Source organism: Primulina huaijiensis, chromosome 15, assembly GCF_012295235.1.
Source record: "Primulina huaijiensis isolate GDHJ02 chromosome 15, ASM1229523v2, whole genome shotgun sequence".
Classification (NCBI taxonomy): domain Eukaryota; kingdom Viridiplantae; phylum Streptophyta; class Magnoliopsida; order Lamiales; family Gesneriaceae; genus Primulina; species Primulina huaijiensis.
In genome coordinates, this window is record NC_133320.1 from 18,840,678 (window position 1) to 18,912,766 (window position 72,089).

At 34.0% G+C, this 72,089-nt stretch overlaps 3 protein-coding genes across 10 annotated transcripts; 2 read left to right on the forward strand and 1 right to left on the reverse strand.

Annotated features, from left to right (window-relative positions):
• The first annotated feature begins 16,939 nt into the window (after nucleotides 1-16,939).
• On the forward strand, nucleotides 16,940-39,130 carry LOC140960443 (DENN domain and WD repeat-containing protein SCD1). 2 transcript variants are annotated; one of them, XM_073418710.1, is made up of 29 exons: nucleotides 16,940-17,477; nucleotides 18,214-18,355; nucleotides 18,455-18,555; nucleotides 19,825-19,888; nucleotides 20,035-20,148; nucleotides 21,651-21,865; nucleotides 22,888-22,942; nucleotides 23,035-23,118; nucleotides 23,262-23,457; nucleotides 23,565-23,682; nucleotides 23,777-23,840; nucleotides 23,930-23,974; nucleotides 24,757-24,832; nucleotides 24,920-24,993; nucleotides 25,110-25,160; nucleotides 30,082-30,239; nucleotides 31,166-31,213; nucleotides 32,167-32,224; nucleotides 32,331-32,414; nucleotides 33,255-33,507; nucleotides 33,589-33,788; nucleotides 34,039-34,103; nucleotides 34,291-34,414; nucleotides 36,185-36,366; nucleotides 36,470-36,541; nucleotides 36,625-36,785; nucleotides 36,907-36,948; nucleotides 37,455-37,663; nucleotides 38,750-39,130. In XM_073418710.1, exons 1-29 carry the CDS (start codon nucleotides 17,020-17,022, stop codon nucleotides 38,843-38,845), a joined length of 3,609 nt encoding a protein of 1,202 aa, XP_073274811.1. In that variant the 5' UTR covers nucleotides 16,940-17,019; the 3' UTR covers nucleotides 38,846-39,130. The 2 variants fall into 2 exon arrangements, with proteins under 2 accessions (XP_073274811.1, XP_073274812.1); XM_073418711.1 differs by having other exon boundaries at nucleotides 17,201-17,477; nucleotides 18,198-18,355.
• Nucleotides 39,131-46,566: 7,436 nt separating this feature from the next.
• Nucleotides 46,567-55,140, forward strand: LOC140958988 (uncharacterized). Of its 7 annotated transcripts, none has more exons than XM_073416653.1 (16): nucleotides 46,567-46,851; nucleotides 47,014-47,146; nucleotides 48,544-48,698; nucleotides 48,884-48,974; nucleotides 49,142-49,226; nucleotides 49,529-49,613; nucleotides 50,130-50,196; nucleotides 51,536-51,605; nucleotides 51,800-51,845; nucleotides 51,942-52,188; nucleotides 52,278-52,483; nucleotides 52,589-52,663; nucleotides 53,595-53,664; nucleotides 53,792-53,872; nucleotides 54,349-54,428; nucleotides 54,754-55,140. In XM_073416653.1, the coding sequence occupies exons 3-16, from the start codon at nucleotides 48,553-48,555 to the stop codon at nucleotides 54,830-54,832; spliced, it is 1,428 nt and encodes a 475-aa protein (XP_073272754.1). In that variant the 5' UTR covers nucleotides 46,567-46,851; nucleotides 47,014-47,146; nucleotides 48,544-48,552; the 3' UTR covers nucleotides 54,833-55,140. The 7 variants fall into 7 exon arrangements, with proteins under 7 accessions (XP_073272754.1, XP_073272753.1, XP_073272752.1 ...); XM_073416657.1 differs by having other exon boundaries at nucleotides 46,569-46,851; nucleotides 48,544-48,668; nucleotides 54,754-55,137; XM_073416652.1 differs by lacking the exon at nucleotides 47,014-47,146 and having other exon boundaries at nucleotides 48,528-48,698.
• Nucleotides 55,141-64,875: 9,735 nt separating this feature from the next.
• LOC140959259 (protein ASPARTIC PROTEASE IN GUARD CELL 1-like) lies at nucleotides 64,876-66,528 on the reverse strand. The gene has a single exon (XM_073417136.1). The coding sequence runs from the start codon at nucleotides 66,466-66,468 to the stop codon at nucleotides 65,011-65,013; it is 1,458 nt and encodes a 485-aa protein (XP_073273237.1). The 5' UTR covers nucleotides 66,469-66,528; the 3' UTR covers nucleotides 64,876-65,010.
• Nucleotides 66,529-72,089: the final 5,561 nt, after the last annotated feature.

Consider the following 72,089-nt stretch of genomic DNA (forward strand, 5'->3'; position numbering starts at 1 on the left):
TGTAAATACACCATTAACTTAAACTTTTAACATTAAATCAATCCATCTCATTCAGTCGTCTCCAAACTAGATTTTTCTTCCGTCGACCTCCTTTCATTTTCTTTCCGACGACGATTCTCAATGCAAATCGTCTTTTTCTTCCCATCAATTCTCGATCCAAATCCTTCCAATCTAAGCAAACTCAATCGAACAAATTCGATTTACTGCTTCTGTTTCTTTAACTCGCTTGAAGAAGAAAAGGTCGACCCAAAAACCGCAGACCAAAATTTTGATCTACCCAACATTTTACTTGATCTTGGTCGACCCAACATTTTGGTCGACCCAAAATGGCTTGGTCGACCCAAGAAAAAATTGCTTGGGTCGACCAAGTTTTGGTCTACCCATTTGTTGATCAAAGCTTTTGCTTGGGTCGACCAAGCTATAAAATGTTGGGTAGACCCAAAATTTGGTCTATCCAACATCGACCAAGCTTGGGTCGACTCAGTACTTGTTTTTGTATCTGAGTTCAGATATTTTTTAGCATTTAATATGTTTTGATAATCATTGGTCATTGTATTGATCTTTTAATTATTGGACATTATATTGATCTTTTTAATTTCGATTTAAGTATTTATGGTGAAATTTTGTTGTTGGTCAGTTTTTGGGTCGGCCATGGTGATTTCTGGGTCGACCATATTATTTATGGGTCGACCATGTTGATCTCTGGGTCGACCCATGTTGATTTTGGGTCGATCAAGGTTGCTTTTGGGTCGACCCTTTTTCTAACACATGAATCCGTATATTTGGCAAATATGACCGATAATTACTTAATTTTGACGGATAATTACACAATTTTGACCAATGTTGCATGTTTTTTACATATAAATCACATAATTTCCACAAGTATGTTCTATAATGTTAAATAATTATGTTACATGTTATGACATATGAGTCACAATTTCACAACTATGTTACATATGTTTTGACATATGAGCCACAATCACAATTATGTTATATGTTTTAATATATGAATCACAATTTCACAACTATGTTACATGTTTTAACATATGAATCATAGTTTCACAATTATGTTATATGTTTTAACATATAAATCACAATTTCACAACTATGATACATGTTTTAACACATGAATCACAAATTCACAACCAACTATGTTACATGTTGTTTTAACATATGAATCACAATTTCACAACTATGTTACATGTTTTAATATATGAATTACAATTTTACAATTATGTTACATGTTTTTAGCATATGAATCACAATTTCACAAGTATGTTATATAATATTATATGTTTTAACATATGAATCACATATTTAGCTGGGTCGGCACAAAGTTGACCTTGTTGTTTTTGGGTCGACCCTTGTTTCTTTGCTTTTGGGTCGACCCAAAGGTATATACTACAAAATTCAAAAAAAATTAAGAGAATAAGATAATTAGAGTAGATAAAAATTAATAATAATAATAATAATAATAATAAGAAACAAACATGACATAACTATGGATTTTTCTTGGTCAACCAAAATTATGTTGGTCGACAGAGAAGAATGTCTTCTTGGTTTGGTCGACCAAGAACTTCTTGGTCGACCAACAAAATTTTGGTCGACCAAGAAAATTAATATTGGTCGACCAACTTAATTTTGGTCGACCATTCTTCTGGGTGGACTCTTATTTTTTCTCAAAATAGTTTTTGGGTCGACTAAATTAATTTTGGATCGACAGATCCCGATTTGGGGGAAAAGGGGTAGATGACTCGTAAATTTTAATTGGGAGAAGATGTGTGCCGACCGAGAAGAAAAAGAAGAGGAGAATTAATTAAGTTAAATAGTTTAATTGCAGTTAATGTAATAATTAAAAGTCAACTCCTTGTTTCTTAAAAAAAAAAGTCAGAGTCCTTGTTTTTTAAATACTTTCTGTCTCACTCATACTTTTTTAATTGGCCCGTTTTAATTTTCTCCATTATATATAATTATTAAATTAAAACTAAAATACATCAAAATCAAATCATAAATGTCTCCCTCCTCCTAACCCAATGAATCTATAAACTCTCTACTAGCTTGAAAAAAGGCGTTTGAAGGTGAAGCTCAGCAATGTAAGTCGACTTTTGTCATCGTTCTTTTGTGATTTCGAAATGTCCAATTCAAAAAATAAGATAATCTTCGTTTTTGCTTCAATTTTTTATTTTCAAAATTTGAAGTGTATATGTCGATTTGTTGCTTCAATCTTAAATATGTTTTTCACAAGCCATGTTTTTTCATATGTTTCATGAGAAGTTGTCGATGTATTTGATTATTACACCATAACTATTCATTCCCAAAGATTTCACAAGATATGTTTTTATGTGTTTGATGAGTTGCCTATTGTTTGCAATGTTTGTACTGATTTAGGCATTGTTTAATTGCATGATACAACAAAATCTATTATTTGCAATGTTTGTACTGATTTAGGTATTGTTTAATTGCATGATACAATATATTTTGTATCAAGATCAGATTTAATAGTCTATGATGAAATTGGTTGTTATATAGAGCCTCTTTAAAATGTTGACTACTTCTTATATATCCATCGGAGTTAAGTGAAACTCTCTTCAACTGGTTTACAAAAGTTGGCTGAATAGCTTGATCTCTACTTTGACTCAATCAAAATCGAGCTAGACTGACACCTGATCAATCAGCCTAGATGTCTCAAACCCATCGCTTATTTCATTATTTTTTGTAAATAATTAGGAATTGTTATCGCTATCTTTGGTCATTGGTGCAGCAACCACTTCTGTTTGGGAAAAAATATTGGTTCAATATGACAAGTAAACACTTGCAATTCTTGATCTCATTCAATTGATTATCATATTGGGTTGATTCTGATTCATAATCGAACCCAGTTTATTGTTCATTGCTCAAGTAAGGCTTGTAGAAGTAGGGTTTGTCGAAGCAGATTGAAGCATATGATCGGATACATGCCTCCAAACATGAAGACTATTTTCTTTGTTTGCTATTTTTTATACTCACGCTTGTGAATTTTAAAATAATTTAACAGAAAGAGAATATTGAGTAGAAATTTAAGGTAATAATGTTTCAAAATAATTGAAAAATTGGAAATCATTTCTGGTTTGAATGTTCATTATTATTTGACAATGCCAAAATCGAGAAAATAATTTGTTAGTTGTTAGGCACCATAGGGTGCTTCAAACACAATATTCTCCAAGAGCTGCAATAGCTCGTGTTCTAAGAGTGTTTACATCGATGAATTAAATCGAGTTTGATTTTAAACCAAGCGGAAGACACTAGAAATAATCATTCGTTAAGAAAGAACTGATAAATTTTAGAACTGATAAGTTTTATATACTGTGCAACTGAATAACTGAAAATAGGAGAATCCGTTGTGGCACATATCAGTTCAGTTATGGTGATAACTGAACTGACGAATACTCTAACTGATCAAATCAGTTGAAAACAAAAGTTAAACTGTTAAAGAACACATGATATGTTTATGGATATTCGGAAGAGTTTTCAACTGCTCCTACGTCACCCCTTCTACCTCATCGGGTAGGATACACTAGAACAATTTGATTTATGCAACACCTTGTACAAACACACCCAGCTTAGGACTTACCCACTGCCTAACTGAACTCCTAGACTAGACTTAAGGCAGCACCTCCCAGCCAACACTTGTTTAACGTATGTGTGTCAAAGACTACATATACAAGTTTAATGTCTTTGTGCAATACTGTATTTGAGTGGTGGTGTGTGTGCGTGTGTGTGTGAGAACTGAGCAATGATAAAAACCTGAAGGTGTTCTCGTACACTGAGGGAATTGTGCTTCTAATCTAAGCTGATAACACGATGAAGTGTTCCCTCTGGGCAAATTGCTTCTAGTAAGATGATATACAATATGTGTGCCCTTTCTCTCTGTTTCTTTCTCACACTTGTTCTTGTTATTCTTCTTGTAATTGATCTTCACTGATCTTTTATTTATAGGCGAGAAATTAGTCGTATAGTGAGACTCAATAATTGTATCCGTTGCAGCTTGAATGTGTTCCTTGAGATTCGTGTCTCGACTTTTCCGACAGCCTTCTGGAACATTTTGGCTTTGAGCTTTGTTGCAACGTCCATTATTGTACTATCAATAGTACAGATGCTTTGTACCCTTGTGCGTAGCTGGAATCCACTTTAGATAAGATTGTCTTGATCTGAAATTGATTGATTCTTAACTGATGCTCCTAACTGGTAATCTGAACTGATCTTCAGTTGGGCTAGTGAAATCAGTTGACTCGTCAGTTGAACTAATTTCACTCTTTCAGTTGAACTGATCAGCTGGGCTCTTCATCAGTTGAGTTCTTCATTAGCTGGCCGGGCTTCTGAAGTTCTCCTGCTGAACCATCTATCAGCTGGACATCAGCTGAACTGTTCTTTGATGTGTCAGTTGAGCTGATTCAGTTTGGGCAATCAGCTGGTACTTTCAGTTGCGTCTCGATAGCTTCAGTTTTTGCTCAATTAACTGATCAGTTCGAAGCCTGATCAATTCCAGCTTCATGTGCACTACAATAAATCATTATAAACAAAATAACGAGTTTTGTTAACATCAAAATCAAGATTGTGAACATGAAATGTTCCAACAACGTGGATGATATGTCTTGTACTAGCATATCATGTTTAAGTGGGTTAGAGCAAGTTAAAGAAACTGTTTTTTAATGATTTTTTTAAGTTCATTGTTTGTTTAATTTTGCAAATATTTTACGGTCATATTGAATTCATGTAATTGTTCATGTCGAGCTTGACAGATCTATTGACTACCATGCAAGCATGCTTGCTCTGGCATAGAATCAAAATTCCTTTCAGTTTATCAATTATGTGATGAATATTATGTTTTGTATGCAAGAAGAACATTGTATTGTGTGATTGCAATTGAAGCATGGATTATGAAGTTGTTGATACATTGTTCATTAAATTATTACTTTCAGTAGCGCCATTTTTTCATGCAGCTCAACCCATTGGATTCTTCCATCAACAAGACTCGTTTGTCTCCTCGTCATGACACTTCCAAAGTCATCCAAAGAAGAAATAGCAACGATCGAGATTAAACCGACTATATCATCATAATGTTAGTAAATATTTTTGTATAAAGATACTTTAAGGGGTTTATACAAAATCAAGTTTATCTCATTATCACTCTTTTGGACCATCAATTTTTTTTCTATCTTCTTTTTCTTTGGCCTCTTTTTTCTTTTCCTTTTCTTTCATTTCATCTTTTTCATCTTATTTTCTTTCTATGGTCATCTCACTATTTTGTTCACTTTTTCTTTCGGCCAGTTTAAATTCTTTTTCATTTACTTTAAGAGATTTCAATTGATCTTCAAGAACTACGTTAGGATTCAATTGTACAGGAGCTTTACATTTTTTCTCAACACATTCATAAGCCAAAATTGCACCATCTCTACTCTCATCCTCTATAGTAGACACCTTAGGCACTTCTTTCCGCCTAATGATTCACTCTCCACAGCATATCGTTCAACGACATTTGAGTCATCACCTAGTGGACTAACAACATCAGTAACTACAACCTCAACTTCAGATTCAGGTTAACTACAACATCAAACTCCACTTGAGATTCAAGTTTAACTGACAAATCTACTACTGCCACTTTCTTATGTGGATATTGTGCAATGTCATGTTCTATATCTAGAAACCAACAATATATAATATCAAAAGTACGAGAATTGATGTTTTAGTCGTACCTTGATAGTCATTCTTAGAAGCTTCACATTTTGACTCAATCATTGGCATATCCATGATTTTCTCCTTCTTGTAGGACCGTCAGGTGGATGCCAACAAATCCTCATACAAGCCACGTTCATCTCTTCTATCAACTCTTCTATCGTAGTGATTAGGAACAAATCGCTTCCTTGTCACCCTTTTCATGTCATCCCACGTTTTTATAAGGTCATTTCCATTTCATCTCCTATCCCGCACTAACTTAACCCACCAAGTAATAACATAGTTGATAAACTCGCTACAAGCCCGTCTCACCTTTATTGCTTCCATATAATCCCTGCTCTCAAAGATACACTTAATCATCTCTTCCCACTCAAGGTACGCCTTTGGATAGGCTCTCTCCACTGAAAAATGGAGCTGTCATCTTTGTGCCACTCAGCCTATGCTTTCCATGAATTCTACGTTTAGGACTCTCACCACGTCGCCTATCATCCTCCCGACTCAAGTACGAAACTCTATTCACATCAACTCCTCTCCTTATCCCATCCCCACCAACTTGCCTATACTTATCACGTAAAAATTCTTCCTCGTCTTCACCTATACCCACATTCTAAGTTTTAGACCTGCACCCACTTGTACTAACCTCCATCATGCCCACTCTCTCGCATAATGGCGCCAAATCAGCCCTCATCATCCTAGTGATATCACCTAACAACGACCCCATTTGTAAATTGGAAAGTCCTTGGTTCGAGCCATCTTTTGCTTCCTTCTCCATTTTTATTTTGTTCATTGTACCGGCAAGAAATGTTATTAGAATAAAAAAGATTTCTCACCTAAATTTTCACGGTCACTCCAAAGAAAATTTACTCGACTATCTTTTTTTTTCCTCGCATCAAATACTCACAAGTAACTCCAAATAATTAACGCTCGTACTCAAGTATTTTCAGTCGAATTAGAGAGTTCTCTTATATTGATTGTGAGAGACACTTGAATATGACTCACACAAGATAATATAACAAAATTCCAAAACCAAACTATAACAAAATTTTCGAATTTTTTACTCTTTTTTTGGACTTGCACAACAAAGATTCGTGCAACTAAAAAAAAACGAAGAACGACTCAGGGAATTTCGAGAATCGTAATATTCACGAAACGACAAAGAACGATAAAACAACACAGATACGAAAACAAACGAAATATTAACGCAGATCTAATAATAAAAACGATATACTTACTTGAATAAAAAAAAAATAACCAAAAGCTCTTATACAAATGATGTGATTTTTCAAACACGAAAAGCAAACGCGCTAAAAAATGGATCCACGTCCTCAATTTCGATGAAATAAATAACGTTGTGTTGTCCCGATCTTTTTGAAACAAATAGAAGTTTGAGTTATTCATTTCTAAACTACGAAAAACTTAGCAACAAATATTCACAAAAATAAACAACTGATTCCAAAAGAACTTCAAAGTACCCGTCTTAGACAATCCAAGTGAAGAACAATCGACGAATACTTCAAAGATTAAATCTTTGATTTTTGGCAGTTCAAAGCAAAACTTTGAAAATCTTGAGTAAAAACTCAAAGAAATATATTCAATCTGTAATAATCGTTTTTCTATAATGTTTACAATGTGTTCACATAAAAAAACACTAAAATTCGTAATCTAGAGTTTCCATCTTTAAATATGCACTACGACGCATTGGGGCAGGGAATTTTGGTCGATGGGACGGGAAAATATAGTCGCTAGGGCGCTGTGGCGGGGATTATACCCCGCTGGGGCACACCTGGACGCTGGGGCGGGGATTATACCCCACTGGCCACGCTGCCCTTGGCCCAAGCACGCTATTCTGCGCGCTGGGGAGCTTCCTGGCTACCTTCCGAGGTCATTTATACTCAAAGGCTTCGTTGCTCGATATGTCTTCATGGAATGCTTCATTGAACTCTTTCAAGCATTCGAATATGCTTGATTCTTCATCTTTAATCATCATCAAGCTCGAACGATCAAGACAACACACCTGTCTAAATCTCCTCACAAGATTTAATATGTCACGCTCGGTCAGATTCATATCATAAATGATACGATTTTTCAAACACGAAAAGCATGCGCGCTCAAAAATAGATTCACGTCCCCGATTCAATGAAATAAAAGAATGTTGTATTGTCCTGATTTTTTTGAAACATGTAAAGATTTGTGATATTCACCTCTAAGCTACGAAAAACTTAGCAACAAGTATTCACAAAGATAAACAATTGATCCCAAACGAACATTCAAAGAACTTGTATTTGATAATACGAGTGAAGAACAATCGAAAAACGCCACAAAGATTAAATATTTGATAAGTTTTATTTTTTGTGGTACAAAGCAAAGCTTTGAAAATCTTGAGTGAAAACTCAAAGAAATATATTCAATCTTTAATAATCGTTTTTTCTGATGTTTACAATGTGTTTATATAAAAATACACTGAAATTCGTAATATAAGGTTTCCATCTTTAAATCTGCACTGTGGCGCCCTGAGACGGGGAATATCTAAAAAATAAAAAAAATTATTTTGTCGATTTAGGCATCAATAATGACGGACATCCAAAAGACAATGATTTCTGAAACTTTTTAATTTTTCTAACAACATTAAATTTATATTCAATATCATCTTTTTGTGAAAAAACATTAAAATTCAACAATGTAAGTAACAAAATAACAAATGAAGACAATATTATTCATGTTTAGAGGCATGGATTCTACAATATTATTCAAAACTCATCTACAAACCTTCTTTAAGAATAGAATAATAATTCTAATAATTGAGATAATTGAATTACATCAAGTAAAAGCACAACTGAACCAAATCGCAATGTGTACTCATCCAATATTGAAGCATAACTCAACAAAATCATCCAAATATTTCGGCACTGATTTTAAAAATTGTATACTGCAAAATCATCCTAATATTTTAGCAATTATTTTCAAAATTGTTTGATAAAAGGTAATTGAAGTCACAAAAAAACATGAAGAAAAGAAATCAATTGAGAATCATAAAAAAAGTCATAAAATCGTTCAAATTAACTAAACCTCAAAACAAAATCAAAATCAATAAAAGCAATATCGTGACCTATGCCAACTGTGNCAAAGGACAAAAAAATATATCTAGAAACTCAAATTAGGTACTTTGTAGATCAAAATAAGTATTTACTCGAAACAAGCTCATAACAATAAAACACAGATTGACTGATTTTCTTGTCACAACTAAAACAAATCATCAAACACACAAAATACATGACATTTGACCAACAATAGACTCATATTCTTGAAAATACATATCCGCTATTTGTTTGAGCATATATGTTAAACACAAATCTTTCAAGACTTCTAAATAAGTAGTTAGATAAACAACAACAATCTCACATTCATTAATAACAGATAAAAACGATAAATGCGGAGAAAAAAAATCAGAGTATCATTTTTCTATAAATTGAATTTTATATATATTTAAACTCGACTTTCAAAATTACTAAAACATAATGACAACAATCTGTTTATATTAATGAGCTTGACCTTTAATCATCTTTTTTGAAGCCAGAAGGGAGGATGATAGGTCAGGTAGATGGATTTGCTCGGGGGAGGGGCCGATAGATTTGGTCGAAGGAAAGTAGATTTATTTATTTATGTAAATAATTTAAAGGGTAAAAACGAAAATTTGATTTTATAGAGAGTTAAAACTATATTTTGGTGATTTCAGATATCAAATCCTACATTATATTCGTAAATAATTTAAAGGGTAAAAACGAAAATTTGATTTTGTACAGAGTTAAAACCATATTTTGGTGATTGTCATATATCAAATCCTAAATTATATTTGTAAATAATTTAAGGGGTAAAAACTAAAATTTGATCTTGTAGAGAGTTACAACCATATTTTGGTGACGGTCAGGTATCAAATCCCAAATTATATTTCGTAGAGATTGAATTCTAAAATAAAAATTGACTGAGGAATTTTACATTAATTTGCCCATAAACTATTCTGATTATATACAACATATTTTTTAATTTTTTAATACAATAAATGTAAAATATCAACTACTTTTCAAACATTAATAAATTTTCCAATTTTTTAAAGATAATTTTTCCAAATTTTATAAAAAAAATTAATATATATCTTTTACTACATAGAGTTTNATCCATTGGATGCAAAAATTTTTTATATTTCATCACATCCAATGGGTGAGTGACATCTCATCGGTGCTCACATAGGTGTGCACGGTAGGTGTGCATATATATATATATATATGTTGATACCACCATGTCCCACTAGCTAATTACAAAATTTGATGAAAATGAACAAAAAATCTTTTTTTTTTAAAAAATGACCGCATAGGGTGCACTGTGATGCTGTATATAGATCGATCGAGAGTTTGTGTGGTGAGTTACGATGCTTTTGTTATGTGTGGATGTATTGCATGCATGTTCAGTCGATTTTTTTTAAAAAATTAACCTAGTTAAAAATTTGAAATTAAATATGAAAATTTTAAAAAATTACATTAACTTTTTTTTATTTTAAATAAGTTTTTAAGATTTTTTTTACATAAACAAATGTAATTTCATGAAAAAATATGGCTAAAGAGGAAAGATATGTATTTTTTAGATTTTAAAAATTACATGACATCATTTTGTCTATATTACGATTCAAATGTTATATATAATATAGATAGATAATCAATTTTATATACTATATTATTAAGTGTCAGACTTTTAGAGTAATTACTTTAGAGAACATCAAAATATTTAATTCCATAATTATCCTTCTTATTATATTAAAAATCTACTCAAGTTACTCCATATTTTACATAGAAAAAATCTAAACAAAATTCCTTTTTAAATCGAACAACTCTCCTAAATTAAAAATAATTTTGTGTTAATTGTTTAATATTATTTGATCAAATTAAATATAATAATATCACATGCAATGCGTGTAATTTTTTACCAGTGCACATACAAACGGAAGATTTTGTTATGTAATTTTACTCGATTATTATTTTTTAAAAATAACATTCTATTATGCATATAAAATTAATATATATTTAAAAAAATAAAAAAATGGTTTTACTGTTGTGAAAAAGTAAAAATTTACGGTAAAAAGTAAAAATCTCAAACTCTCAAAATTATCACACTACACACTTTATAATATTTTTCTCTCAACTCAATTGTGATTTTCTTCACAAATGAGAGATCTATTTATAGAAAATCTTTACAAATAATCCAAAAATAAATTACATCATTACCTTCATCATCACACACAAATTTCAATATTCAACACCTAATTTTACCTAATTTTCAACATTCAAATATTCAACATTCAATATTCAAATATTCATTTTCAACACTTCCCCTTGTGATGATGATCATAATGATTGTCTTCATTACGTGTTTTTATACTGCCTCGTTAAAAACCTTACTAGGAAAAACCCATTGGGATAAAAACCATAGTAAGGGAAAAAGAGTGCAGTCACGTAAACTCCCCCTCATGTTGACACGAACAATTCTTCACAAATTTCGTAGATTGCGCATCCCAATATTATATATGTGCTTTCTGAATATTGTCGTAGGAAGTGCCTTTGTGAAGAGATCTGATGAGTTTTCACTTGATTGAATGTGACGAACATCAATACATTTATTCTTCTCAAGCTCCTTGGTGAATGCGAAGAACTTAGGAGGAATATGTTTAGTTCTGTCGCTTTTTATGTATCCTTCTTTCATTTGAGCAACACATGCAGCATTATCTTCATATAGTATCACAGGCTTCTCGTCGAATGATAATCCGCATGAGATTTGGATATGTTGAGTCATTGATTTTAACCACACACATTCACGGCTTGCTTCATGTAGTGCAATAATCTCGGCATGATTTGATGAAGTTGTTACAAGTGTTTGTTTCTGTGAACGCCAAGAAATTGCAGTGCCTCCACGAGTAAATACATATCCAGTTTGAGAACGTGCTTTGTGTGGATCAGATAAGTATCCAGCATCGGCATAACCAATTATACTTGGATTAGCATCTTTTGAATACAAAAGTCCCAAGTCTGTCGTTCCTCGTAGATAACGGAATATATGTTTAATTCCGTTCCAATGTCTCTTTGTTGGATATGTGCTAAATCTTGCCAATAAATTTACGGCAAAAGATATATCAGGCCTTGTACAATTTGTAAGATACATAAGGGCACCGATAGCACTTAGATATGGTACTTCTGGACCAAGAATATCTTCATCATCTTCACATGGACGGAATGGATCCTTTTCTATGTTTAATGATCTAACAACCATTGGAGTACTTAAAGGATTTGATTTGTCCATATTAAAACGTTTAAGGATCTTTTCTGTATAATTTGTCTGGTGAACAAATATTCCACATTCTTTTTGTTCAATTTGTAAACCCAGACAATACTTGGTTTTTCCAAGATCCTTCATTTCAAATTCTTCTTTCAAGTATGACACAACTTCTTGAATTTCCTTATTTGTTCCAATGATGTTTAAATCATCAACATATACAGCAATAATTACGCATCCGGATGTTGTTTTCTTAATGAAAACACAAGGGCATATTGAATTATTTACATATCCCTTTTTCATCAAGTGATCACTTAGCCTATTATACCACATTCTGCCGGATTGCTTCAACCCATATAATGATCTTAGTAATTTCACAGAATAACATTCTCTGGGTTTTGAACTTTGTGCTTCAGGCATCTTAAATCCTTCAGGGATTTTCATATATATATTACTATCAAGTGATCCATATAAGTAGGCTGTAACAACATCCATAAGACGCATTTCTAAATTTTCAGATACTGCCAAGCTAATCAAATACCGAAACGTAATTGCATCCATCACAGGAGAATACGTTTCTTCATAATCAATTCCAGGCCTTTGAGAAAAACCTTGTGCAACAAGTCGAGCTTTATATCTTACTATTTCATTTTTCTCATTTCGCTTTCGAATAAAAACCCATTTGTATCCAACAGGTTTTACACCTTCAGGTGTAAGGACTATAGGTCCAAAAACATTACGTTTATTTAGCGAATCCAATTCAACCTGGATGGCATCTTTCCATTTTATCCAATCCTGCCGATTTTTACATTCACCAAAAGATTTTGGTTCATGATCTTCATTATCATTTATGATGTCGATTGCCACATTATAAGAAAATATATCATCAATTTCTTCTATATCTTTTCGGTTCCATATTTTTCCAGTATTAATATAATTGATAGAGATTTCATGATTCTCGTCAGTTTGTGGTTCTGACAAAACATTTTCATCATCATGTGTTTCTTCAGGAACATCATTCTCTATTTTGTGATCATTATGTGTTTCTTCAGGAACATCATTCTCTATTTTGTGATCATTGTGTTTCTCTATGAATTTTCTTTTTCGAGGATTTTTATCCTTGGAACCAACTGGCCTTCCACGCTTCAGGCGTTTAATGACATCATGACTATCTTCAATTTGTTTCTTCGGAATTTCAATTCGAGCAGGGGCATTTGCAGCATGTATATATGATTTAGTTACCCCTTTTGTGTCTGCAAATGCATCTGGTATTTGATTTGCTATTCTTTGCAAGTGCACAATTTGCTGTACATCTTTTTCACATTGTTTTGTTCTTGGATCCAGATGTAACAATGATGATACATACCATGTAATTTCTTTTTCGGTATGTTTCTGTTCTCCCCCTAACATTGGGAAGATTTCCTCATTAAAATGACAATCAGCAAAACGTGCTGTGAACACGTCGCCTGTCTGTGGTTCAAGATATCGAATGATCGATGGACTATCATAACCAATATAAATTCCAATCTTTCTTTGAGGTCCCATTTTCTTTCGTTGAGGTGGTGCAATAGGCACATACACCATACATCCAAAAATTCTCAGATGAGAAATGTCTGGTTCTTTACCAAATGCAAGCTGCAATGGGGAGTATTTATGATATGCACTTGGTCTGATGCGAATTAATGAAGCAGCATGTAAAATTGCATGTCCCCATATAGAAATAGGGAGCTTTGTTTTCATAATCATTGGTCTAGCAATCATTTGCAGACGTTTAATCAATGATTCAGCCAATCCATTTTGAGTATGTACATGAGCAACAGGATGCTCAACAATGATTCCCATAGACATACAATAATCATTGAAAGTCTGGGAAGTAAATTCACCAGCATTATCAAGTCTAATTTTCTTGATTGTATAATCGGGAAATTGATTCCTCAATTTTATTATTTGAGCAAGTAATCTTGCAAATGCAACATTTCGAGTTGACAATAAACATACATGTGACCATCTGCTGGAGGCATCAATCAATACCATAAAGTATCTGAATGGTCCACATGGTGGATGGATTGGTCCACAAATATCACCCTGAATACGTTCAAGAAACATTGGTGATTCAGTTTGGATTTTGGCTGGTGATGGTCTTATAATAAGTTTTCCAAGAGAACATGCTTTACATTGAAACTTATTATTCTGAAAGATCTTCTGGTCTTTCAATGGATGACCATGTGTATTTTCTATAATTCTTCGCATCATTGTTGAACCAGGATGTCCTAATCGATCATGCCAATTGGTTAATATTGAAGAATTATCAATTACCATGTTTGATTCAATGGGACGTATATGTGTATAATGCAATCCAGTAGGGAGCATTGGTAGTTTTTCAATCACATATTTTTTTCTGATTTATATGTGGTAAGACACATATATTTCTTATTCCCGTCATTCATTGTTTAAGTATCATACCCATGGGAATATATATCATTAAAACTCAACAAATTTCTTTTCGATTGTGGTGAATACAAAGCATCATTGATAAAAAAAAAATTGTACCATTAGGTAACAAAAATTGTGCTTTACCACATCCTTTAATCAAGTCTACAGGACCTGATATTGTCTTCACCATTGTTTTTGTTGGTTTTAGTTCCAAGAAATATCTTTTATCCCGGAGGATAGTGTGCGTTGTACCACTATCAGGTGTGCAAACTTCAGCTTGGTTCATAGCATTTTCCATATTTGAACTTCAAAAAAATATGAAATGAAATAAAATTACTGACAATAAAATACAATACATTATAACACACTATAAAACATTATCATACGAGTACATGAAAAAATAAAATATTTTACATATTTATTCCACCAGCAAATTGATCATTATCTGAGAAATCAATCAGACAATCTCCAGCATCAAAATGAGTTGAACAACTCAAAGGTTCACTGTGTTCAGTAAAGTTGGTCTCCTTTTCTTTCTCCTTTATTGATTCTTTATAAAGATTACAAAGGTGCTCAGGGGCTCGACAAATACGGGACCAATGTCCTGGAGTACCACATCTGAAACAAGAACTTTCAAATCTTTTTGAGTGATTCTCATTAACACTAATATTCTCTTGATGGCTTTTCGGTGGATGGTTTGGGACGTTCTTTTGAGATGAGTTATAGAAATAACTATCTCGATTATTTTCAAAACCACGGCCGCGTCCACGACCATGACCACTTCCACGTCCACGTCCACGACCTCGATTTTGTCCTCGACCAAAATCTTGTCTATAACTTTGATTTTGGTTTCCAGGTTTAAATTCATTTTTGCTTACGACATTTACTTCAGGAAATGCCGTTGAACCAGTGGGTCGTACCTGATGATTTCTCATTAAAAGCTCATTATTCTTTTCCGCCACAAGAAGACAGGCGATAAGTTCAGAATATCTCGCAAATCCACGCACTCTATATTGTTGCTGTAAAGTTATATTTGATGTGTGAAATGTGGAAAATGTTTTTTCAAGCATTTCCGATTCAGTAATCTCATGCCCACAAAATTTCAGTTGCGAGATTATTCGATACATCGCCGAGTTGTAATCACCGACTTTCTTAAAATCTTGGAATCTTAACATATTCTATTCATCACGGGCGGTCGGAAGTATAACTTCCCTTATATGTTCAAATCTCTCTTTTAATCCTTTCCACAGAGACATGGAATCTTTTTCAATCAGATATTCACATTTTAATCCCTCGTCGAGATGTCGACGCAAAAATATCATGGCTCTTGCCTTTTCTTGTGATGTGCATATGCCATTTTCTTTTATGGTCTCATTTAGACCTAATGACTCAAGATGCATTTCTACATCGAGAGTCCATGGCATATAATTTTTTCCCGTAATATCAAGAGCAATGAATTCAAGCTTTGCCAAGTTTGACATGGTGGTACTAAAAAAAATTACGATGCATTTTATTAGTTAATGAATATTGCAATACAAAGTAATGGATAAACAAAAAATACAAGCAGTCGTAAAAATAAAGAAAACACACGAGGAGGATATTCTCCGATAAGTACAAGATTCGTGAGTATGATAACCAAAGTAATTAAAAATAACCTTGAAAAAGCCATCTTCTTTTTTTTCTTCGAAAATTTGATGAAGAATAATTTTTAAAGAAGAAGAGAAAGTTGGAGTGATTGAATGTGTTTGTGAGATCATATTTATAGGGCAAAAACTAGCCGTTTTGTTACCGTTTATGACCGTTGGTGTTCAAAAAAAATAAATGTATGTATTTGTATAATTTTATGGTAATAATATGGTGAATATAATATTAGTCATGTTTTAAATAATTATGTATATCATATCACATTATTATAATGAGGTGTCATAAGATATCTTGTTTAAAAATCTTATAGACTTTTATACTTGTCGTATCCCTTACCGGGAGTGTGAGATGTCGTCTTAACATCCTCCCAGGATTTATAACAAGTTTTTGAAAAATTTATTTTATTATAACATTATATTATATAGTAAGTATATACACAATAAATAAATAAACAGTAAAATAAATATTATTACTTTTGTTACCTTTTTCTTCTGTTTTGGAGCTTGGAAAAATATGGAGGACTTTTAGAGCTTCGTGCTGATAACGTGTTGTAAAAAAGTAAAAATTTACGGTAAAAAATAAAAATCTCAAACTCTCAAAATTATCACACTAAACACTTTATAATATTTTTCTCTCAACTCAATTGTGATTTTCTTCACAAATGGGAGATCTATTTATAGAAAATCTTTACAAATAATCCAAAAATAAATTACATCATTACCTTCATCATCACACACAAATTTCAATATTCAACACCTAATTTATCTAATTTTCAACGTTTTCAACATTCAATATTCAAATATTAATTTTCAACATTTACGGTTTATTTTCCTAAATATAGCTGCCACTGCCACGACAACCAGGTTTTTTCTTCGCAGATCTGGAGGTAATCGGAAAGCTTCAGCTCGTTAACGAATGGCCCGAATCTTCGAGTACTTCGTGGTGTGCGGAATCGGGCCAGAAATCCGAACCCTTGATGGGAACAAAGGATACCATGGCAGTGGCGTGTTGTACTTGCCCTTTCTGTTAGATCAATACCCTCCTCAAAATCACTCCCTTTATCCTCCACCTCCTCCTCAACTGCCCACTTGCGTTTTGCCAGCCGGCGTGCAGTTCTATGATTCCAATCACACGTCATCCGATCCCAGGAGCTATCCAATTGTGTTAACTGAGGGGGATGGATCCAAGATTTATGTCAGTTGCATTGCGTTTAGGGATCAAGTGTGTGAGGACATAGCTGAGGCGTATCGCATTACTGCTGGTTCTTTCGCGGACAAATGCATTTGTTTGGTCTCGCGGGCGCCTAGTTTTCGCATTCTGCGGGATGCGTTGGAGGAAATATTCTTACTTTGTTTCTCGACTTCGGGAAGCAGGTACTAATGGTTCGTCCAGGTTGCTTGTTTTTTGTTTGTTTGGATTGATTTACGATGTGTGTGATTAATTTTTTGAATTTATATCGATTTTAGGTGCACCCAGTTGCTTAAAGCTCGTGTTTAGAGATCTTTTAATAATAACTGACAAATCACTTCACAAGATCATATTCTAGCTGTTATCATACTTGCCTAGTTTTAGGTCATTGAATTTCCAAGTTATCGATGAATGTGGTCCTCAAACTAGTGGTTGTGAAATATACATGTTTTTGTGTGTCTGTATTTATATATATACATCTTCTAGGCAAAGGTATATATACTATATATCTGTAGCTTCATACTTCCTTGATTGGCTGCCGTCATGGTTTTTTGGAGTGGCCTCATTGGTTTTTTTCAAACCATTACCACAAAGAGAAATGAGGATCATTAGTTAGGACCCTGTTAAATGATGGGTGAATGATATCCTACTCTATGAAATATTAAATGTCAAAATTAAAGTGATGAAGGTTTTTCCACACCCTTAATTACAACTTTTTTGTTAGATTTATATTACTGATGGATATGAGACTCCGTAGATGATCTGATGACCAAGTCAAATAAATTTTACAGTAATTCAGTACAAGTCTACAAGATCACTTCAAATGCAGTAGAATGAAAATGTTGTCTATTTGCTTTCCTTTCCGTATTAATGACTATTGTTTGAAGAGTTTTTACTGTGCTCAGCTTTAAAACTTTTCAGCAAGCCACTCTGGGATGTTATAGCTTGTTTGGTCTCTAAAGTACCTCTGCCTGAACCTGGAAAGGACCGGGTGTTGTTTGCAATTGAAAATAGTCTGCTCGCTGTTGAGGTCCCACCCAAGGATGGACTTCCTCATGTTGATGTGTGTTACCGAATTTCTTTCTCATTCAAAATTTTTTCCATGGAATTTTTTAATTTTCTGGTCTGTACCTACCCGTACTCTATTTTCATGTCATGACAGATATCCTTCCAGCCTTTGTTCCAGTGTCTGGACGTTGATAATTTCATCAAACTATTTACAGCTGTACTGCTTGAAAGGAGGATTTTGCTTCGCTCAGACAAGTATTTCTTTATCCCGTTTCCTTTGGAGTTATTTGCTGCATGAGTATCATTTTTATGAACTTCATTATTATTATTATTATTTTTGGTGTCAATCTTCTAGCTAATATTTAAAGGGGTATACCTTAGCTATGTTGCTTAGAGTTCTGTTTTTTCTTTTAATTGTTTTTTAAATGCTACATATTTATATAAGATTTATATTTATCCTTCTGAATAAAAATATTACCAACTATCTATTTATAAACTTAAATATATATTCTAATGTAATATAACTCTCGGCACTGCCAGTTATATTACTGTCCCTTTTTATGGGATCTCGTGATGGGGCGATTTATGGCTGATTGTTAAGATCTGATGTTTTTTAATTTAAGGCTTGTTAGTGAGAATCTCACTAGCTCTTAGATTCAAGGACTGTCATGAGGAAATATCATGATCTCTCTTAACACTTAGTCACTTACAGTTTGTGACTTCAGTGATCTTTTATTTATTTTCCATGTAAATGAAACAGTTTCTTTTAAAAAGAACAAAATCAGAAGCAGTGTTTTTTTTAAAGAAAAGAATTTTGATATCTTTGTTACGTGAGGGAGTGGAGGGAAATGAAACTTGTTTCCTTTTTATCCAACACTAATGTAAAGATTGGATAAAATATTAAGGTTATATTGGTAATTTTTATAATGGCCATACCAAAAAGGCCAACATAATTTCTATGGGTTTCACATTCTTAATAAATATTAAATAGTAATAGTTATACACAAGAGATCTCTCTTAATTCAACCAATCAAAATTGAAAAAATCCTAAGGATGATGATAAGCTAAATGCTTCTCTCTGAAGGGATAATATTTATTAGACATCTCAAATCCTCTAACAAAAGATCATCTTAGATCCTTCATTTCTTGGCTTCTTCGGAATTTTTTAGAAGAAATGATATTATATTGATTAACAAAATAAGTTACAAGCGAACCATAGGTCCACAAATAATGAAGTGAGATCCTTAATCAAAATAGATGAACTTAAAACTAGATCCCAATTCCTATATAAATTGGCTTCTTCGGATTTGAACCTACCATGTGCGAGCCTTTTGTATACAATGGGCTTTCCTGGGCAGTTGGCTGCATGCATGGGTTTCCATGGCCCAGGATATGAAAAGTGCAAATTGAGGTTCCTGAGAATGTCCCATATGATGGGAATTTTATGGACGTTGGTTCAGTTGACTTAGTGTTTTCTAACTATATTTGTCAGTGCTAATTGTGTTATCTGTATGGTATTTGCAGATACTCTCTTTTAACCCTTGTATCAGAAGCTGTATGCCATTTAATATATCCATTTCGGTGGCAGGTGTGTCATATTTTTTTAACCATTGCTTATGAGGAGATTTTTTTGCTGTTTGAGAAACACCCAAGTACCTCTAAGTAATATGATTTTTATTCTTTGAATTTTTCAAATGAATGCTTTCTAATGATTTGATGTTTGCTGTTCTGAAGCATGTCTACATTCCGTTACTATTTTTCAGTGGAGTTGACTACATCGATGCCCCCACTCCCTATATGATGGGCCTTCATTCAGGTGTTGATACTTTTGGGCTTGTCATGGATGGGGTATGTTCTTCCTTCTGTTTAAATATTTTAGTTCTTCTTTTCCTTTTGAGATTGTTTTGAAGTTCACACACCATTCTTGTTGCTTTTATTGCATTTTATATCTTATTTCTTTGAATTTTTTGTCATAATTATGCTTGAAATATCTAAGTCAACAGTTGGGAGTAACTAAAGGTTGTTTGAAGGGAATGGAAAAAATAGATTTTCGCTTTAATTATTGTTTATATTTAATACATAATTGACAGAATCATTTATCTTAATGGTTTCCAGATGTTTTCACATGTAAATATGACTTGTGAGTTGGTGCATGAAGTGCACCAGTCTTGGTGCCTTTAAAATGAAACATTGGTCTTTAAAAACCTAAGTATGCTTTGGCGTCCTGAGCCATGATCAGATTTGGAGTTAACATCAATCAATGATTCATTTATTTGGACAGCTATTTTGTAAAATAACTATAAAACTGGTTGGCTGAGTTGTTTTACTCTTTTGACGAGTGTTTGCATTTTTTACTGTTGGAAGAAATGTCAATTCTAGCGAGGAACAATGAAATTGTTTTTGTTGGTTGATATAAATCTTCGTATCATTCCTTTATAAGAGTACAGTTAAGCAGGGACATAATCGAAAGTTAGTGGATGGGCTAAGCCGCTTACAGTTCTCTTTTTTTTTTGATCAGAAACTAATATTTATTATAATATTAAACGAGTTTACAAATTTAGTGGATGAGCGGTCCACATTGCTCAACATGAAAGTTCACACTCGACTGTGGAAATCCTATAGCAGTCTATCATGTATTTGCTAACAATAAAGAAAACTCCAATCTCTAACAATGTCCGAGACCGCCATATGCTGAAACTGTGGTGAAGCGATCGTCCTTACAGTTCTCATGAATAATACCTGAGTAAACAAGGGTATGAAAGTACGTTTCTAAATAAATTATGCAGGAAAATTATAGGTATTTCAGTTCAGAGTAGGCGACTGCTCTTCCCTTCTTCTATCCATCAATCATAGTGGGCAGTGTTCAAAGTATTTATTGTGTACTGCTAATCATAGCATTTGAATATTATCTGTTTTGTCATGGGCTTACAACATTAGGTTCCATAAGAAGATAATTGTCATTATGTGTTATGAGTATAATGGGACGTAACGTGAACTTTGCAAGCATGATTTCATGTCGATTTTTTTAATCTCTAACTCTGTTATCAACAACTTTTTTAAGGATTATTCTCGACTCTGGTAAATCTTTAAGCTTTCAGATTAATTATTTACAATATGACCTTTGTTCTGTTCTCTTTTGACTTATTCATGATCATGATGTAAAATTGACGTGAGTTTTCGCCGCTGGAAGAATGTGGTATTTGCTTGGGTGCTTAAAGTTGCTATTGACTTCATCGTTAAATCTCTTATCCTGTATTACTACTGCTTCATCATAAACAATTATGATGAATTCTGATTCAGTGGCATGCCTGTAATTGATATGAGGTGTTGTTTCCTTCATTTTGTTGCAGGTTGTGGTGGTTGACCTCGAGCATAATCTCATCACCACAACAGAGGAAATTCCTCCCATACCTGAACCAGAGTATAGCTTTTTGCGTGGAGAAATAATGAAGTTGCTATATCCATATGTTGTTGGCATCGACCAGATGAAGGGAGGTTCCTTCTTTGAGCAATGCCCAAGAGGTGGCGGTAGGACTTGGGGAGAGGATCATGATCTCCATCTTAGGTGATTCTTGTTGACCTATATGAACTCTCATAATATAATCATCGATGGGCTTATGCTTTCATCGTAACTGAATATAGATCGTGGTGTAATTTATCTCGTTCTTACCCTACATTCTCTGTACCGGTTATGCCCTTTTCAGTTGAAGATTTTTGTGACCATTAAGTAGTATCACCATTTTTCTTGAAAACATTTGGTGCTCAACTTTTTATTTCTTACATGACACACTACCACTATTTTTCACATTTATTTGGTTGAATGGATAAAACTTTTTGAATATTTATAACAAGGAAATCTGGTAAGGTGATAATTTTGAGGTTATATTATATGAATCATATATCTGCTAGGAACCCAGATAGTTTCCTCTTTGACTAGCAATTATCTGAACTCACATTTAATGGGCAATTTTTCTATCAATGTTCTCCATGCATATTTATGAATGTGCTCGTTTTTGTAAAGCGCATCATGACGTCATGGGATAATGGATCTCACTACTTAATTAGTGAACTATTTTTCTCCTTCAGATTCTCTTCATAATTGAATTATACTTACGTATATGATGCTCCACACTTCATTTCACATATTTTTTTTGGTCGTGACTCAAGGTGATCATAGATTCAGGTATGTACTTGTATGCTCTATTTTGTTCAATCTCTGTGAACTTGATCAGATGACTTTATATATGGTGGAAGTTTTTTTTTGGGTGAATTTGTATGTCTTAAGATTTGTATGATCATTGTTCCATTTAGTTGGAATCCACACATTTAATGAGCCCTCAACCATACTTATGCTTAGGTTAGGGAGTGAATTTTTTGGATGTTTAATCATTTTACATGCACATTTTTTTATGTGTGCATGTGTGAGTCTGTGAGTGATACTCAATGAGCTTTTGCCTTTTTTTAACCATAATCTTCCCGCTGAACAATTATTTTCCTTGCCTCAACGAGCAGATGTGCTGATTTGCAAAATCTTCCCACCATTTAATATGTCTATCTCAACCTTGGATCACTTTTTTATTCTTGCAGGTTTATATTCCTGAAATTTTTTGCATCAATATTAGGTGGCTATCGCAATTTTATAGTATGGAGCTTTTGCCTTACATTTCTATAATTTAAATTTAAATAGTTTATTCAATAATCTGAATCAAAGTTACTGAATTGTTTTCTTGTCAGGAAAATACCGCAACTCATGTCTTCAATAGCCAGGCCTTTTTGAAAAAGCGTTCTCGGTCGACGAACCAGCCTCCAGATCCAATGGTGAGTCTTTTCATCTATTTTCACTGGAACAAATTAGTAATTATAATAAGCTAGTTATGAAATTTCTATTAGTTGTTACATTTATATTTTTTGTTATGAAAAAATAAAATCTCTTAATTTTCTATTTTGTGCAATTACAACAGATTAGCCAGTTTGTAGAGTCCCAAGGTTTCTTTGATTATTTGGATAGAGGTCTTGGTTCGGAAGCAAACGGAAACAATCTTCTTGACAAGTTACAAGATGCTATTGGGCGGGGACAAAACCCTATGACCATTCTCCCCACGCTTTTAACCGAGCCTGAGATCATAACTATTTCTGATCCCGGTGGGGTGACGCCAGGTAATCTTGATGTTTTGTGAACTGGATGCTACTAGATTAGACATATATACAAAGAGGTTCCTTACATATTGTGAGCTGGATGTGGTACTAATTTCTTAATGGGCCAGGTACCAAATATTGTTATGATAGGTTTCCTCCAAATATCCTATCGAAAGAGCTGGAAGACAAGAGGAAGCAGATACTGGCTGCAGCAAGTGGTGCTCTTGAATATAAGCATACTCCAAGGTAGACTGTGTATAAATTAAGATGAATTATACTTCTAACTAGATAAATTTGCCTGCTTACTGAAACTAATTTTGTTTTGTTTTTTGACATGTAGTTCACCTTCAATTTTTGTTAGTAAAGACAATAAGCCTGAAAGCTTGAGTCCAAGGGAGAGGGCTGTGAGTATCCTAATATATCAGTATAGCGGTCAAGCACAAACCAACCCAACATCTATTGTTACTTTCGGATTAATTTCTATTTCTTACAGGCTGAAAGAGAGCGCATGGTTTTAGACATTAAAGTGAAGCTACAGGTGGTGCATTAGTTTTTATGTATTCATTTTCTCTAAGATATATCCCTAACTTTGTTGAATACATTTTCCTGTATTTTACCTAGACCTCTTGGTTTAACCAAAGATTCTCTTTGTGAGCAACTTTAATGATATTGCTTGTTTGGTGGTGGAAACTATTTATTTCACTGACACAGTTATATGCACTTATGGTTTACTATATTTGATATGGCTGTGTAAGTTAGACTTATTCGGTATCTAGGTCACCCTGGTTGTTCACACTCTCATATCCTACATCCTAGCCAGGCATTTATGGACATGCATCTTCTGTATTTTAAAATGCTTTATGGATTGTGCTGCATGTGTTTGAATATTACTATTCTTTGGTATTAGAGTTTTGGCTAATTATCTTTTGCTATTTGAATTTTTGCAAAGAGCGACCTATGTCAGGTAACACAGGTATCCTTTACTTTCTGGATACTTAATCTGATCATTATATGCAAAACAATTTTGGCAAAAAAGTATAGATCACGATACATGTTATTTGGGTTTGCAGGATATTTTCTGTGGCGTGATCTTTATGTGTGATAAAGTACAAGAGGATCATTATGTCATACTAGTTAGATAGGACTGTGACACTCTTCAAATCACCATCTTTTGACTTCAAAATGGATGTAGTTGTAACTCGACAACCTCTATATGTGTATTTGTTATCATTCTCAATGTTTCTTGCAAGAAATTGCCTCTCTCTCAGCAAAATATCTTATTCTGTTTTGCGTTCTATGGAATTTGTTTCTATTATATAGGGATTGTGGCTCAGGCTTTTGAAATTAGGGGCTACTGATGATCCTCTTTCGTCATTTGAGTATGGAACCATCATCGGTATGCTCTTGTGATGCCACCAAGTTTAAATATGTTTTCTTCAGCATGGCAGGTAAATTTACTTGAACATATTTGTTACGCTGTCAGCTTTAATTGAGTCTGATGCTGAGGGAATTGGCGGTAGTGGTTTTGTTGAATGTATCAGAGAGCACATTCATTCGGTATGTTTTGTCTAAACAAGCACAATCAATTATAAGTATATCCTCTCCATGTTGACGTTCTAACTCAAGTACTCTCCCTCCAACCCCAACCCCAACCCCAACCTCAACACCTATAGGGATGGCCCTGTCAATTGACTGAAGAGCAGTTCATTGCAGTGAAAGAATTGGTCAGTTAAGCCTCCACTTCTTGACACATTCGCACAATGCAAACGTTTAGATCTTTTCTTTTTTAAAATACTTGTATATGAAAATTTTTCGCTTCATTAGAATTTATACTGCAAGTTATTTTTTCATCAAGCATGCTACTAGGTTTGTTGTAGTTTTGATCTCTGATGATCACTGCTCTTTCTTTGCTTTTGATATTCCACAAGTGAGAGTTTTTTCATTGTTGGCTTCGATAATGTTATCTTCTCTGGCGTGTTTGAAGACTGCCATCTTGGTGGATTAGTTCAGAGCAGGATAATACTATTGTGTGCAAATTCCCCATATGAACCTCACCTATCTGTTTTATTTGATATAAGAAAAATATATGCTGAAGAAGATGAATTCTTATTCCTGCCATCAACTGAGAAGTAAAACCTTTACGTATACATAATAAATCGAAAGATAACAACATAATCTAATTTAATGTTTAGAATATAAAACAGTAGATGAATGTTTATATAATAATCCAAATGCCTATCTTTGTCTAATTTCGGATATTCAACACTCCCCCTCAAGTAGGGTGGGTATATGTCGATTGTACCAACTTGGACACCAAGTCTTCAAATGTAGGTCGAAATAAGGGTTTGTTAAGATATCTGCAACTTGTGAATGGCTAGGAACGTAGTTGATTTTCAAGATTCCGTTGTCAATTTTTCACTCATGAAATGATGATCTACCTCAACGTATTTGATACGATCATGATGATCTGGATTCTTGGTGTTACTTGTCGCAACCTGATTGTCACACTTTAGTTCAACTGTCAGATTACCTTCCAATTTCAACTTGGTCAACAATCTTTGACATATTTCTTTGCATATCCCATCGGCCAAGGAGCGAAATTCTGCATCTTCACTGTTTCTTGCCACCATAGTTTGCTTCTTACTATGCTATGTTAGTTACCCAATACAAATGAGCAATACCCAGATGTGGATCGTCTGTCAGTAGAAGATCCTACCTAATCAGCATCACAATATGCATGTATATTTCTTGTGGTGGTTCTGCGAAAACATAGTCCCTTTCCAGGGGACCCTTTAGGTACTTCAATACCCGAAGAACGGCCTCCAAGTGTTCCTATGTTGGATTGTTCATGAACTGACTTACAACGCTTACAACAAATCCAATGTCAGGTCTTGTGTGAGATATATATCAACTTGCCCACTAATCTTTTATATCTTTCTTTATCGACCGCTGGACTATCCTCCTTCTTTCCGATTTTTATATTTGGGTCCATAGGAGTATCAACAGGCTTGCATCCCAACATCTTTGTTTCTTTCAAGAGGTTGAAGACATTTTCTTTGTGAAATCAAGATTCCATGCTTTGATCTGGCCACTTTCATTCCCAATAAATATTTCAAGAGTCCTAAGTCCTTGATCATGAATTTAATATCGTCAACATATACGATGATAACAAAGATCCTATCTTTGTTGGAGTGTTTGAAAAAAATCAGTTCCATTACCTTTCAAGACTTTGGTGAACTTGTAAAACCCGGCTCTAGAGATTGCTTTCAGACCATAGAATGACTGTTGACAGTAGTCTCTGACTCAAATCCTGGAGGTATATTCATGTAAGTTTATTCTTCCAGAATCCCCATTCAAGAAGACATTTTTGACATCGAGCCGGTATAGATGCTAGTCTAAAGTTGCCGCAATGGATAGGAGTACACTAGCATGGCTACCGGTGCGAAGGTTTCTTGATAATCAATCCCATGTGTTTGGGTATATCTTTTTTGCTACTAGTCGTGCTTTAACAGTCTTGTGCTTAAATGTGAAGATCCACTTGCAACCAAAAGTTCGTTTCCCAGGTGAAAGTTATTTGATCTGCAAAGTGTCGTTCTTTTCAAGAGCCTGGATTTCATCAAAGACAAAAATCTTCCAATTTGGATTTTGGAGAGCTTCAGCGATGCTTGATGGAACCTGTACTTTGTCTAAATTCACAACAAAGGCTCGATATGCAGAAGATAAATGATCAAGTGAGACAAAGTTACTTATAGTATGTTAGTTTTCTATAAAAAAAAAACTTATAGTATGTTGGGTGCATGATCTAACTCATTTTCTCAAGGCAATCGACCTGCCATCAAGTTCATCAATATTTGTGAGTCAGAGCTCAGCGTACCTTGAGTGTGGTTCAGAGAATCTGGCGGCAAGGTAGTACTGAGAGAATTTGGCGGCAAAGAAGTACTGTTGGTTGGCTGATTGTCCCAAGGTGAAGTGGTCTTCTGTGAGAATTAACATGGTCAAAAGATAGAATGTTCTGGATGTGGCTGAGAGGTATCTGGTGGGATTGAGTAGATTGTTTCAATTTGGGAGTCCTTTGGTATGTCGATGAGCTCCAGATTATGAGGTTCGTTCATCACAATCTTCCCTTGAACCGAGGAAGGTGGAAAGAAAGGTTGAGCTTCATTGAAAGTAACATCTATGGATTAGTAAAATTTTCCGGTGATTTGAGAATAACACTTGTATCCTTTCTGATCAAGAGAATACCCTAGAAATATACATTTGAGAGAACGAGGATCAAGTTTGCCCCGATGTTGGGAATGGATATGCATGAATGCTCAACAACAAAATATGCACGTCTTATTTATTCGGTAAGTGGTAGTTAGGACGGCGTCATCCTAGAAATGATGAGGGAAATTACAAGTGAACAACAGAGAAGAAGCAACCTCAAGGAGATGATGATTTTGCGTTCGGCGACACCCTTTTGCTGAGGGGTGTGATCAGTTATAATATACTTATTTTCAGAAATTGATCTTTAGTAAAATATAAACGATATTTTGAAATGGTATAAGTCTAAATTGCATTCAAAGTAAAATTATAATTCAAAGAATAAATAAACTAAGCTATTTGAAATGTAGATTAAAATCAAGTGAGAAAGGAATTTGTTGGGAATTTTAGTTCACCTACTACCCCTCGTTTATTTCAGCTAATTAATCTCGGCAATTCTCATGCTATTGACAAGATTCCCTAAATTGTTCACAAACTCTCTCAAGCTATGTTAAACTAATTCAATACAACGAAATAATTAAAGGTTTTTGATTATTTATCAAAAGTGATTGCATACATGGTGTATGGAATCTCTTAACTTTCGACCTATTGGACTATCACTATCAACGTGTATTCAATTTTATATTTCTATGCAAATTGTAAATCCACGAATTATGCTACTCGTTCTTATTGGAAACTATTATCTCGAATTTATTCACAATATAGAATATTAAAGAAGTTAGTAGACTTCAATAATTCAAAGAAAACAATAACACAATCAAGCACGATAACAAAAGTTAAAGATTAAATTAACTAAAACAACATATTGGTGTAAGATCTCCTTAAATCCTAACAGATATGAAAAGTTAGCTACTAAACGATATCACCAAATTATCAAAACAATGTTTTTAAACTAGAAATACTAAAAGAAATGAAGAAAAAAGAAAACACTGCGTGAAAATCACAAGTTCTTCGCTTGCCTCCTCGACTGTGGGCGTTTTTCTCTCTACTTCTTTTGCTTGTGGCTGCTGAAAAGTGATAATCTCCTCCAATATTTCGAGTATCAGGGCTGCTTGCATCTAATTGTGTCCAATAATTCATTAGAGAAGTAAAGAAATCGCGTCCCCAAAAATTTCCATAATTCGTCTCACTGGGGTGGTAAGAAATGACCGCCCTAGCGCGACATTAACTGTCCATGTTCTTGCAGATTCCTCGGGCGCCCTGGGGCGGTAAAAAGTGATTGTCCTAGCGCGAGATCTTCTGTCCGCGCACATAATTTTCTTCTTTCTCACGTTGGGGCGGTAAAAAGTAATCGTTCTAGCGCGACCTGCACTGTCCAGCTTCCTTATACTTCATGTACTCGCGAGACTGTCCCAGCGCGACCTATTTTGTCCCACTTCATGAAATCTCCTAAATTATCATCTTTTCTAGCCAACTGTCTTGCAAATCACCAAGTCAAGGTAAGCCGTGATTATATGCAACATTTAACAACAAACATAAATGAAATACGAACTTGACACACGAATTCATGCTAAAATAGACTGAAATTAACACAATAAAACACTTAAATATGACTCCCATCAGAGTGTCAATGCAAGAATTTTGAAGAATGATCCCTTGAGCGATGGGGTAATCACCCAAGTAAGAGTTAAAGAAATCTCTTCCCGGATCAGTGTGGAAGATTTGGATATTGGTGGAGAATTGTGTTCGGATCATAGCATGGAAGGTTTTAAAAATCGTGGAAGCCTCGTTCTTTTCTTTCATGAGAAATACCCAAGACAAACATGATCATCCACAAATAATAAGAACCAACGTGTACCGTTTATGTTTTTCAGGATGTTCCTTTTTTAATAACACATCAGGACGATGACCGTCTCCTTTGTATGCAGATTCAATCTACTTGACAGTTGGTGATTCTTTACAAACGTATAGGCTGCAGAAAATTGGCGAACATCAAAATGAGATATGTGCACTGATCAGTAATGATGTGCTTGTAAATACAGACTCTCGAATTGAGGTTCAAATGTGCTAGCATTCATTTGATTGCAACTAGATGCCATCACAAGATGTGTATGAAAACAACAGTGGCAGTCAAAATGATACTATATTTTATTTTCCTGAAAGTAACGTATGATTCAACCTTGTGGACTGGCTGGCAACACATGTGCGCCCTCTAAATTTTTACCTCAATTCTAGTCGTTTAGTGTGAGCGCTTTTACGGAACACACATGTTTTATGACTCAACATTCTTTGTTGGTAGAAAGTGTACAAAATGTCGACTAGTATCTGAATTAGCCCACTATTGAATAGATGAGTAATTTTAACATGTATGACGTTTTCATATTGGCTTGTGAAAAAGGGCACCTTGCTAACCTGAAAGTGATGTGCTTGGCATAATCACAGCTTAAAACAGCAATCAATCTTGCTACAGCCCGGAATGACATGGCCACTATTAGAGATGCACTGGAAGTGTCTTCCGAGATGCATAAAAAGGATGTAAACAATGTTTCAGATTATGTTCAGAGACACCTACGGTCTCTTACAATCTGGGAGGAGTTACGGTATGCATTCTTCTTTGGTACGATGCAGCTACCTACACTGACAAGTACTCATAATTATCCTCAATTCCAAATATCATTGTGGAAATTGTTAGAAAAACTCAAACAAATTTGTGACCTTTTTCATTCGAAAATTGGAAAATAAGTTTATAAATTATCGATGTTAATTACAAAATAAGAAATGTGAATTTAAGGAAAATGTTAAATAAAATAAAAACTACTCATTGCCAAATTGACTGGCAATTGTAGTAATATGATTACATTTGAAGATTCCTGGGGTTTGGTTGACAATTTCCAAATAATGGGTTTTGGTGGGTTGTCGGTCAGCCTACCCCGCTAGCCCGTTTAGTGGAATATTTCAAATTCTTTTAATCTCTCTTTAAACCTGTAAAATTGTAGGAAATTTCTGAAAAATTTTAAGAACTTTCCTGAAAATGGAGGAGATTTTGCAAAACAGAAATGTTAGTTGGATTTCATTTCGGTTTGTAATGGATCCAAAATCTGGGTCCAAATATTTGACGCATCATGAAAAATTAAACCAATGGCGCTCTGCTTGATAAGTTTACAAATAACTCTGAGGTTGACTTTGAGACGAAACTGATTGAGATCACAACATGGCAACTGGAACTTTAATTATGATCCCCGACTTTTATACTGCACCTTAATGCTGACACTCTTCCTGTTAAGGCAATGAATTTTTTTTTGTATACTTTCTGTTTTAAAGTATTGGATTACATCCACAAATAATTAGTATTTATTGGGAAAATATTAATTGGTTACTGGATAGGTTCTGATTCAAAACAAAGAAAATTAATTCCAGTAAGAACATTGGTTAAAATCCTTGAAATACCCGTTCATTTGATATTTGTGCCAAAGATTGACTACATATATTTTACATGAAAAACTTTTGCTGTACGGTTTTGCTGCAGCTTTTGGGAAGGATATTTTGACTACCTGCTCGACTGTTCTTCCAGCAAGTAAGGATATCATTATTTTGATGCTCCTTTCTAGGAAACGGTTCATGCAATCAAATAAGCAAGTTATTATGACCCTTATTGGCATACAATTGTATTTTCTATTCTGATTGATTGTGTTCCTTGACTAAAGCTAAAAAATGCTCGCTCAAGAGTTTTCTTTATTTGAAACTCATTTATTGAGGACTCTACTCTGTTTTTGCGCGGTCTACGGTCTACCGAGGAAGGCGTTTAACCTCTAGTACAAGGATCTGCTTCTTTATGAAGAATTAAGCAAGTATCAAGTCAAATATAAGCCCAATATAGATGCCTTAATGCATCATTATATATTATATATTTAGGAACGAGGGAGACAGACAAAGCGATAAGTTCCAAAATGGTGCTTGGATAATACAATTTTTAAAGTTAATGTGAAAGGCAATGATTCATGCAGGTATTGCATGTATACAAAGATAATATGAAAAAAGTGGTTGATTAGTTACCATGTTAAAAAATGATGATTTGACATGTAAATGATGTGTTGTTAGAAAAATTTCATAGAAGAAAGAAAGAAAGAAGGGAATAAATGATGTCAAACTCACTTGAGTAAAACAAGAGAGAAGATAAATCAAGCTCTAAGCAATCAGGACCTAGCCACCAAGCTTGCATTGGTTTCTAGTGATGAAGAACCTATAATCTAATTTACACTGGTATCTTACTTTGCTGCTCAAGTTGGCGACAAGAAGTGGGATTATATTAGGGTGAAGTAGGAGAAAATAATTTTTTCCATACCAGGATTGCAACTTCAATCATTTATTAATTGTTATGTGTGAAATATTCATTGGTTGTAGTCAAGCCAGAGGACTCATTCACACAATTTTTTCTGACATATGTCCTCTCCGGTAGAAGAACAAGTAATGGCCACAATCAAAAGTGAAAGGCGCGCTTCACATTTTTTTGTGCTTTTGTTGTCTCAGGTCTACCAATTATGCGACATTAGTTACAGCACAGCTAATCATCGTGGCGACACATATGGTATTTCTTCTGCCTGCTGTCCCATGGTTTCTCACTCTATTCCCTCTCTTGAAGTTTTTGTTCTTACTCTCGTTACTGTCAAATTCTCTTTGGTAATGTTATGAAGGCTGGTTTGGGACTTCCTGACACGGATGCTTGGTTCATGATTGAGACGATAGCAGGAAAGAATAACATTGGATACAAGCACATTGTAAGTTACTTTCTCTTCCTTCTCAGATGGTCTTAGTTTGCTTGCACTCTGTGGTTCTAAAATGAATGGCTTGGAGTAGTAACTTTTGTCTTTCAATTGGATGCCTTGCATCCTTCAAATTATGTGATTTGCAAGTTGCAACCTATCGAAAACATGTATGATTTGGCTTGTTCGCTTCCCAATTGATATTATTTATTTTTTGATGAGTTACAATAGTAATCAATGTTAACTAGGTGATACTCACAACTTAAGAGTTTCATTGTTACTTTCCTTCCATAAAGCCGACAAATCCAAATTTTTTCTAGACTAGAACTAGACATTCGGGATTTTGTTAGGTTTCAAACTTCTTGGTAACTTGGTGAAGTTGGTCTATATTAAAACTTTCAACAATATTGGATAGTCGAAGCTGCATAAGTTGATCTCTGAACAAAGTAGTATGGCTTCTCATGTGATGGGTCCTCATGAATGCTATCCAGGCCTGGAAGACTGTAGCGGAACTGGATGGTAGAACTTGCATACAAAGAGGGTCGTAAAATGTTCACGAGTTTTTGAAAAGCTAAAAAGGTCATATGTTGATGTGTAATTGTACATTTATAATCTTTGGCGCATCAGCAAAATATCGTACTACTAATATCTGTGTGAAACTGTCTGTTGGTAATGCAAAGCTAGCAATGTTAGTATCTCAGTATCAAGCAGGTACACAAGTACTGCAGTCTAGATATCACTCTCAAATTTACCTCCAATAATGGAGATTCTATAAGTCATTCCTTTTGCAGTTTAAGAAAGTTTAGAACAATTTTTTGATAGTCTATATTTTGCTATTTCACAAATATTTATCAGATAAAGCTCCGAGGATTCCTGTCTCATATCCGACAAGTTTGCAGTGGATATTGGGGAATATCTTCTGGAAAATTCCAATCTGCCCCTTCATACGGATTGCCTTCTCCACGTCCACAGGATGTTTCTGATACCACTCAGCAATCTTCCGAGGCTTCTGTTGTTGGAAGAAGCTGGGTCCAGAGCATGTTTAGCCGGGATAGAGCCAGCTCTTTTAGTCGTGTTCGTAAGTGGGCATCTGATAGTGACAGTTTAGGTAGACATCCGGCGTATTAAGTAGAATGTGACATCACTTAATTATATTGCAATGAGACCATTGTATACTATGCATTTGCAGACGTAAAGGAGAATGGATCTCTGTACAAGCAAGATGTACATGTAGCTGGGCAGAAAAAGGTGCAAACCAATATCCGCATGCTAAGAGGTCACACTGGAGCAGTCACTGCCTTACATTGTGTGACCAAAAGAGAAGTGTGGGATTTAGTTGGTGACCGTGAAGATGCGGGATTTTTTATTAGTGGAAGCACAGACTGCACGGTGAGATAAAATAGTATATTAGAAGTTAGGCCATGAAAATTTATTTTTGTACCATGCTATCATTTATAGAAGCTATTCTAAACGGGTGTTCGTTCTCTTCCACTTTTTTGTTTCCTTGAAATGCACAACCACCCCTTGTTTTTTGGAGACAAAAGCTTCTTTTGACCATGATGTCTACAACACTTGAGAATTCTGAGCATCATGCGTTTTCTCTGCAAATCTAGAGGTGATTTTGTATTTGTTATCGCAGGTTAAGATATGGGATCCCAGTCTTCGTGGTTCTGAACTCAGAGCAACTTTGAAGGGGCATACTAGGTAACTGCAATGCCTCTTTTTTTGAGTATGTTTGTTTGGATACAATATAAGGTAGGATGGTTTGATCTTCTCGTGCATGCAGTTACAGAATGATCTATGCCAATGACCAGAGCCGTACTAAATACAGTTTGTACTGAAACGTTTGAGGGTTGATATTGTCATTTTCTATTTTATACTTTTTGCACAGAACTGTGCGAGCCATAAGTTCTGATAGAGGGAAGGTGGTTTCTGGATCTGATGACCAGTCTGTTCTTGTGTGGGATAAGCAGACAACTCAGCTTCTAGAAGAACTGAAGGGGCATGATGCACAGGTATGTGAGCTCTGTTATACCTAAATATGTATAGATTGTATTGTATTTCTGGGCACATGGTTCTATTAAAAAATCATTTAATGATACACTTAGTTCAGAATATAACCAATGTGCAACGGAAAAGAATTACATCGAGGAGGGTTATCAGATTGAGCTGTTAATCTTTTGAAATGGAAAACACCTGAACTCATTCAACGTCACGTTAAAATAGGGTAGTTCTGGGAATCTGGAGATTAGTCGTTTCTGATTTCTTGAATCTAACTACCTTTTGTGAACCCATTGTAGATCTCTTTGTAAAAATATGTGCTTAATTTTTATTTTGAATTGCAAAAGTGATGAACTCATTCATCATTGGGTTGTACAATGTATTCCCTTTCAGTCAATTTCATATTTGCCAAACATAAGAGTACATCTATTTCTGTAACATCGGTGCTTATTCTATGATTGAAGGGATTTCATAATCACTCAAGGAATTATGTAGTTGGGTGTTGTCAAAACTGGTGATGTAACACATAAAACATTGCCTTGAATTTGGAGACAAGTCTTGATAGGCTTAGTAACAGACAACTCATAATTCATCATTTTCTCCTGAATGTAACGGTGAACTTTAACAATGGGTTTAGTCAGGATAACCTGAACCTATCACTGAACAGCTCATTCAGATGCTTTACATTACCTACTTGTTCCTAGCCTCTACTTGAAATGCTACTCATTTGGGTCAAATATTTTACTCTTACTCTTTATTTATTTATTTTCTTACTTCTTATCTATTGTTCTTTGAATATTGAATGTGAAGTATATACGATCTAATCACTGTGATCTGATATTGTATTTTTAAACTTCGTGTAACTGATACTTGGGGTCAGTGTTGTAACATAATTCTGTTCACTGAGTTATCTTCGCTTTTAAGCATTTTGGAGGGGGTGACATTGGTTGAAGGGGTTGATGATTTCCAACAGTGGGAGGGGGATCCATCCGGGAAGTTCACAGTCAAATCTTTTTTCAAATCATTCTTTTTGGATAGTAATGGTGCACAAGATTTCAATTTTTTCAATATCATTTGGAAAATACCCATTCCGTCTAAGATTCAGATATTCTAGTGGACGGCAATCCTTGCAAAATTACCGACGTCCGAGATGATGCAAAAGAGATATCCTAATTGTGCTATTTGTCCCAACTGGTGTGTGTTGTGTCGTAAGGATGTGGAAACACAAGATCATTTGTTTATTCATTGCAAGTTCACTTATGCATTGTGGGCTAAGGCTTTGGAAGAAATGAGACTGGTTTGGGTTGTGTCGAAAACAACTCAAGATTTGTTTAGTACGGATCTTGGACATATGCTCGGCAAAAGAGTAAAAATTTTCAGGAGAGTTGTGATACATGGAATTAGTTGGGCAGTTTGGTTAGAGAGAAATAGAAGAATTTTTGAAGAATTGGAAGAAAACACGGAAGGATGTTGGGGAAAAATCAAGCTCACAATAGCAAACTGGATCGGAGCGGATAAACACTTTCAGGGATTGTCTATATTTGATATTCTACAAGATTGGTCGTATGTGTATTGTTAAAAATTAATGAGCTACTATTTCGTGGAAGTGGACCACTAGTCCACTACTTGTAATGTAAAATTCTAAAATTAATAATATGGTTATGTTTCTTATCAAAAAAAAACTTTTATTGAATGTTTCTGTAGTCCCATCTGATTGATAAGCAGATTGGTGCATTTTTGTACCGTCTGCTACTTTGGCTAATGCTTGCCATGCTCTGTTTTAGGTCAGCATTGTACGAATGCTCTCTGGTGAGCGTGTCCTCACTGCTGCACATGATGGATCTGTGAAGATGTGGGATGTAAGGACAGATACCTGTGTGGCTACTGTAGGTCGCTGTTCAGGCGCTGTTCTCTGCATGGAATATGATGATTCCACTGGGATCTTGGCTGCTGGAGGCCGAGATACGTATGCCACTTAAACTTCTATATACTTTGATATATGCAACTACACAGATATTATCACCATGGTGGCCTTATCTCCCCTGACATCTTCGAATATCCATTTAAAGGGTTGCAAACATTTGGGACATTCGTGCTGGAAAGCAGATGCACAAGTTTTTAGGACATTCAAAATGGATTAGGTAAGTCACAATGTTTTAATGAACCATTTGTCACAGCATGTTAAAAGTGTGGTATCTTAGGCACAGACTGCCCATCTGAACAGGTCTATCAGAATGGTTGGAGACACTGTACTAACAGGTAGTGATGATTGGACTGCTCGCATGTGGTCTCTCTCTCAAGGAACATGCGATGCTGTTCTAGCTTGTCATGACGGCCCAGTTTTATGTGTTGAATATTCTGTGTCAGATAAAGGGATTGTAACAGGTTAATAATATTTGCTTGATACTTGTGGTTTACTTTTGATGTTGTCAAGGTTGTGTTGCTTGCGAAATGATTCAAGTAATGAATTTATGCACTGATTTTTTATGCTGTTTTATATATTCAGGATCAAATGATGGACTACTACGATTTTGGGAAAATGATGATGGTAAGAGTTATAGATAATGTAACTTATCTGAAATGGTAATATCCTGATTTGCAATTGAGGTTAAAGATATCGACAAATTGCATCAGATTATTTTAGAAACTGCTAGGTTGCCCTTTGCAGAATTTCTGTATTGAGAGCTTAATCTCCTATCAATAATCTATCCTACTTGGTGAGCATTTGTGTAAATTTGGATCATTTACTTTTCGTTTTTCAGAAGTAAAGCCCTCTCCGGGTGTACTTTTTGTATATTGCCAAGAGATGCTTGACTTAAATACTGCATTCTAGGGCTACACAACTTTGCCCCAGATGTAATAAAATACCATTCGTTTTGCTATTGTGGCTTGTAAGTTTTTCCAGAAATCGAAAGTATATTGGGATTGTTAAGAATTGTTGGAATGCAAATTAATAATCACATAGGTTAGTATTTTATGATATATATTGTAGTTGTCTATCTTATTATTTTAACTACCACCATGTACCTAACACTTCATTTATGATAAACTTAGGTGGTATAAAATGTATCAAGAATGTTACTATTCACACGTCTTCCATATTATCTATCAATGCGGGTGAACACTGGTTAGGAATAGGAGCAGCTGATAATTCGATGTCTCTCTTCCATCGGCCTCAAGAGAGACTTGGTGGACTCTCTAACTCAAGTTCAAGGATGGCTGGGTGGCAACTCTACAGGACCCCACAAAAAACAGTTGCAATGGTAAGGTTTTTTCTCTATTTTCTTTATTATCTTTGCTCTGAAGCCCTTGTGATTCCTAATTTTTTGAACAAATATCCTGTGTGTTATTCTCCAAGCGTGAGACATACTGTTTCCTTAATGAAGTGCATGTAGACCTACACGTGTTTGGTTCTGTCACGATGCACTGGGTTATGTATGACAGCTATGTTAACATCTTCTCAACTTTTCCTCGTCAACAACCAGTCTAAGCCAAACCAACTTACATATTCCAAGTGTGATTGCTTTAAGCTCTGGTTTTGCCCTGCTATGAGTCACTACACTTTTTTTTTCTTTTTTTCCCCTCCTGTCACTAAATTACCCCATACTCTTGTACCATAACCCAAGGTGACTTCTATTTTCAGTTGAACCTGCCAGTTTATGACTGTAAAACACTTTGATTCCTTTTTGTTCTCTTTTTCTGAAGTACAACCCTTTTCCATAGAGTTGTGTCAGGTACCTTAAGGCTTAAGATGTGATAAACTGGGTCACAATGAGCTTGTTGAGTGTCATGCGAAGTGGTATCTGCTTGGCTAGTGAAATGTATCACATGGGAAGCAAGTGATATTTTTATTTTTAAACAAGGTTGGAAATGAATCTAGAAATACTCGAAGACTAGGATGACGTGACCAAGGTGCCACACATAACTTTGTTTAAACTTGACACATAATTCACTCTTTGATGCCAGAGTTTGTTCACATTTACTTGTCTTTGTTCTCCGCAGCAGTTCCAATCATTCTTCCCAAACTAAAATCCTGAAATGCACAAATTTGTTGGGAAAAATTACACACCACTTTCTAGCAGTCTATGTTAAATCAATTTTTGTCAACTTCTGAGAATTCATCCTGTGAGCATATCTTACCCGGGTCCCCGTTTGCATATAATGTGGTCTTTTTCCTATTATAAATGGTGGTTGTACAGTTGCAAAAAGCCTGGCTGTATGTAGTGTCTTTCATTGAACATCAAAAGCTTACTCCAACTGCATTTACTCCATGTTCTCTCTGTGACACTAAAATGATATCATTATACAGAATCTTGATGTTTTACAATTCACTCGTGATGGATTTTCAGGTTAGATGTGTTTCTTCAGATCTTGAAAGGAAGAGAATCTGTAGCGGGGGACGCAACGGGATGCTTAGGTTGTGGGATGCAACCATTAACATCTAACTTCTTCATACCCTGGTTCAATTTTGTCAATCTGATCTTTAAGCTTCTTCACATCTGTCTGTGCTTAGTCGGCGACGACCATTGAATGCTGCTGCTACCACTCTATTATCCTATGTATCTCATGTCATCTAAACAATCTATTCAATTGAGGAAGGAGGGCTTTATATATAGTAACTATGTTGGTCACCTGGGTGTTTTCATTGTAAATTTACTCTCTTTTTCACGTCTGAAAAATCTGAAGGGAAAGTCTCATTATTGCACGCCAATATAATCATTTTAAGATTAGTTTATTATGAATAAATTATTTGTACAATCCGATTGACGCGTACTTCTCCACTAGCCTCCTTTAGGGAACCTAAAACTGCCTAACTTAATGACAAAATAATCTAGTGGTAGCAAGGGTAAATTTTGTATCCTTGTTTAACCAAAAAACAAAAAATCCTTACTTTTCGAAAACTGAAGGAAAAAGGTTATTTTACCACTATTACAACACGAATAAATGGTTCTCTTGGATCAAATTTTTATTTTTATTTTTTAAATTTTTACGCATTATTTGTTTAGAGAAATTTTAAAATTTACCTGATTCCTAAATCCCACATAAATCACCCTATGAAACATGCCTTGCTAAAGTTTTAAATTTGTTAAAAAATAGGTTTCTCTGATAATTTGATTTGTGTTGAAAATTTAATATTTTAATATTGAATATTTGAATATTGAAAGTTGAATATTTGAATGTTGAAAATTAGGTAAAATTAGGTGTTGAATGTTCAAATTTGTGTGTGATGATGAAGGTAATGATGTAATTTATTTTTGGATTATTTGTAAAATTTTTTTATAAATAGATCTCTCATTTGTGAAAAAAAATCACAATTGAGTTGAGAGAAAAATATTATAAAGTGTGTAGTGTGATAATTTTGAGAGTTTGAGATTTTTACTTTTTACCGTAAATTTTTACTTTTTCGCAACACGTTATCAGCACGAAGCTCTAAAAGTCTTCCATATTTTTCCAAGCTCCAAAACAGAAGAAAAAGATAACAAAAGTAATAATATTTATTTTATTGTTTATTTATTTATTGTTTATATATTTACTATATAATATAATGTTATTATAAATAATAAAAATAAATTTTTCAAAAAACTTGTTATAAATCCTGGGAGGATGTTAAGACGACATCCCACACTCCCGGTAAGGGATACGACAAGTATAAAAGCCTATAAGGTTTTTAAAACAAATAACTTATGACACCTAATTATATTAATGTGATATGATATACATAATTATTTAAATATGACTAATATTATATACACCATATTATTACCATAAAATTATACAAATACATACATTTATTTTCTTATACACCAACGGTAATAAACGGTAACAAAACGGCTAGTTTTTGCTCTATAAATACAATCTCACAAATACATTCAATCACTCCAACTTTCTCTTCTTCTCTAAAAATTATTCTTCATCAAATTTTCGAAGAAAAAAAGAAGATGGCTTTCACGAGGTTATTTTTAATTATTTTGGTTATCATACTCACCAGTCTTGTATTTATCGGAGAATATCCTCCTCGTGTGTTTTCTTTATTTTTACGAATACTTGTACTTGTTGTTTATCCATTACTTTGTATTGCAATATTCATTAACTAATAAAATGCATCGTAATTTTTAGTACCACCATGGCAAACTTGGCAAAGCTCGAATTCATCGCTCTTGATATTACTGGGAAAAACTATATGCCATGGACTCTCGATGTAGAAATGCATCTTGAGTCATTGGGTCTAAGCGAGACCATTAAAGAAAATGGTATATCTTCATCACAAGAAAAGGCAAAAGCTATAATATTTTTGCGTCGACATCTCGATGAAGGTTTAAAATGTGAATATCTCATCGAAAAAGATCCCATGGCTATGTGAAAATGATTGAAAGAAAGATTTGAACATATAAGGGAAGTTATACTTCCGACCGCCCGTGATGAATGGAATATGTTAAGATTCCAAGATTTTAAGAAAGTCAGTGATTACAATTCAGCGATGTATCGAATAATCTCGCAGCTAAAATTTTGTGGACATGAGGTCACAGAATCGGAAATGCTTGAAAAAACATTTTCCACGTTTCACGCATCAAATATAACTTTACAGCAACAATATAGAGTGCGTGGATTTGCGAGATATTCTGAGCTCATCGTCTATCTTCTTGTGGCGGAAAAAACAACGAGCTACTAATGAGAAATCATCAGTTCCGACCCACTGGATCATCAGCATTTCCAGAAGCAAATGCTGTAAGTAAAAATGAATTTAAACCTGGAAACCAAAATCAAATTCAAAGACAAGGTTTTGGTCGAGGTCGAGGTCGTGGTCGTGGACGTGGACGTGGAATTAGTCGTGATCGTGGTCGAGGCAGTGGTTTTGAAAACAATAGAGATAGTTATTTTTATAACTCATCTCAAAAGGGCGTCACGAACCACCCACAGAAAAGGCATCACGAGAACATGAGTGTTAATGAAAATCACTCGAAAAGATTTGAAAGTTATTGTTTCAGATGCGGCACTCCAGGACATTGGTCTCGTATTTGTCGAGCCCCTGAGCACCTTTACAAGCTCTATAAAGAATCGATAAAGGGGAAAGAAAAAGAGACCAACTTCACTGAGCGAAGTGACCGTTTGAGTGATTCAACTCATTTTGATGCTGCTGATTTTATGAATGATTTCTCTGGAAATGATCAATATGTTGGTGGGATAGAAATGAACAATATTGATGCTGCAGATTTTCTCAATGATTTCTCTGAAAATGAACAATATAGTGGTAGAATATAAATGTACAATAATTTATTTTTCATGTATTTATATGATAATGTTTTATTGTACAATTATGATATGTGTTATATTTACATATGTATTGTCATTAATTTTTTTTTATTGCATATTTTTTGAAGTTCAAATATGGAAAATGCTATGAGCAAAGCTGAAGTTTGCATACCCGATAGTGGTACAACGCACACTATCCTCCGAGATAAAAGATATTTCTTGGAACTAAAACCAACAAAAACAACGGTGAATACAATATCAGGTCCTGTAGACTTGATTAAAGGATGTGGTAAAGCACAATTTTTGTTACCTAATGGTACAAAATTTTTGATCAATGATGCTTTATATTCACCACAATCGAAAAGAAATTTGTTGAGTTTTAATGATATATATTCCCATGGGTATGATACTCAAACAATGAATGAAGGGAATGAGAAATATATGTGTCTTACCACATATAAATCAGGAAAGAAATATGTGATTGAAAAACTACCAATGCTCCCTACTGGATTGCATTATACACATATACGTCCCATTGAATCAAACATGGTAATTGATAATTCTTCAATATTAACCAATTGGCATGATCGATTAGGACATCCTGGTTCAACAATGATGCGAAGAATTATAGAAAATACACATGGTCATCCATTGAAAGACCAGAAGATCTTTCAGAATAATAAGTTTCAATGTAAAGCATGTTCTCTTGGAAAACTTATTATAAGACCATCACCAGCCAAAATCCAAACTGAATCACCAATGTTTCTTGAACGTATTCAGGGTGATATTTGTGGACCAATCCATCCACCATGTGGACCATTCAGATACTTTATGGTATTGATTGATGCCTCCAGCAGATGGTCACATGTATGTTTATTGTCAACTCGAAATGTTGCATTTGCAAGATTACTTGCTCAAATAATAAAATTGAGGAATCAATTTCCCGATTATACAATCAAGAAAATTAGACTTGATAATGCTGGTGAATTTACTTCCCAGACTTTCAATGATTATTGTATGTCTATGGGAATCATTGTTGAGCATCCTGTTGCTCATGTACATACTCAAAATGGATTGGCTGAATCATTGATTAAACGTCTGCAAATGATTGCTAGACCAATGATTATGAAAACAAAGCTCCCTATTTCTATATGGGGACATGCAATTTTACATGCTGCTTCATTAATTCGCATCAGACCAAGTGCATATCATAAATACTCCCCATTGCAGCTTGCATTTGGTAAAGAACCAGACATTTCTCATCTGAGAATTTTTGGATGTATGGTGTATGTGCCTATTGCACCACCTCAACGAAAGAAAATGGGACCTCAAAGAAAGATTGGAATTTATATTGGTTATGATAGTCCATCGATCATTCGATATCTTGAACCACAGACAGGCGACGTGTTCACAGCACGTTTTGCTGATTGTCATTTTAATGAGGAAATCTTCCCAATGTTAGGGGGAGAACAGAAACATACCGAAAAAGAAATTACATGGTATGTATCATCATTGTTACATCTGGATCCAAGAACAAAACAATGTGAAAAAGATGTACAGCAAATTGTGCACTTGCAAAGAATAGCAAATCAAATACCAGATGCATTTGCAGACACAAAAGGGGTAACTAAATCATATATACATGCTGCAAATGCCCCTGCTCGAATTGAAATTCCGAAGAAACAAATTGAAGATAGTCATGATGTCATTAAACGCCTGAAGCGTGGAAGGCCAGTTGGTTCCAAGGATAAAAATCCTCGAAAAAGAAAATTCATAGAGAAACACAATGATCACAAAATAGAGAATGATGTTCCTGAAGAAACACATAATGATCACAAAATAGAGAATGATGTTCCTGAAGAAACACATGATGATGAAAATGTTTTGTCAGAACCACAAACTGACGAGAATCATGAAATCTCTATCAATTATATTAATACTGGAAAAATATGGAACCGAAAAGATATAGAAGAAATTGATGATATATTTTCTTATAATGTGGCAATCGACATCATAAATGATAATGAAGATCATGAACCAAAATCTTTTGGTGAATGTAAAAATCGGCAGGATTGGATAAAATGGAAAGATGCCATCCAGGTTGAATTGGATTCGCTAAATAAACGTAATGTTTTTGGACCTATAGTCCTTACACCTGAAGGTGTAAAACCTGTTGGATACAAATGGGTTTTTATTCGAAAGCGAAATGAGAAAAATGAAATAGTAAGATATAAAGCTCGACTTGTTGCACAAGGTTTTTCTCAAAGGCCTGGAATTGATTATGAAAAAACGTATTCTCCCGTGATGCATGCAATTACGTTTCGGTATTTGATTAGCTTGGCGGTATCTGAAAATTTAGAAATGCGTCTTATGGATGTTGTTACGGCTTACTTATATGGATCACTTTATAGTAATATATATATATGAAAATCCCTGAAAGATTTAAGATGCCTGAAGCACAAAGTTCAAAACCCAGAGAATGTTATTCTGTGAAATTACAAAGATCATTATATGGGTTAAAGCAATCTGGCCGAATGTGGTATAATCGGCTAAGTGATCACTTAATGAAAAAGGGATATGTAAATAATTCAATATGCCCTTGTGTTTTCATTAAGAAAACAACATCCGGATGCGTAATTATTGCTGTATATGTTGATGATTTAAACATCATTGGAACGAATAATGAAATTCATGAAGTTGTGTCATACTTGAAGGAAGAATTTGAAATGAAGGATCTTGGAAAAACCAAGTATTGTCTGGGTTTAGAAATTGAACAAAAAGAATATGGAATATTTGTTCACCATAAAAATTATAAATAAAAGATCCTTAAACATTTTAATATGGATAAATCAAATCCTTTAAGTACTCCAATGGTTGTTAGATCATTAAACATAGAAAAGGATCCATTCCGTCCATGTGAAGATGATGAAGATATTCTTGGTCCAGAAATACCATATTTAAGTGCTATCGGTGCCCTTATGTATCTTACAAATTGTACAAGGCCTGATATATTTTTCGCCGTAAATTTATTGGCAAGATTTAGCACATATCCAACAAAGAGACACTGGAACGGAATTAAACATATATTCCGTTATCTACGAGGAACGACAGACTTGGGACTTTTGTATTCAAAAGATGCTAATCCAAGTATAATTGGTTATGCCGATGCTGGATACTTATCTGATCCACACAAGGCACGTTCTCAAACTGGATATGTATTTACTCGTGGAGGCACTGCAATTTCTTGGCGTTCACAGAAACAAACACTTGTAACAACTTCATCAAATCATGCCGAGATTATTGCACTACATGAAGCAAGCCGTGAATGTGTGTGGTTAAAATCAATGACTCAACATATCCAAATCTCATGCGGATTATCATTCGACGAGAAGCCTGTGATACTATATGAAGATAATGCTGCATGTGTTGCTCAAATGAAATAAGGATACATAAAAAGCGACAGAACTAAACATATTCCTCCTAAGTTCTTCGCATTCACCAAGGAGCTTGAGAAGAATAAATGTATTGATGTTCGTCACATTCAATCAAGTGAAAACTCATCAGATCTCTTCACAAAGGCACTTCCTACGACAATATTCAGAAAGCACATATATAATATTGGGATGCGCAATCTACGAAATCTATGAAGAATTGTTCGTGTCGACATGAGGGGGAGTTTACGTGACTGCACTATTTTTCCCTTACTATGGTTTTTATCCCAATGGGTTTTTCCTAGTAAGGTTTTTAACGATGCAGTATAAAAACACGTAATGAAGACAATCATTATGATCATCATCACAAGGGAGAGTGTTGAAAATTTAATATTTTAATATTGAATATTTGAATATTGAATGTTGAATATTTGAATGTTGAAAATTAGGTGTTGAATATTGAAATTTGTGTGTGATGATGAAGATAATGATGTAATTTATTTTTGGATTATTTGTAAAATTTTTCCATAAATAGATATCTCATTTGTGAAGAAAATCACAATTGAGTTCAGAGAAAAATATTATAAAGTGTGTAGTGTGATAATTTTGAGAGTTTGAGATTTTTATTTTTTACCTTAAATTTTTACTTTTTCACAACAATTTGGTTATATGAGTTATGGCCCCCTGCAATCAACGAAACAAGAGTTGACAAAAAAATAATCTAACACCAAATCCAAATGTGCTCTTTAAATCTATTACTAAAATATTTTCCTTGATTCGCAATTTAATTCTATTAAATTTCGGAAATTTCTATAGTCATATTATTATTTATTATTGTAATACAATTTCAAAGACAATATTTTAAGAATTTTAAAACATTCTATAATTTGGTGATATATAATAATCATCACGGTTTATGGAATGACTACAAAATCATTATACCATCCACAATAAACAAAAAATCGAAAAAATTATTATTATAAAATACCACAAATTTATAAAACAAAAATTTAACTTATTTAGATAATTATTAATAATCTCGTAAAAAATATATATAGAGAGAGTTTTAAATTCTTTATATAATCTCTAAATTTTTCCAAAAAAATTAAATTAATACAAAAATATTATTTAAAAAACAAACATAACTATATATACATCCAATTAATACTATATATAATACAAAAGCACCTTATATTTGTAATATTTTTTTTTTGTAATTTTAGATTTGCTTAAAACACTTCATCTTATCAAACTAACTACGTGATTTTATTATATTATTCTTTATATTTTATTTCTNGTCCCTCTATTATGGACAAATTCACCAAAATTGTTTTCTATCACTATTTCTTATAATTATATTTTGATTTTTATTTAAATATAAATCAAATGAATTATAAAAAATATATTATATAAATACGCAAGACGGGGATCGATATACGAATTATTTATGATATTTGAGGACAGTTTGTATGAAAGAGACCAAACAGGTCCTAAAACATCCATAAAACAGAGGCGACTGTAGTTACTCTCGACGTCTACATCAATCCCCTTTTTTTCTCAGCCATGGAAGAAGGTGGCTGAAAACCCTAAGCTTGGTCCATCTCTCTCTCTCTGCATGCGCTAACTACTCACAAAGAGGAAGAAAAGGTCAAGTCTGCAACAATTGAAAGCCCCCATCTGGAATTAGTATCTCACTATTTCTCTGTAACCGATAGGAGGATCGGTTTCCGGCAGAGTCTGCAGTTTTGGCTAGCTCTTGTTTTTGTAAGGTAATATTTAAACATTTATTTGTCCGTTTTCTTGAGAGAATCGGGAAGGAGAGGGGTTTTCATGTTCCAAATAACGAAAATTTCAAATTAAATAAAGAGTTTTTTTTTATTTTATTTTACATATCGTATAGTGGATGGGTCAATTTGTAATTTTTATTGCAGTGCTGTAGTCCTAAAGTACCAATATCAAAGAAATGTATTGCTTTGAACTGACTGGGATGAATTTCTAGAGATTTTTTGTTGTTGGTGGTGGTGGATCAATTTGTAATCTTTATTGCAGTGCTGTAGTCCTAAGGTACCATTGATACTCAAAGAAATGTATCCGTGAACTGATTGGGATGAATTACGCGCTGTTTGTTGTGTGTAGGAGTGTGTGGCTTAAAAACTGGATTAATTTCAGATTTCCTCTCAAGTATGAGTATTCCCAGCTAACCTCAGAGTGATAATCACATCATTTTTCATCCACATCTTTTTATCCTTCGAATAAGTGATTAAGTAACTTAACATTCTTTAAATAATTTATATGGAATTACTTTTAATGTTGAATATAAAACTAAGTGTTAATTTGATTTTGTAAATGTGCTTGCTTTCATTTTAATTATCATATTTTATTTATCAATAATTGTTACGTATAAGTAGGCACTATGGCGTCTCTCGTAGGTATGGGTTACATGACCCTTACAGATTGACCACATTCCCAATTATGTTTCCATGAGACAATATCTCCTTTTGGAAAGTATAATTTGTTGTTCTTTATATCTTTATTTAAATAATACTTAATAGTCCCGGTATTCATCTCTTAAATTTATCAGAAAGTATACAGGCTGAGTTGTCGTGGGCTCTCCTTATGCTTTGATTCATGAGTACATGTCTCAAAAAATTGTAACAGGAGTTTAAGTCATGCGGACTTAGTGACGATTAGAAATGAACAACAGATATAAATGGAGTTAAGAGTAGCATCATTGTATGAAGTAGAAATGTCATCAACAAATGATAAAGTGAAGAAAATCACCAGGTCTCTTATTTCTGGATATAAATCTCTTGTTCAGCTGAAAGCATATGTGGAGACTTGAGAGCTTATGTGCTCATGTGGATCACTTGCACAAAACGTAGTCATGTTGTCTAGTAAATTCTTAGTTTCTGGTAGGGCATATAGTTGCGTTATATTTTTCTATTCATTGGGCTGCAAAGCATCTCAAGTGCCTGAAAACTCACACACTGTTCTAAAAACTGGAGATAGGAAAGAAGTGCCGACATTTGGGAAGGAAAGAAATTTCCTACTTCATCCAATTTCATCCCTTTCGTTAGTTGAAGATGATTATTCTGGGATTTGCCAGAAATTATAATTTGCGTGACTTAATAATGCTTCTCTATGCCTTGGAAATGTAAAACACACTCTTGTGAGATATTCTTGATTGATATATACAAGTGTAATGATGTAGACACGATTATTCATTTTCTTGTGCTGTGAAGCTCACAACTTTCATCACATAGTACAGCTCCTCTATGCCGTCGTGCTATGAGAAACAAACTCTTATGAAACACTCTTTATTGATATATTTGAGTACAATGATATATACATATGATTATTCCTTCTCTTTTTGCTTTTAATTTTGCTTTTATTTTCATGAAAATCTCCCTCTTTCTCATGAGTTCCTGGTGCGTAACAATTGCAGGGCGTAACAACTGCAGGGGTTAGAAATGAGCTGGAGAAGAGTAGGAAAGTCACTGCAGCAAGTGGCCGCACACACATTACTTTTCAGTTTCACTCTTTTGCTAGTTCTGAAGCTTGATCTCATAGTTACCTGCTCTTGGTGGTCTGGTTTCTTTTTCCACTTCTTCTTCACGTACTTATTCCTTTATTGTATCATTAGAGTATCTATCTGCAACTATTCTCACCATTGGATCTAGCTAAACTCTGCTATTGTCTTCATCTATATGTGATATAACCTAACTTTCTGCATAATTTTACCCAAGCAGATAAAACATGAACCTTCAAAGAAACCCCTCATGTTTGGGCATTTCTGTGCAGGGTGATCTTTTTTCCACTTTGGCTATTTCATGCAGTTGTTGCTCGAGGGAGATTCTCTCTACCTGCCCCATCTGTTCCTCATGGTCGCCATGTATGACAATACATCAAATGAGATTTTTAGGAATGTATTTATGATATCATACAACTTTGTTTGATTGGCAGAGGTTGCGTCTTTTCTGCAATATTACTAAAAATTATGAAGAATTTAAATTCTGTTTTTTCCTTCTCATTAAGTTTTGTTTTAAAACTTGTGAATAGTGGGCCCCATGCCATGCGGTGGTTGCTGTGCCACTACTCGTCGCTTTCGAACTGCTTCTTTGTATATATCTCGAGAGTACAAATGGTAAGGAAGCAAAACCTGCAGTGAATTTTAGCATGTTCTTAGTCTTAATTATAAATTGATTATCTCCATCCTTTTAATATGCAACCTCTAATGAATTTTAGCACGCTCAGTCTTACTAATAAATTGATTATCTCCATCCTTTTAATATGCAATTGTGTTAATTTTCATGAAAGCAAAAGAAAGATTTGTGCACATGCCTCTAATCCGCTCAGTCCTCTTTGTCACATATCCGAGACAATAATCTAATAATTTTCTTTAGCAGTTGCTAATGTTTTTAGTATTAACTTGTTTCCGTGGTGCAGTTAATGGTTTAGCTGCTGTGAATCTGAAAATCGTCTTCCTTCCTTTGTTGGCCTTTGAAGTTATTGTCCTTGTCGACAATTTTAGGTACAGCTTTAACTTGAGGGCTCTAGGTTTTCAGGCTGTTCCCTGGTTAAAACAAAAAACATATGTTGGGATATATAACAATAACTTGATTTATGTGCCATGATTTCCCCAGGCAAAGTATATTGGAGCTGGAGCCTGGAAACAATTATCTGAAAGAAAAAGCACTAATTAGATTCATGCACTTTGATTTTAATTTTTCATCAATATGGTAGATAAAGCATGTGGGAGCTGGAACATATTATTTTGAACAAAGTTTTAAGGGGAATACAAATTTTATTTACTTTATTTTATTGAACATTATAAATGAATGAATACAAGGGTTAAAAAAATGGCGTTTCTAATTATTTTAGGTGGATTCTGTCCCTATCTTGTGTCTATAATAAATGATCCTTGTCTAGGAAGTTTTACCATAAAATTGACAAAGAATACCATATTTTTTGACACATGATCATAATTCATTTCGAATTATCATTGATATTAGAAGTTTACTTTTTCCCTTTTGCATTGATGATACAGAATGTGCAAGGCTTTATCTGGAGATGATGAAAACATGAGTGATGAGGCAATGTGGGAGACACTTCCTGTGAGTTTATTGCTCTTCGTTGAACAGTTGCATTCTTTGTTCCTTTTAAACATTCCTACTAATCAATAGTTGACCTGTTGCTTCTATGCATCCTTTTTGCAGTCAGTGAGTAAATATAGCCAGCGAATTGGTTAGCTAATAAAATAAATTTATTTTTCCCTTAAATAGTGTGAAGAAAGTGACTAAGTTGTTAGTACATGATTTAAGATTATGCCGCTGTCATTGCATGCCTGTGCTTATCTTTTCAGAGTGGTCCATTGTGGGTAAATCATCAAAATTAACTGATAACATACTTCTTTGCCTTAGAGAAGGGTAAACAAATTTCATAATAGATGCTTTTGTCAAATATTAAGATATGTATTGGACTCTTGTCACGTCAACAAATATTCCCTAGGAAGGAGTAAGATTTGTACCTCTATAGTTTTCCCTACTTTCTCATCACCTGTAACAGATAATTGAGCTTCCACACAAACCTGGGAACTCTATATGCTGCAAAAAAAGAGCATTCTGTTTAACTGTCTCAGACTGATTGTCGAGCTGAGTTATTGCATCCACATGCTTATCTGTTATGCTTTAAAGATTGTCCACTTGGTGAAGAAATTTTGTTACTTTGTTGGTCTTTGCGGAGTAAAATATTACTTGTGTAACAAAACATTTGTATCTAGTGGAGTACTATAAAAAGTAGTATCACACACTGTATGGAGGCGTGCATGTTATGCATGCTTTTCCAGAAGTTTGAGCACTTATAGGTGCCTTGAATGTGGATTTCAAATCAAGCGGGAGAGGAAAAGGTTGGTTGTTTTCAAGTTATGTCTAAAGAACTGATGAGCACCAGTTACTGGTGGAGTTGTATGTCCAATTTCATAGCACTCACATGGATTGCGAGGACTGCCTCAGGTGGCACAGTGGATGGAAATTTTGGAATAAGTTCTTTAAAGACAGATGGAGAGTTCTGATTTGGTTTTGGTGCTTTGTTCAAATGAGTATGTTAGGAATAAAAAGAGATGAGACCGTAAGACCCCCAAATTGTCCATTTCTAAAGGATTGGAAACATGGGTTGTTTGTAAACTTTATGAAGTACCATGAACAAAAGGAGAGCTTTATCTTTTGCACTTCTTTCATGGTGCTGATGTTGGTCGCACTTTTTTTGTCGTTGTTTCTCTAGTTTAAGTCTTGTTGTCATTTCCTCTTTTGACTTTTATTTCTGCTAAACAGTTCATGAATTTAGGTCTCTTGCAGGATCTGTCCGTTTTTCTTCTTTTTTTGTATCATGGTTATATTGTATTCAGTTTACCAAGAACTTGAGGATTTATTACTAATGACAATTTACTATGGTCAGCACTTCTGGGTTGCAATCTCAATGGTTTTCTTTATTGCGGCAACTGTGTTCACTCTCCTGAAGCTGAGTGGTAAAGAACTCTCTCTTTCCTCCTCTCATGTTTTGTGTGAGTTATACAAGTCTCTGGTAGGATCTCAAAAAGAGAGAATGTTGATTGCTTTGAGTTCTTTATCAAGTTAAACTTGCTTTTGCCCTGCATACGTGCCATAATGTTTTTTCCTGGGTTATGATTTTTGTTTTTTTAAAAATATTTATACATTGCAGGTGATGTTGGTGCTTTTGGCTGGTGGGATTTGTTCATTAATTATGGGTACCTTTTCCATTTAAAAACTTTTTCTCCTTTATAATTCTTTTTGTCTGTCATTGTTTTACATGCGTGAGAGCTGGCTTATTTGTATTTCTGTAGGATCGCAGAATGCTTTGCGTTTCTTGTCTGTAAGAAATGGTCTAATCCAGTAATTCATAGAAGTGTTCAAACTAGAGAGGAAAGCTCGTCTTCTACTGGTATTAGATACCTTGATTGGAACAGTGGCTTGATTATCTCCTCTGAGGATCATTCAACGGATAGAATCTGCAGTCTGCAAGTCATTGGTGGCCATATCATGAAAATTCCTATTGTTGGTTTTCAAGTCCTCCTTTGCATGTGGCTTGAGGTATTGATTATTGCTTATGCAGACTGTAATTGGAGCAGTTGTAATGCGTGAGATTTTTTTCAACTAAATGACCATGGGCTTTGAATTAGGGAACCCCAACCAGTGCTAGAAATGTTCCACTTCCAGTTCTCTTCTCTCCTATTTTGCTAGTGCAAGGTGCTGGAGTCTTATTTGCTACATCTAGACTGGTGGAAAAAGTTGTTCTTCTATTACGAAGTGAAGCTGGCAGAGGATTATATTTTATGTACTCTGCAAGAGTTCGTGACTGCTTTGGTTTCCTGCACCATGGCTCCAGGTAGTGTATATAGACATACTATTTGATGGTAGGTTGTTTTAGATTAAAAATCATCTGGGGATGTTTCTTGTGGCAACTAAATTTAGTGTGCATTTTTATCTTCAGGCTGCTTGGTTGGTGGTCTATTGATCAAACAAGAAGAGAAGAACGGGTCCGGCTTTTCCATGATGGCATCTCAGGGTAATACTTTTGCCTTGACCATCCATCTTGCGTATAGGATCAGTTAAAAATTTGCACACACTAAATGCATTCACTTCTGTGAGTAACAATCAAGTAACTGTAGCATCCTTGATCAAACTGTTAGGAATTGTGGTCCTGGTTTAAATAACCGAAACCAATAAAAGTTGGCGAAAAATAAACACAAGAAACACAAGATTTATAGTGGTTCATTCTCTCGATGTGAGAGCTACGTTTATTTGCAGCCACTGATGCAAATTTCCAATGTAATGAAACCAATAATATAAAGAGAATTTTACAAGAACATGTCTGATCTCATAACTATTTTCTTGTGACCCATACAACACGTCATATTAGGGTTACAAATGTATGTACCAGTTTCCATAAATATCCTTAAATTAACAGTTAGACTCCATATATTGACAATATGAGTACCTCAAAAATGATATTTTGTATTATATTCTGCGAAATTTGTTGGACCATAGTAATTTGTTGAGAAATGATATCTTCATGGACGAGCAGGAATGTAAAAAGGTTCAGATACATGTAGGCATTTAACGTTTGTTAATAATTAGTAATATGCTAATTATGTTGCTAAAAATTGAACCGCTTCTGTGGTTGCATGTCTACGACTTAATAGCTATGAATTTATAGGTTTTGTCTCAGTGACCTGGTATGGTTTCATCAACTTAGTGTTACCAGTAAGGTTATGACATTATGTGAACTGCACTGGTTACTTCGACAGTTGGAACATTTTTATTATGAGTTAATTCTTACACTTCAGTTTCTTCCTTTTTTGGTCTGAACAATGCATGCTTGAGCATGGTGGTTGGTCGTTTTAGTTGCCTCGGCTGTTATATCAGCAATGAAGGTGTACAAAAGGATTCTATGGGATGACTTAACATTCTGATTGTTGCTTTTACTGATGAATCAGTTATAACACTTTTTGTGGTTATCCACCTGAGATAGTGAAGAAAATGCCTAAGAAGGATCTCGTGGAGGAGGTATATGTCACCTTTTTTTATTATAAATCTTTTGTTTCACGGTCACACTTAGCCAGGGTTTTTCTTATTGGTTTCTATCCTTGAATGTACTGCAAAATGCATCACCATTTTCGTCGTTTGTTTTTAGGTTTGGAGGCTTCAAGCAGCACTCGGTGAGCAAACCCAAATTACGAAATTCAGCCAGCAGGAGTATGAGAGACTCCAACATGTAACGATCTCAATCCTGATTTTTGGTTTTGGCACACTTGGTTATCCGTGGTCACTTATACGGTTCTTTAATTATCCTCACTCCAAGAATCTCTATGTATTCGGAAGTGTAAATTTTTTGAAGCGTGGCCGAATTTCTGCAAAACAAAAATTAATGAAAGATTACTATATAATGAGGGAGATCTCTTTATATGTTTGATGTGAGCTGCTCTGTGTTCATAGAGCGTCTCATAAAAATCTTGTTGCCATTTAAGTCATGTTTGTGGAAATGATTAATGCTTTTGGTATGTGAACTGATTTATTTTACGCACTCCTCGCGATAGAATATAAAAAATAGTGTGAAGGGTAACCATATCATTTCACTTTTAGTGAATATTGCTATTTACAGTTAAAATTTAGTATAAATTTTTTACGGTTCTCGACACAAGTGAATTTTTGTACAACCACCTTAATGGCTTGTCCTAATGCTGCTGCCAGGAAAAAATTATGTGCAGAGTCTGCTTCGAAGGAGAGATCAGTGTTGTACTTCTTCCATGCAGGCATCGCATTTTATGCAGGTAAGCTACGAAGTTGAATATTTTGCAGTATAATCTTAGGCTCCATTTGGATTCTGGAGGATTTGATTTTAAATGTCCATGGATTAAGAATTTGAAATTTTATCACTGTGATTAAAAAAAATTAGCAATATAACAGCTAAAGAATTTTAAATCCATAGATTTAGAGATTAAACAAACTTGAGTGAATTCATTTAATTGATTTGAAATCCTTTCATTCCAAATCCCTACATCCAAATGCGACTTTACTGAATCATTCCCGAAAATTTGGTCATCTTATGTGTTTTTTATTGTATACTAATGTTAAGTTTTCTTTAATTTCATACAGCACTTGTTCAGAGAAATGTAAGAAATGCCCGAGCTGTCGAATTCGCATCGAAGAGCGGTTGCCTGTGTATGATGTATAGCCGTTATATATATATCTGACATTATTGGTAAAGAGCAGAAACTTTAAAAGATGCACTGAAGTTGTAAAGCTCCAGTGATGATGGGTTTTGTTGACACAACTAACAGTAGCAAGAGACTGAACTTTGGAGATAGCACACGACTCGGTTACATAACAGTACTGCGTTGAAGGTGAAGCTGCTTTGAGTACTTGATGGCATTGTCTTATTAGCATGTTGATTTGAGGTCCATTTAAAATTGTATTTCATAATTTATTTCGTCCAAGTCCTAAACAGTATATATGTAAAAACGCGTTTCTCTTCTCCAGTATCTTTCTGATTGGCTGTTCCTTTCTCTCATAGAATTTCGCAAATATTACATATGCTTGCGAATTGGGATGATGCATCTAAAATCAATCTTATCCTAGAAATTAGCATATATCCTTAGTAAATAATTTTTTAAAATTATATAATTTATATTTGTTATCAAGTTTTCACATACGAATCATTGTTTTATATATATATTGCATATATAAATTAGTGTGCGTGTGTGTGCGTATGCGCGCGCTTAGTGTTTATATATGTATGTATATTGGACATTTCAAATTATTTTTTTTATATGATTTATCTTTAATATCAAATAGGTCGTAGTATTGAACATTTTAAATTACTTATTTTTTAAGTTTTAGAGTTGTTTTATAGTTAAATTATATACAATATTTATGCTATTTCAATTCAAAAGATCACACTATCAAATTTTGTGTATTGAATTTATAAATTTTTTTGATATATAAATTTTTTAAAAACTATTACTATGATCCGTTTTGAAATATCAAATAAAATAGTCATATACTTTAAATATATATTATGAGAGCTGATTTTGAAAGTGAAGTCAAAGAAAGATTTTAGTTCTTATTTTGGTTTCACTGTTTCTGAAAATGATTGTCAGGTTTACCTTTCTACCCTTATGTCTAAATCTTAAACATTCTTGGTAGATATTTCAAACACTACCAAATTTTGTTTATTGAATTTATAAATTTGACTGATAAAATACTTTTTTAAAAGTGTTACTAAAATTTTTATTTTTCTTATTATACCAAACTCTCCGAATTTTTGTAAGAGATTCATATTTTATGATATTATTAATATATTAAGATTCATAATTATTTATATATATTCTTCTAAATAATTTATTAAACTTTTTACTTTCAATTCTTATTTAAAAACTATAAAATATGTCAGTATTAAATTTTATATTATTATATATTTATCATGTTATTCTACTGTTGCACATATAATTATTTTTATTCATATATCTTCTTGTCATACTAAAATTTATTTAGAAACTGCACTAAAAATATAATTACAAAATAGAATTAAAATAATAAAATAATATGTAGAGAGAAAATTAAAAGGATAAAATATTTAAATATAGTATAAAGATGAATTATTTGAGAAAATTAATATAAGAGTTATATTTGATTCTTGAAGTTATATAAATTATTACAGTCAATGTATATTGTAACGATAATTCATTAGCATTTGTTAAACTATTAATTATATATTAGGTGGAATAGTTAGAGTACTAATTAATTTTATATTAGGTTAAATAAATATAAAATTTTGATATTTCATTTTTTTGCTTACAACAATTAGAATTTTACATATATATCATTATTGATTTTTATATTTGTATTGATAAGGAGGTCATTTTTATATTTTGACAATTGGAAAACATACTTATGATCCACACTTTTATAGATATATAGATATAGATAAAAAAAAATATTTTTATTATCAAACATATATTATTTTTAATATATCATTGTTATTAGATTTCCCAAAAATTGTGTAGAAAATTTCCAAACAATTAATCTAACAATCAAAATTTAAAGGATAGTAAAAAAATTTACAATAAAAAACATTGCCTTTCTTTTTACACTTTTATAAGTATAATAGATAAATATATATTATTTTAAATGTTTTTTTTCTTTTAATATTTTTAATGAAAAATATATTTTTATTCAAAACTCTATTTTTTAAATATTTTTATAAGAATTAAGAAACAAGAAAATGCTATTTCTCTAATTTATTTTTATTATCAAATATCTATTCAATTTTTACGTAACATTATTTTCAAAATTTTTATGTTGTAATTTTCTAATAAAAATAAAAACAATATTATGATTCTCATGTGTTTAATGAGTCGAAAAAATAAATACACTAATTAAATGAATAAACAATACATTAATTTCTACGTATTCAATATCCCAAATTTAACCCTAAATTTTATATATCTTTTCTATCAATGCTCATGCAATTAATATAAACAATACATAGTTTTTGGACAATGTAATAAAATCACAATTAAAAAACTTTGCTCATCATCCACACTTTTATAGTACATAGACATATAAAAGTTGTCTTTCACACCCCAACTACCATAAAAAGCACATTTCAAGTATTTTTGTTAGTTATATGATTACTCAACCAGAAACAAAATGGTCAAGTTGATTGGTTAGCTTTATCAGGTGAAGTTAGTTCCAAACATTAAGCTAGTATAATTCTAGAAGAGCACCTCAACAGGATTGGATGGTATCATCTATAAGCAATGTCTTACAATGATTGAATTCGTTGGGTGCAATAATTGTCCATGCTTGGTAAAGCGATCGAACCGTGGTGTTTGAGCTGTTGTGCGGTTTAAAAGATTTGAGTTGTACCATTACCACCAGCTATAGCTTTTGGTAAAGCTGCGAGCGCTCGGTCCTACAAATCTTATTCAAGAAAATAACTTGATCGAGTCATTCTATTCAAAATCAAATTCATCCATCCAAAAATAACCAAAAAGATGTCAGTATCCAATATCATACAAGTTACACCTAACAAGGGTGGGTGATTAAGTTCAATCATGAACCAGATAACACAGATAAATCTCAGACAGAATCAGCACCATTGGTATAATCAAAAGGATTCAACAATGAAGTCAACTTAATTCCTCCATGGAAAGCAGAATTTGTATACAGGCCCAAAGCCCCGAGAAGAAATTGGTGGCAATCTGAAGCTCCTCAATCTTAAAAAACAAAAAATATTCGGTTCCATCCTGTTCTTCTTCACTGGCTCTCGCCGGCCTTCCCAGGAAGACGCAAAACCAAGAGTATAATCCCATGAAAGCATCAACAAGAAAGCTGGGGGTACCTGTAGCATAATCCAGATTGATACTCAACCAGTAAAATCACATAAAGATTGATGGAAATTCGAGAATACCAGCCCGTCGCTCCTGCTAAAGATTGATCTTGAAGATACATGCACATTCACTGTATCTTTCTTAATGATTATAATTTGGAAATGTTTACTTTAAAGCATAAGACTTTATGTAATTTAAAAACTTGGTGATTCTACAATTTTCAAATCTGTTAAGATTGGAATTTGGACCTAACTCAACCCCAAAATCTAGCTCAAATGGGGAAGATTATCCAGACAATATATACAACTCCCAGGTATTTTATCCAACCAATGTGGGACAACTAACACACCCCTTCACGCCCAGGAATGAACATCTGGAGCGTGAAATTTACAAATGAACCAAATATGGACAGAACGGGTGACCCAATTATGAACAATCCAACACATAACGGTGGAACCTGAGCTCTGATACCATGTTAAGATTGGAACTTAACTTGGACCTAATTCAATCCTAAAAGCTAGCTCAAGGGGGGAGGATTGTCCAAAACTATATACACAACTTCCAGATATTTTATCCAACCGATGTGGGACAATTAACAAAATCAAATACTAAACGATCAATAAAGAGTACATAAGATAAATATGATGGTTCTGGCATATATGTATAAAGTTTCTAGGCCGTAAGCAATGAATATGTATATTTATATTTGCTACAACCTTTAAAATGATGAGGCACCCTAATTTCATATTCCTTCATATACACGACTCTCCATATAACCACGTGTGTACACACGTGGCAACAACGGGTGACATGTGGCGCACACGTGGCATCCATGTCACGCTTAGTTCCTTCCACGTCACCCTCGTGTAGCACTTTCATGATAATTACTGTAAAAATTTACTTAAGATCCAATTTAAGGATCCATATATTTAGCTCAAGCATGCTCAAAGTTCAAGTCAAATCAATATAATTCAAGGCTTAAACCAAGCCATGACTTCGCAAAACTCAAACCAACATACCAAGCCGCCAAGGGTTATATTTATTTATAGAGTAGGTCTCTTGTGATACGGTCACACGAATCTTTATCTGTGAGACGGGTGAACCCTACCGATATTCACAATAAAGAGTAAAATTCTTATCATAAAAAGTAATATTTTTTCATGGATGACCCAAATAAGAGATCCGTCTCACAAAATACGACCCGTGAGACCTTCTCATACAAGTTTTTGCTTTATTTTTATAGTGCAGATGCCAAGTTTCTTTCCATAATATCCAAAAACGTACATGAATAATGCATTTTTGAATTCCAAATATCTGGTATACGGATATATATCTACATATAAAACCATTTGCAATCGATCGAACCAAAAAAAAAATGTCAATATAAGGCTGCTAACTAAATATATATTTTAACATTATATCAAGTTCAATCATATGCATTACGGAAAATTAATATTAATGCTCAACAAGTATTCAAATTTTCGTATATAGATCATTAAATGAAAACAATGCAGTATTAAAATAGTATTAAAGTTCAGTTCATCCATATGTAGTATCATAACATGAAATCCAGCTACATTGCGTTAGTGCATGGTTAGAATATAATTCATGCATTCAATGCAATTTGAATACTGCATTAAAATAGTTAAACTACAGCAGTACTGCACAATGGATCCACCAAGAACTGGTTAATTTCCCGGAATCGTTATAATGTCGATGGTCATCGGCCATAACTATATATCAGTTGACATCATCGTCATTGTTCAAAGTCATATCAAGTCCAAAGATATTATTGAAATCAGAATACATAACTCGCCAATTACAAAAACAACCCAATACTACTATTTTTGTTCATCGAGTGGACGTTTTCGAGTAGCTACAATTTCGGACGATGGACCTTTGACGACGGTTTATTTATGACAATCAAGGTAAATAGCTTCATAGAAGATGCATATGTTACAGTAGATGGCCTATAAGTCAATGATTAGGTAAAGAATTTGTTGACTCAGTTGTAATAAACAATCTTTATTTTAATATATGTAAGGTCCAAAACACGACAACGTTATCCAACTGCATGCAAATCTAGAAAAAATAGAAAATGATTAATTAAATTATTTTAATTGCATTTATTAAATATGATAGGCATGTTTACATGTTCAAAATAGGTTTTTCTACTAGAATGCATAAAAAATGTTTAAAAAATTATTCGAGACGCGATCGAGGAACGGAGACCAGAGACCGTAAAGGAAAAATATTTTTATTAAATGATTATTTTTATTTATTTAATATATGGTATACTTTAAATGGTATTTTTGAAAATAATGTTTTTTGAGATGTTTTTATGCTCCGAGTCGTATTTTAAATCGGTATTTAATTTTTGACAAAAATAGAGACTTTTTGGGAACTCTACTAATATTTTTGAACAATTTTCTAAACAAAATAATTTTCCTACTATCTAATGGACCTAATGGGTCTAATATACTTAGGTTATTGGGCCTAAACTTGTACAATGTATTTTATATAACAAAGAAGGCCCCAAAATCCCACTCTACACCTTACAAACTCACGCCCACAACCTAGAAACCCTAGGATTATTTCTCCACCAGCAGCCATACACGAACACACACAAATTTCGAAGGGCTTTTCACGTGATTTTGAAGGGAATAGAGCAAGGTCTTCTCTCCGCCAACGTTCCTCGCATTGCAAATTGTTTTTCGTGCGTAAAATACACAAAGGCACGTCTTAGTCTTCATTCACTCATCGTTCATACCATATTATATGTATTGATATATGTTTGCATGAAAAATATGATACACTAGCTTATATTTTTGTTTTAATGACAAAACATGAACAAAACTAAAGTTTTCATCTTTTAAAATTCATGTTTATGATGCACAAAGGCACGCCTAAGGGCCTCACCCCTGGGCCATACAACTCTTGAATAATATCATGTGCAGTCTGATAGTCCAGGACTAAAGTCTGTCGTAATGGGTGAGGGGAATAGATTGCCCACCGAGTGTTATTCCCTGAATTTGGCATTGAATATCCACGTTCTCCCATATCACCATACTCCCTGGATGCATGTTAGGAGAAGTCACAACAAACATATTACCAGTCACTTGTTCACCATTATTGTAGTTTTGGTGTCTCAGTCCCAATTCATCTTCCTTCATGTGCGGATGAGTATATTTTCCTTTCACGACAGATCCTAGAATCGGTGTTTCCTCCAAGCGGCGGTTTTCACCTACTTGAGAACTTCCCGACCCCTGGCCTTGGTCCTCACACAATTTAGTTTCAGTCTCTTTAGGTTTACAATATCTATAGACTTATTCTCTTCATTCGAATATTTTCTCCATTCCTTTGTTTCTGTCACAAAGTTCATCATGACAGCAGTAAAATCTTTGGTATTTTTTGACATTACCGCAAATATTTTTCTCCATGGACAACATAATATTTTTTGAAACTCCCTCGCCACCGGAAAATGAAATTCCTTCTTTCATAGCATCTTCTTCGAACTTGTGTACAAGTTGTTCGAATGATCTTTCATCAGCATTAGTTTCTTCTTCTTGTAAACGATGGCTTTCCCTTGTGATGGAGGAATTCTTTCATGTTTCTCAGTACGTTTTGGAGGCATTGTGGTCCTATAGGGCATGTCAATTTGTTTATCACAAAAATATGCAGGCGTGCTAAGCACGTGATCGTGCTAAATGTGAAATGATCCGACTTATATTATCAAACGTTGAGTATCATGATTTGATCGTTTATTATAATTCTCTCTGTATGACTTCAAAGTTAAGAATTTGGTTGAAAAGTATAATAAAAAGTACAAAATAAATCAACGAACAACATTAAATTTAATTATGTTGTTATGAACTAGAACAACATTTTTACAAGAAAGCTAAATAAATATGTCAAAAATTAAAGAAATTAGATTGTTGTAAATTGAAAATAAGCGAACAAATTATTGAGAGAATTTGCAGAAACTTTGTTGTAGTTTTTTGGTTAATTTTTTCGAGAGGCTCTTCTCATATTTTCTGCTGGTTTTTGTTCAACTCCTCTGAACAATTCTGGCCATCTTCAACGATCATCGATCATATATCGTGAGTCAGTTCTTCAAATGTGCACATCAATTTATTCTTCACAAGCTTCTCATATTTGATGGGCTTTTATTGCTGGTGGACTTTACAGAATTTGGGCTCAACGGAAATGATAACGATTCCGAAATTGTCGGTACAATATCGCCTTGCAATTTTGAAAATTTCGATATATGAAACTACTGAAAAAATATTTATAAAGTAAAAAAAAATATTATAATATTTATAATATAAAATATAAGTTGAAATGGACCAGGAAAACAACCTAAAATAGAGAAATGGACAAGAAGCGATACTCTACTTTAGAGGAGGAATTAGCTTATACTATCATTTCTTTGCTTGAGCGCTCTCGGATACAATATTTTTATTGTCCCAACCCCGATAAGCATATTTAAAAGAAACTTGTAATTTACTTGCAAATGTTGATACTTTTTTAAGCCATGACTACTCTTTCCTAGTAAATATCTAAATCTTTTTTCTTCACAAAAAACCAATATATATACACTAAAAGAGTTGGTTTTTATACGAGAAATGTGCATGATATAGGATATTATATTATGATTATTATTATAAAAAAGGTTATCTATAGTTATAACTTTCAATTTTGGTATATTATGATATCAAAATCGAATATCATCCGAGTTTTGAAAATTTTAATTATTTGTGTCACATCACTCTACGCGAGAAGATGACAAATATTTGGGACGGCATGTCACGACTGATTTGGAAGGAATAGCCGATGGCCCCGTCAACGTTTGGTCTAAACGAATTTGGGAAGAAATAAGAAAATCGATGGATGAATCAGTAGGCATCAACAAATATTATATAAAATTCTTTCCAAAAAAATATTGAGTAGGTCTCTTGTAAGACGGTCTCACGAATCTTTATCTGTGAGACGGGTCAACCCTACCGATATTCATAATAAAAAGTAATACTCTTAACATAAAAAGTAATATTTTTTCATGTATGACCCAAATAAGATATCCGTTTCGTAAAATACGATCCGTGAGACCGTCTCACACGAATTTTTATCAAAAATATTATCACAAACGATAGCACACATACACAACATATTTTGATGATTTTTTGTCTGACAAATTTTAGTCTCGATATGATATTTTAGTTTTTCTCACCAACAATTTTAGTCATCTTTTCATGTAAAAAGGTGCTACAATAACGTCAAACCAATGTTCTATATAAAAAAAACAGTAAATAATTTCTAAACAAACAACTAAAATTTTCAAAACTAGAAAGATATATATGACTAAAATTAATATATTTGATCAAAATCTAAAAATTGAAAACATTGATAACCTTTTTTATAATAATTATTATAATATAATATAATAAGGTGAAATAGAAATCTAAGTCTCTTTAATGGAAGGAGACAAATCCACTTTCAAACTTATATCACATGGACCTCGCAACAGTCTTGGGGCCATTATTATTACATTAAATGTATACCTAACCACACGTAAAACAGTAATAGAAAGGAAAATACATTGAATATCTCTACCAACAGCAAACAAACGTCGGCTCTCCCCCCCCCCCCCCCCCCCCCCCTCCCCCCCCCCCCCCCCCCCCCCACACACCCCCCCCCCCCCCCCCCCCCCCACCCCCCCCCCCCCCCCCCCCCCCCCCCAACTCTCCCCCTAGCTTCCCTTTTAAAAGATCAGATTATTAATTAATTATCGACTTATTTTCCTTCCTTTTCTCCAATTTTTCACTTCCGAATTAAATGATAGTTAAATGATAGAATTAATGCTGAAATCAACGTTACAACATAGTTAATAATTTCATTTCGGTTGTCTCGAGATAAACATCATTTCAAATATATACATCAAATCTTTCTTCAAATCAAATATCCAATTCGAACACAACTTAATAGATGAATAATAATATTGTGATTTATGGTATTTATTGTATATCTAAATCAAACTGTTTACGAACTATTTGGTGTTTGACTCGATAAAAAGATCATTCGTTAAGTTTATCGAGTTGAGATCGACAATTTTATCGAGTCGAATTCAAGCTTAAAGATTGTTCGGCTCCTAAACTTGCGACCCTGTTCACTAGATCGAGCCTGAACTCGATTAGTTTTTTTTATCTAATTTGTTGGTCATGAATTTTTGTCCCACATTGTTATTTTATTGAAATGAAAGTGATTGAATCTTATAAAATAATAATTATACCCTTTAAATTTCGTATATTAGTTTGTTTTTTTAATTAAAAATACTCGATGAAATCTGAAATGATTTTTGTTTAACGAAATCGAAAAGAAGCTGAACTCGAACTATACTCATTGAAGTACTTCCAAGTTTTTAAACAATAAAATATTTGAAAATTAAATATAAAAATTAAGAAACACTTAAAATAAACTCTAACAAATAGAATGTATAATATTAAAATTCATGAGTACAGTATAGGGTGAAATTCAATCATCTTAATATAAAATAATATGAACCTGACCTTATTTCAGTATATAGAACTTATTTAAGTATGTACTAAAAGCAAAATTTTACGTGAGATTGTCTCACGAATTTATTTTGTGAAATCTTTTATTTGAATCATCCATGAAAAAATATTAATTTTTATACTAAAAATATTAGTTTATTTTATGAAATCTTTTATTTGAGTCATCCATGAAAAATATTAATTTTTATGCTAAAAATATTATTTTTTATTATGAATATCGATAAAATTTACAGTCTCACACAAAAGACAGTCTCATGTTTTAAATATATGAATTAATTCAACTTTTTTAAGGGGAAAGAAAGCAAGCATTCGGGTAGTGAAGTTTAATATTTTTTAACAACTTTGTTTCCTCGTCTTGCTTGAAAGTAAATTACATGCAATAATTAATAATAATAATAATATTAAAACACTAATTATCAGCCAAATTTGCTTATGTCCGCTGCCACTGACTAGCATTTATTGGGGCTGAACCCAACAATTTTGTTGGCGAGGTCGTAACTGACACGTGTCCCCTGCTGCTGCACGTTACCGATGATAGACAGTGAACCCGACGACGGCGCGAATGCGAAGCAGAATTTCCCGGCGTCATCCACCGGAATTAGATAGTTGCTCGGCGACAGACGCAGAGCTCTGCCTCCCGCGAATTGAAGCGACACCGTCGGGACGCTGACGGACGTCTTGGAGGACAGATCGTAGCACGTGTCGAATAAGGCGAAGCCGGTGGTGGGGGATGGCAAATTCTGGCTACTCATGGCTACGAAAGCGTCCCGCATGGCGTTGTACGCCTCCGTCTTAAGCCGCGTCACGGCCGTGCCGGAGTCGACGATCACTCCGCCTTTACCGTCGCTTCCGATTTCGAATGTGGACGCTGGTATGTTCACCGGCTGGCCGCCGACGTTTATCCCGGTGAGGCCCACGTAGTGGTAAGTGCTGATTAAAGAGTTCTTCAGCAGAGGTGCCAAGATCGAGTCGCTGGGTTGGGCGGCGTTGAATTCTAGGGTGGAGGATGCGCTCGAATCGCGGTGTACTAGGCAGTAGGAGAACGATGTAGCTCTGATTTGAGAAGCTAGAGACAAAGAACCGCCGCCCAGCCCCAGCAACCCGTCGGCGGCGACGAACAGCCCTTCGTTATCGTGGCCGCACCCCAGAGCCACGTCAGAAACCGAGCCACCGCCAAAGGACATCGTCTCGGTGACGAAATCCCCAACTGTGTAGGATCCATCCCCGTAGGAGACCTGGTAAAGACATGTGTCCGTACGGCAGGCGGAGACCTGGAGGGCGGCGCACTGCTGCGAATCACAGGTGAGTTTCCGGTAAGTCGAAGAAGAAGAAGGATTGTAGATAGGGCCCGTCTGCTGGTAACAGTCGGTGCAAGGCTGGCATTGCAGCCAGCTGATGTCACTCCCCGTGTCGATAACCATATAGATTTCCTTCGCGGGCGAGCCGAGCCCCACCCGAGCAAAGTACTCCCCACTCCCTTGGCTAATCCCCGAAGTCACCGGAACTTCCAGCTCGTCCGGCTCGAGATCTGAAGTCGAAAAACCCGAAACAAAGAGCGAGTGCCTGGAGAACAGCGACTGGACTCGAGCTTCATCCCTGGCGAGTCGGGAGAGAGTGAGCGAAGTGTAATTCTTTAAGGTACGGTGAAATAGCCGTAGCAGTGAGGATCTCGACCGGAGAGTGAGGGTGAAGGTAGAATTACCGGTACTAACTCCAAGGGATTGAAGATTTACAGCGTCTGCAGCAGGCTTCTCCGAGGAGAAGACTCGGCGAGCTTGCAGTAACGAAGCAGAGACATCAAGAACCTGAAAGTTCCCATCATGTTTCTTGTAATGAATCGAAGCCTGAGAGAGGGAAATCACTAACAAGAGAAATAAGAAGAAAACAGTGCCTTTGACTGTGGCCATATTTCTTCCCCTCTTCTCTGGGAAACACAGACAGAGAGGAAAAGCTTGGTGATGGAATATGCATGGCCCTGGATTTTATATAATTTCTATTATAATAATAATAATGGTACAATGAATGCAAGTGGTTAAAAATGATTTTTGGTTTGGTAAAACTAAAAGTAGTTTGTCCAAAGTAAGAGACACTTGAATGTATATACATGCACATGGTATCAATTTCACATCAACAACGATACTCACACAAATATCTAAAAAAATCAAACATATACATATGTTAAAAATGATTTTTGTTTTGATAAAACTAAAAGTAGTTTGTCCAAAGTAAGATAGACTTGAATGTATATATACATCCATCGCGTGAATATCAATTTCACGTCAACGATACTTCAAATACATATATATAGATCGAAATAAGCATTTCGTTAGTTGATGACGGAACGAAAAGACCTAAAATGTAGTGTGTGTAAATGTGAATGGATGGATCCTAGTAAAATAGTTGCATAAGATATTTTCCGGATAAGGGAAGCTTGATGGATATATGTCGGCCTATTTCGGAATGCAAACGGTATATATCCTAATACGATTGGCAACCATTGTAGTTCGTATATATGGAACCCTTATTAACTTGCTAGTATTCTTCTTACATTTTTGGTCTCGTAGTTTTGGATCGTTATCTTTGTTTTCGGTTTATTGTGTCGATGAGAATTAGAGATAATAATTATAATATGATCATTTCTATTTTTTCTGTATAAATCGTTTTAGGTTGTATTTGGATGAATGGATTTGAAACATATAGATTTCGATTATATTTTTATTGTTAATAATAAAACAATAAATGAATACTTAAATCTATATCTTACTTGTTTACACAATAGTAACACAAAGTAGAATGAATTTCGAATGCATATGTTGAGTGAACTTGAAATACATCATATAATTATTATGAAATATTAGATAAATATCGAAAACGTTGATTTGATGTTTACGATATTCTTTATCTAAACTACAAAAATATATATGAAATATATTAATTTGAAATTTATCGATCTAAAATACAATTTTATAGAATTCTATGTTTAATGTTTGTCTAAAAAAGGACTGAAAATAAAAGACTTGGGTGGGTGGGGAGGTATGTAATTAAATTTAAGGCAAACGTAGTGTGGGAGAGAGTTAGCTATTGTATTCCGTGCACGGTTGTGTATTTATTGGCCATATATCATTTTCCTCTCTTCAAGCCAATGTTAAAAAAAAAAAACTTTATTATTATTTTTTCGCCGAAATAATTGTGATTTTTTTATTTTTTTTATTGATTGATATAGAAATCTTTTTATTTATCTACTTTATTTAGTTCATATAGTTAATTATTCTTAAATATTTTAATACAATATTTTTTAATTTTATTTAGAAACTTACACCATCAAACTTATTTTCTTACTGTAATATAATTAAGAAAATGACAGTTTTTTGTGTTTATTTATTACATATATCTATGATATACTATTAAAGTCGATGGGCTTATAATAACTAATTTTGACAATTTGACGTATGATATTTTTTTATAAAACAAATATATTTGTTTTTGTCAAATTACAAAATATTCTAGTTTTATTTAATAAAAAAATATTAAACTATTTTAATAAATGTGCATCTTATCTATATCTAGCATATCCTAAAAAATTATTTACTTATATTTATCTATAATATTTGTTAAGATAAAATTTTGAACTTAAGTTGTAAGGTCTAAGAAATTCGAACTACGTAATCCGACTGCATGTAATTTAAAGTTTTACTTAGAATATGTATTTAATTATTTTTATGTACTTAATGCATGATTATTACATGACTAGGGTATTTCAAGATTATTTTTAAGTTTCATGCATTAGGGTTATAAATTGCATTCGCGCTCGAACAAGTAACGGAGACATGGGTTACTTTGGAAAAAATATTTTTATTGAATAATTAATTTTAATTATTTAATATGAGATGTTTTTAAGTATGATTTTTGAAAATGGGCATTGGTTGAATATTTTTACTCGTCAGATTATGTTTTTATCGGTACGCAAATTTTAACGATTCAGATGACTTTTTAAGGGTTCGTGCAATATTTTCTGAAACGTATCAAAATGAAATATTTTTTGAGCGTGTTATTGGGCTTGTTGGGTTTGTTTTAATGCTTAATGGTCTCAAAATCTTTTTAATCCTTTTAAAATTTAATTTAGGGCCCATTAGTGCTTTGTATTTTATTTAAACACTACCCTAAGCTAACAGTAAATCGTATAACCCTTGATAAGTTGTGAAGAGTTTAACCATAAATAATCTCTTAACCAGCCCATCAAATAAGTGGAAGATTCATTAAATTGTGAAACATTACCCTGCCACAATGTAATGTGCTTCCAATCCCAATAAAAAGTAACCCATCCAATATTATTTAACATCCAAAAAACGGCCAAATAAAATGCGTCCCATGCCGAAATATCACAAGTGCCCCCTCGTCCCGGGCCATCGCACGGAAAACTATAACCAAAATATTTTTTATCTGACATTAACTATTAGTTGCCCATCCCCTCCATTAGCAGCTGTTTCAAAGCTTTCTTCAGCAGCCACCTCGATTTCCTCCATAATTTTCAAAGCAAGCTTCTTCCCCGCTCCTCCGATGCTAGTCCGACGCGCGTATCTTCGAATTTTCAAGCGTAAAAATGTTAAGGAACGCATGTATCCCCTTTTTCTCTTCCTTCACGCTAATATTATGCTGAAATATATGTAAATATATGAGAATTTATTGATCTATCATGAGATTTCGTTTTTATGCAAAGATTTGACATGAAAGTGCATCCTTTTGTTTCATTCTCATGTCTTCTTGATTATGGTGCAAGGGCCTGCAAGAATTAGGACCTTAAGGGGCTTTACATGTCGAGGATCAAGTTGTGATAGGTGCTGGAGTCTCGGGTTGTCGAGCTTGAGAGGGAATCGTCCGGATCGTGAGCTTTGTTCAAGGTGTCGGGTAGATCAGTTGATAGGAGGGAAATCCGATGGTGCGAGGGTGGCTCCAGGCCTTGGACCATACTCTGGTGGGTCTGAGTCATGGCCTGGAAGGGCTCGAACACCGTTGGTCTTGACCTTAGGGCCACACGAGGGATACGAGTGAAGGGAGTGTCACAGCTGTACGTTTTGGTGGCTAGCGAGTGGTTGCGACTTGCAGCATGCATGGGGCTGTGAGTTGGGGTTAGGTCGGTCCAGGAGGGTCCTAAGGTGGGCTAGGAAGGGCTGGTCCTCGAGGGTTAGGTCTAGGATTAATAAAACATGAGTTTGGCGTGACTAGGGTTTTGAGGATTAGAAAGGGCCGAAAATCCAGCAGCTTTCAGGGGCTTAGTGGACTGGTGTAAATGGTTTAAGGGCTGTTAGGATGTGATTAACTTGTGTTAAAAATTTGGGAAAAGTTTGGTTAAGTTTCGGGTCGATTTGGGTTAAAACCGGGACCTCGGTCCAAGCTTTAAAACGAACCGTATAAGTTTGGGAACGGGCTCGAGTTTACGTCTAAGAAATACTTATAAATATGTTTTAGAGTGTTTTAAGGAGTTTGATAAGCTTTGGGTCGAAATTTTGTTGTCCAAGTGTAAAATGGTCATTTAGGGCTTGCATGGGCAAAATGGTCATTTTGCACCCGAGTCGAGGTTTTAGTCCTGGAAGCGCCCTAAGCACGATTTAACATGTTTTAAATGTTTATATTATCATGTACATGACTTTTTTTTAATGAAATTATAAAAAAAAATACGTTGCATGCTTGGTTTGAAGGAAAAACTACGTATATGCATGATTTTGATAAATTATGAAAATGACTACATTTTTGAAGGATGAGTATGGATACGATGAGCTGTAAGGCTATGACTCAGTGGATGGGTAATACTGTCGCTGATCTCCCCGCCGCCGAGTACCATGGTTATGTGTAGATGAATCTATCTAATAGAGCTGATACGAAAGTCAAACTAACGAACTGAATTCGATTAAGGAAAATGAAAAAGTATATGATGATATGATGAGATGTTTTTGACACGCTATGTCATGATATGAAAAGTTTAAGTTCATGTTTGTTTTCAAGTTCATGAAACGTATTTTTATTACAATACTTTTCACTGTTACTTGCTACGTATATGTATTTGTTATAACGTTACAGGTGTGTTGAGTCTATATACTCACTAGGCGTGAATGACGCAAGTGAGCATATTGATGAGGAGGCTGGAGTCGCCAAAGTTTGAATAGGCGGGGTTGGATGTGAGAACGTGAACCCGAGTACCACATATTTTCCACACATCACGGTTTGATATAGGAGTAGACATGATTATTTTATACTCTTTTGTTTTGATATGTTGATAGTTGTGAGGATTTTTACCTGCTTCCTGTTATTTTATTTTTAACGTAAGTCTAGTGTTGTCGACTCGGTGAATATTTTTAAAATACAGTATTTTTATCTGCCATTGGATTACATCTATTTTTGAAAGGCGATATTTTTAGCAGTGTGTTATGTATGCATAATTTATGAAATTTTCGAGATTGAGCTTGTAAAAAAAAATTTGTAGCATTTTTAAGTAGCAGATGTTTCATAAGTTTTGATGATTATAAAATGAACTAATCTTATAAGATTAAATTGATGTAAACAAACTTTTTATTTTATTGTTACTTAATTGATTGAAAAATTAGTTGCATGTTTCCCAAATTTTAGTTAATATGAATATATTAGTAAAAAAAAAACCCTACTAAATGTAGAAATTAGCCTCTATATTTGAGACAATTGATAAAAGAAATAAAACATATATAATTGAGATTGAGCGAGTAAGTAGTTTCAATACACAAGTAATCTAATAAAAACACATTAAAAATAGTGAAAACGAAAACAAAAATCTATTTACATATCCATTTGAACAATATTTTGTCTTAATCTTGACACAATAATAATATTTAATGAATAAAAAAATCTAAAATTTAATATTTATTTATTTTATTATTATGATAATTTGCGAATATAGTGAATATTTATTATTTGAACTATAAAATTAGTGATGAAAATTGTTGGAATTATAATTTCGGAGTTTGACAAATAAAGTTTTTGAAGATTGCAGAACTGATCGACTCAATTGAATTAATTTGATCTTAAACTGAAGTTGCCCAAACTGATAATTAATGCGCTAAATAATCGAAGGTTAACTGAATCTGTATAGATAAATGAACTATCAGTTGAGTTGATCAGTTCTGCAATCTTCAAAAGCTTTATTTGCCAAACTCCGAAATTCTAATTCCAATAATTTTCCTCCCTTTTTATGTTTGACAAAACATAGAATTCAGGAGCTGATAAACTCTATCGTAGATAAAATAATCTGAATTATTGTCGATAACATAATCTTCTACTGTACATATTCGTACAAGTAAAGAATAAAAGAACTGTCATCTAACTGATCTTGCAAAAAATAATCTCTCTCTGTATGGATTCATACAAATCAAAGAATTCAAGATGAAAGACTGTCTTCCAACTGATATTGCTGCTGTCACTTCTTTGCTCTTTTATCAGCAGATACTTAATCAGTATCAGTTGGTTGACTGTCTTTCGCACTAACACTAGTTAACTGATTGAC

What these genes read in the sequence shown, in the direction of transcription:
- LOC140960443 (XM_073418710.1), top strand. Translation starts at nt 17,020, where the DNA reads ATGGCCCGAATCTTCGAGTACTTCGTGGTGTGCGGAATCGGGCCAGAA. An exon ending in GATCATGATCTCCATCTTAG is followed by an intron (nt 21,866 to 22,887) that starts GTGATTCTTGTT and finishes TTATTCTTGCAG; the next exon opens with GTTTATATTCCTGAAATTTT. An exon ending in AGATAAAGGGATTGTAACAG is followed by an intron (nt 36,786 to 36,906) that starts GTTAATAATATT and finishes TTATATATTCAG; the next exon opens with GATCAAATGATGGACTACTA.
- LOC140958988 (XM_073416653.1), top strand. Translation starts at nt 48,553, where the DNA reads ATGAGCTGGAGAAGAGTAGGAAAGTCACTGCAGCAAGTGGCCGCACAC. An exon ending in CTGTTCCTCATGGTCGCCAT is followed by an intron (nt 48,975 to 49,141) that starts GTATGACAATAC and finishes ACTTGTGAATAG; the next exon opens with TGGGCCCCATGCCATGCGGT. An exon ending in AGGCATCGCATTTTATGCAG is followed by an intron (nt 54,429 to 54,753) that starts GTAAGCTACGAA and finishes AATTTCATACAG; the next exon opens with CACTTGTTCAGAGAAATGTA.
- LOC140959259 (XM_073417136.1), bottom strand. Translation starts at nt 66,468, where the DNA reads ATGGCCACAGTCAAAGGCACTGTTTTCTTCTTATTTCTCTTGTTAGTG.